A 70,239-nucleotide genomic window follows, 5' to 3' on the forward strand; every position below is an offset into this window, starting at 1 on the left:
AAAGTGCAGATCTTTGCATCCGGACTGAGAAACGTCCTGAAATGCCCCAGTTCTGGGGGAATTCAGCTTGGGGGCGGAGGGGAAATCAGATTCATCTCTAGCTAATATTGGTAGTTAGTTACATTATTAGCCATTAATTATCGGGTCAAGCTCATCTCCGCCTGTTGTTCACAGTTCTTTATATTATTAACCTTAATTAGCCATTATGGGCTCACGCACATCTGTGGCTATTGTTAATTGTTAGGGATAATAATTATTATTAGCCAGCAGTCCCCGGAACTGAATGAGGGCAGAAAACGACGACAAAGCCGGCCAGAAGGAAAACCTGCAGCTACGACAAGAGAAAGGGGCCTGATCTCCCCGTCCAAGGCAGCAGCACAGGGGACATGGGCTGAATGAATAATACGGCAGGTTGCGCTGGTATCTGGACAAAAGCAGAGATTCCAGACAAAGGAAATAAGACTTGGACTTTGCCGAGAGAGGTGGCTCCATCCTTGGGGGCTGCCGGGCTCCCTGGCAGGAGCCAGTGTCTGTCCGGTCGCTTTGCTGGGGATTTAAATCAGGGATTTGGGGCCTTCTGGGTTCAGACTCTTCCTCTCCCGCCGCCCCCACCAAAATAAATTTCCCATGTGCTTCTTTTTCCTGAAGGAGTGGCGCCCCCTAGTGGGACCCTGGGGCAGGCCATAGCAGGGGAGAATGCAACACAAGCTAAGAAGGGAAGTGAGCCAGGCAGAGGGGCGGGTGAAAGAGGGATACAGAAAGGGAGGGGGAGGGATGACAGGATTTTCCTTGTTGCAGGAGGCAGAGTTCAGTCTGTCTCTCTCCTATGGAAAGCTCCCCCCCCCCCCCCCCGGCTAGCTCAGCAATGTGCCCACGGTGCAGTCTGCAGGGTCAGAGGCCCCCGGGGATCAGCGCCTGGTGGGGTCACTTCCCCGGGGAAGGTGACAACTCAGCAGCATGCCACAGCGCCAGGATCCTGGCCGGCCGTGCTGCAAGGGCAAGCCAGTCCCCCCAGCGCCCTGAGCCCGAGGGCAGGCAGGGTACCAGGATGTCCCGTGCCTTTGCCCTTACCAGAGCCTGGGGAGGGAGTCTTCCATCTGCCCCCCACCCGGTAATCGGACACAATATCTCTTTGCCCCTCCCCCCCATTCAGTGGTTGGGGAAGCTCAGGCCCGAGAAGGGGAATGACTTGCCTGAGGCCACCCAGTGAGTCAGTGACAGAGCCAGGAATAGAACCCAGGAGTCTTGGCTCAGCCACCCGTGCACTGACCACTAGGCAACACTTCCTCCCCGAGAAAGAACCCTGGAGTCCTGACACCTAATCCTGTGAATTAGCCACTCGACCGCACTCCACTTCCAGGGCCAGGGATAGAACCCAGCCTGTGCATTAACCATTAGACCACAATTCCCTTGTCAGTGAGCTGACAAGCCACGGAGGAGGAAGGGAAAACAGCTTCCTCTCTGTAGCGGAATCCCCCCGTTCCAGCAGCAGGGACCCTGTGCGGCCAGGGAATTAGCCACCTATGGGCCCAATCCTGTCACGGTGCGCAGGGATGGCTGGGACTTTCCAGGCCAACGTGGTGCCTGGCACAGCCCAGCCCAGAGCCCAGCAGCCGGGAACGCTCGGGACACCACAGGCCTGGTTGGCGGGGAGGCTGAGAGCCTGCAGCTCCCATTGGCACTTGCTGGAATCGTAGCTGCCTGGCACCTCTGCCAATCATCCCAGGGGGCTGGTTTCATCCCGGGGGTAACTACACTGGGGTTACACCAGGGAGCGATTTGGCCCCCTCCAGGGTTCATTTGCACTTTAAGTGTTGTGAACAAGCAAGGAAAGTCAGGACCCAGGTATGCTGGTCAGCAGAGCGCCCTCGGGTCCTGCCTGCATGCGGCGCCCCTCCCTCCTGACCTGCAGCCCCTCCCTGCTGTCCCAGCCCAGGGCTCCCTCCTCCCCCCACAACTCTGCTGATGCCCCCCCAGATTCAACCCACAGCCCCCCACAGCAACCCACACAGAACTCAATCCCATCCTGCCTATTCCACTTCTAGACAACTCCTTCTGTCCTGGCATTGCCCTCTGCCATGGGACTCAGGCCAGGAGCTCCAGGCCCCTCTCTGCTTCTTGACCAGCAGCAGCCGAGGGCTGGGTTTGCTCTGTTGGGCTGACGCGCGCACACACACACACACACACACATGCGCCCAGGGAGGGCCAGTGCACCTGGAGGAATGGCACTGAAGGGAACGGAGGGGGGTCAGGGGAGCGATAACAACGGGCTTTGGTCAAGAGAGGTTCATCCCACTACACAAGCGAGTGGCTTCCCCCAAAGCAACAACACGCTCGCCCATGAAACGCCAGGAAATAGCATTGCATTCCCGAGCCAAACTCTCATTGGGTGCGCACTGCCCTCCCCGGGACAGCGCCCGCCAATGAAACGCGAGGGTGTCATCGGGACAGACTTTCAATGGCTGATTGGCCAGCCCAAGGTGGAAGATCCGTAGGGGCCTCACAAGCATCCCGTCCCCCAACCCCACTCCGACTTCCCCGTGGGATATGGTGATGCTCAGAGGTTTCCATCGGGCACAGTTCCCCTGGTTCTCAATCTCACATTGCCAGGCAGGTCTGGAACCCCAGCACCATCATTCAGTGGGAGGGGAAGCGGGTTCCGAATGACTGACCCAAGCTGGCTATCACTAGGGCCAAGAGTGAACGGATCTGTGGAACATTGGGCATGGCAGGCGCCCAGCAAGGGGAAGAGAAGCCAGACAAGTGTTTGTTTGCAAAAATACCAACAGGTGGGGGTTAAGAAACGGTTTCTTGCAGGGCTCATTTCCTGGCTGCTGGCGGCTAGGCATCAAGTGGGCCCTAGAGCTCTCATTCCTCCTACCCAACCTGAGCAATCCCTCTCTCCCCAGGGAGTTGAGACCCTAAAGATACTCAGAGGCACTGTTGCACCTGGTGCTCTAGGCTGCACCTGCAGTTTAATCAGTCAGTGAGGGGGAAGTGACCTGGCATCTGTGGAGCCGTGTGGACAATGCACACGGCCCTCCTGCGTCTTTGTTATCCAACCCAAACAGGCTGCTTCTGCCTCACACCAGGACAAACACAGGCACAGGTCCCCTCTAATTCAGGGGTTCACTGGGGTATCTGAACACCTCGTTGGAGCTGTGGGATTAAAATGGAGCTCCTGGGGCCAAGCCCAGACCTGGGGTAACTCCCCCATGGGAGGCACTGGCTTGGATTCATCCCTTTCCCCTGAATAAGTCATATCACCTTGGCTACCACGTCATCAGGATCTAGAGTCAAAGGGCTGCTGTTGTGAACGGGGCAGGGCCCCACGCCCCGGGAGTACACAGCCGTCTGGGCATATAGACACAGCAGCAGAAACACACACCTTCCCTTGAGCTCCGCAGCCCCTCCCTAGCTACCTCGGCGTCCCGGGCGACTCCCCGCTCTTTGGAGCCAGGCAAACACCCTTCATCCTAAGGCAGCACACCACCTGCTCCGGTCCCCTTGCTCCCCTGGCAGGGGGAAGTAATGGGACACCCAGCTAGTAAAGGACCCTGAAAGTAACTCACCCGGAGCCACAGGCAGAGCCTGGTTAAGTTAATCTACCTAGCTGGGCCTTGCCTGTACAAAGGGCTGCTGGGAGTGCCACGGGGCAGCAGCTAAACACGAGACTCCCTGGGCTTTCCCCTTTCAGCGAGGCAAGGGGCTTAGAGAGGGCTCTGCTTGCTGGAACTGCAGGTGCCGACTAGAACACCAGTTGCAACAGTGGCTCGTTGTCTTTTGTCTCCTCCCTAACACAGCAGGCCCCGTTCCCAGCCGCCCTGCACCCTGGGGAGTCATGTCCACCGGTGCAAAGCAGGAGTACGACGATGCCCAGTCAGCCTCTGCCTCCCGCTGAGTTGTAGCCGAAAGGCAGCACCGGTCACTGCCCTCTGCAGCGGGACGGAAAGGGGGTGACCGCCGGGGAGCAGAGGATGCAGGCGTCCTTTGCCAGCTCTTATGCCGATCACCATTCCAGCAGTGAGCCCCGCACTACACAGAGCTCCAATGCTTGTGACAGACCCGCTGCACGTTTCAGCCCAGCCAGCTGCATCGCTCCCTGTGGCCCCGGCCTGCCCGTCCGGATCGCTCCGGTCACGCTCCATGGCGCCGGGCAATGGTGCGCGGTGCCCCGGGAGCACCGAAGGCGCGGGCTGGGGAAACCAGAAAAGCCTGGAAAAGGGCTGCTTGGAGCAGAATCAGAACCAGCTGTTAGTGTGAGGCTAAGGGATTTTCTGGACCCAGTTGGCTTCATGCGCCTTCTCGGCCCTTGAGATGGGTCTTGGTGCTTACAGGAACCTGAAAGGTGAAAGGAGAGTCTGTGGGGACCACTTCTATCCCTTGCACCCAGAGTAGCGCCCGGCTGTGGGCATCTGGGACCAGGAGGGAAGCCCAACTCCGGCTGCACAGACACAGGGCCAAGCTGGGATCTGACTCACAGCCCCAAGCCCCCAGGGGATGCTGGGCTCGGCGCAGATAGGAAGTGCGGATCAGCAGAGGGAGGGGGTGGGGGCAGCCAGCGATAATGGAGACAGATGAGGCCAAAGAGGACTGGGAAATGGATAGCATGTGTCTGCCTGCGCATGAACGCGCATCATCAGGGCTGGAGCTCTCCGGGGGGAGGTGGGCAAGTGTGCAAGTGTGTCTGGGCGTGAATCAGTGTGCGCAGGCGTGAGTGTATCACAGCCTGGGTCTGTGTGTCACCAGCTGAGTCAGGGCGGGTGTGTCGAGGCGCGTATCTGTGTCAGCGAGTGAGTGTGTCTGTGTGTGCCTGGGCGGCGGTGGCTCACTATATGAATGCCTCTTGGGCGGAAGCGCGCCAGGGCACATAGGAGGATCGGAGGGGGTGTGTATGTGTGTCAGCGTGTCTCTCGAGGGTGTTCAGGGTTCAGGTCTGTTTCGGGGGCAGGCGGGCGCTAGCCCAGGGCGTGCGAGTGGGGCAATACCCACTCCCTGTTCACACCCGCTGTGCAGCCCGCTGCTCCGGCTCCTGGGGTCACTGCCTGTCAGGACTTTGCTGACTCACCCACTCCCTGGTGCAGGCTGGCCCCCGGAGAGGGGAGGAAAGTGCCCGAGGCTGCCCCCGGCTCATGCAGGCCTGGGGAAAGCATTACAGCCCAGCCCTGCCCGGCCTGGAGGTCTGAGACACCCCTGCCCGAGCACCCCATCCGCAACACAGGGCGGTTAACCATGTTGCCAGACCCAGCCACCCAAACAACGACAAGATTGACTTAAAAAATATATAGCGGGTTCTTTTCGTTTGCTCCCTGGTTTCTGTGCCTCTAGGATGCACTCGGGTCACCTTTGCACGCTTTCCTCTGCAACCAGAAGCTCACTCTTCTTAAAATGAAAGCTGAGATTCTCAGGGAGTCACGGGACTCCAGGAGCTGGGGCTTTAAGGAAAATATCTCATAGCACAAGTTGCCCTGTGAAATCATGAGAGCTGGCCACACTGGTATGCCATGGATTTCCCTCCATGCTGGCAATGCATGCCCATGCGAGAGTGGGATTGGGCCCTTTAAGGCGCTAACACCCCCCCCCCCCCGGGGCAATTCCCATGGGAATCAGTGCACAGAGGGGGAGACAGAACCACATAGGCCAGCAGGGGGAGTATAGCAGAGCCACCTGCCCTGTCTGCCTTCAGGCTAGACACTGCCTCAGTTTCCCCTCACTCCACTTGGCTCCCCCAAACATCCAGCATGGATGGACTTGGTCCTCCAACTAAGCCATTCAAGGAAACACTCACCCCTTCCAGGGGATCCCCACCAAAAACAAACACAAAAGAATCTTCCACCTCTCGGGCCGGCCCCTCCTTCCTCAAGGTCGCCCTGTGTGAGACACTCCCCTCTCTCTACCAAGCAGCAACCCCCAGGACCTCTGGCCTGGTGTCTCCCTTCTCTGCTTGGCTGCAGGCTCCCTCTTAGGGGCCCCCCAGCAGGCCTGATGTTGCCATTTTCTGCCCCTGGGAACCCATCACAGAGAGGCTGGACCCAGCTCCCCTTAAAAGGCCAGTCACCCTGTCGCTGGGAGACAGAGCAGCGGGAAGAGCTGGAGGGTCAGAGCGGATCCGGGCTTTGGTTTAACCTGCCCCAGAAAGCTGGGGGTGCAGGGAGGGATTCTGAGCTGGATGTGGGTGCAGAATCCCGGGGAGTCCGGGGCCAGGGCCAGGGGAGGGAGGGAGGGAGTGCCTTGCTCCTGTTCAGGGCTGCTGCACAGACACCTTTCGACCCCGGAATCGGGCCCAGCTTCCCCCGGATCCATGCCACCCTGCGGGTGCAGAGCAGTGTCACTGCAGCCCCGAGCTCGCCAATGCTGGCTGCAGAGACGGGGCCGGTATCAGGGACAGCCTGCTGCTCTGGTCCCAGCTGGGCCGGGTAGGTAGGTTGCTTCCTGGAGGTGGCATTTTCCAAGGCACCCACTGGGGCAACTGGAATGGCCAGTGCCACCTCTGAATGGGGGTTCTGGGGGGCGGAGATCAAACAAGGCCCTCCTGGGCTGTGCCTGGTCCCTAAGCAATATGCCCGGGGCTGGCCAGGGGCTGGACTGGCTGCGTTCCGCTCACTGCAGCCCCTCTGGGAGGGGGCAGAACTCACAGGCTGTTTTTCTCTGGCTGTGAAGTTGAGAGGTTAAAGCGGGGCGGGGGTGCGGGGGGGCTGGGAGGCTTTGGTGCTAGCCAAGTGGTTAGAGCTGGGGACTCCTGGGTTCTCGCTGTGGGTCTGGGTTTGAGGCGTTGTGTTTCGAGCAGAAGAATGGGAATCAAGAGGCCAGGATTCTATTCTTGGGCAAGTCACTTCCCTGCTGCATGCCTCAGTTTGCCTAACTCTAGCGCCGGGATAACAACACCGCCCTGCCTCCCAGGACTGGGTCGTGAGACTCTGCTGATGTCTGGAGCCAGCTTGGTCAGCCTCGGATGAAAGACTGGGTGTTGTTAATAACTAGAATTAGCATATAGCCTGATGTCTAGACCCAGCTCCGGGTGTTCACTCCTCACCAGGGGTGGGAGTTGTCTTAATGCAGAGACAGAGTCTGCAAAATCCAGGATGGCTTTGGGATGGGGATCCCAGCCCCCCCTTGTGATCCTCTTGAGGACCCCCCAATTATAATAATAATTCCTAGCTCTTTTCTCCTGTGGATCTCCAAGTACTTTACAAAGGAGGTTGTATCATGATCCCCATTTTACAGACAGGAAAACTGAGGCACAGATACTTGTTCCAGGGCAGCCAGCAGGGCAGTGGCAGAGCTGGCACTAGAACATAGGTCCCCCAAGTCAGGCCAGTGCCCTACCTAGTAGGCTGCACTAGTGAGTACAGACTATCTGTCGCCCCACCCCGGAGAGTGGGGAGGCGCTTGGGTTGAGCTCACGGATGGTGCTTGGGGGAGGCGCTTGGGGGAGGCACCGGTTCGGGGGCTGGCCGGCCTCTCGGACAGTTTGGGACTGACTGAGTCGACCTGGTGCCAGCTTTGCAGCTTCAGCTCCAAACCAAGTGGCGCGTGGGGGCTGACTGAGGTGTGGTGCTCAAAGCCAGCTCGGGGCGGGGGGGATATGGGGCCTGACACCCACCAGGTGAAAGCAGAACGACACGTTTCAGGGCAATAGGGGCCTCAGGCCAGGTGGCGATGGATCTAGGGGCCTGAGAAGCAGCTGGCCCGGGGGCACCCAGGGCATAGGACAGGCGGGATTGGGTGGCCCAATCCTGAGGTGCTGGGCCACTAACCCGTGGCAGGATGTGCCCGGCACGAGGCTGCCCATTGTCCTCCATTGACCCCTTTGTTTACATGCTGCCCTGGCACTGAAATCCAGTTTCCAGGAAGCCTGGGCAGGGTGGGTCTCCCTTTGGCAAAGTGCAGGCGGGAGGCTTTTAACTCTGCCTAACCTCGTCTCTATGGTAAACACCCCCGCCCGCCCCCGCCCAGCCTGTGGGTGGGGGCGGGCGGAGAGGGGATGAGTCAGCTGGCTGACCGGGGCTGGGAGCCAGCCAGCCCTGGGCTAGAGAGACAATCTGCTCTCCCTCCACCACCAACACCCTACTGCTGCTGCAGGGGAGGCCGGACCCCTGGGGCTGCTCCTCACAGAGGCTCCCATCTGCCAGGGGGGGCTGATAGAGACAGTCTGCCCCAGCCTTTCCCTCTGGCTCTGCAGTGTCAGAGGGCGGGAGGGGGGAGCACCGGGCGGGCTGGCAAGGCGAACATCACAGGAGCAGCACTTTAGGGAATACACTAACCCCCGGGCCCAGCACTGGGCACCGGGGGGAATCTCACACCAGGCCTTAAGGCCGCTCTTTGATCATTCAAAGTCACCCATCTATCTCTCTGTCTCTAATGTGCCCCTCATTGTAGTATCTAGGCACCGTCGTCACTGCCTACAAAGCCCCGGCCCCACTGTTCTTTGCTGGATAAGCAGGTGCCCACTGCGTTCAATTCCCTGCAGCCGATCACCTCTGAGCTCAACCTGTGGTTATGGGAGGAGGGGGAGGCTTTCGGGTTGTGTGTGGTCCTGGGGCCGTGCGCTGGGCGCCTTTGCCTTGGGGCCTGTTTGCAAAGAGTGCCTGGGCTGGGTCTGTATATATTCGTCACCCTGCAGACACAGGCATAACCCCCGCCCCCATGCACACCCACCCACACACCTTCACCCCATGTACACGTACACGCATGAACCTCATGCACACACACACACACCCTGTACACACATACACCCCGTGCACACACACACACACTGTGCACACACACCCCGTGCACACCCCCCCGCCCCAGGCACACGTCCAGGCTACAGTCGGATCATTCTTCCTCGCCATCATCCCTTCCCTGGGTCAGGCCCTGGCTCGACTTCCTGAAGCTGGGCAGACCCAAGCGGGAGATCCCCTGGCTCCAGATCTGGCTATCCACCCAAATGCCTCCTCTCGCTCCTTGAAGCTTTTTCCTTCAGTCACTTCCATTGATAAATCTGAGCTGTTTCTATGGCGACCACACCTTCCTTGGCAACCAGAGCGGAAAGAAAAGAGGAATAAACTGTCACTCGCCACAACAGGTGGCGAGACAAGCGGTCCTGGCTTGGAGCCTGCCGGCCTGGCCAGAAGAGTAAAATGGGGAATTAGGAGAATGGATGAGTGCAGAGCTCCCCACTGAGAGGCACTGGGCAAAGGGGAGAGGAAAGAGAAGAGGCAAGACCAGAGGGAAGGTGTGTGAGTGTGCACAGGTGTGCCTGAGCATTCCAAGTGTGTGCAAAGGCATGAGTCTGTGCAGAGATGTGTGAGAGTGCACAGGTGTGCGAATTTGTGCACATGGGTGCGTGTGGGCATGCACAGGTGTGTGAGTTTGTGCATACAGGTGTGCATGCCAAGGAATATGCATTTGTGTGCACCGGTACGACTGTGTGCAGAACTGTGTGAGCGTGCACTGGTGTGTGAGGTTGTGCACACAGGTGTGTACGTGAGCATGCAGTTTGCCTGCAGAGTTGTGTGAGGGTGCACAGGTGTGGGTGTGTGCGTACCCTTCATCACCCTTTCGGTTGCTATGCACAGAGGACAAACCAAGGCAGACACAGCCGGTTTGCTGAGGGTGGCAGCAGCTGCGGGTGTGTTTCTGAGGCTGGGAAGGCGACGCTGTTGCACTACTGACGCCCTCGAGTTCCCCTGCTGACGTCAGGCTCTCTCTGGAGCAGAACGGTTCACCCGCTGGTGCTGGCTCCAAACGCAAAACAAGCCGGCCTGGGCAGAGCGGGGACGGAGCAACTCAGGCTGGATTGCAGCCTCGGGGAGGGCAGATGGGCCCCACCGTGTGTGCGTGCCTGCGTGTGTGTGTGCATGCATGTGTGTGTCCATGTGAGTGTGTGCTAGGGTGACCAAACAGCAACTGTGAAAAATCGGGACATGGGGTGGGGGGTAATAGGCACCAATATAAGACAAAGCCCCAAATATGGGGACTGTCCCTATAAAATTGGGACATCTGGTCACCCTAGTGTGTGTCCCTGGGGACTGGGAGCTCCTTAAACCAAGGCCTTGACCCTTCACAGGGAACCCCAAACCTCTGAGCTTCATAGGTCACGTCCTCTCTGCCTCGGCCTTCCCCGGGACGGACCAAAGTCCTGGCCAAACCAGGGGTCTCTCTTTGGGGCAGCCTCTTCCCGTTGGATCACCTGACCTAGGGGCTGACACAGGAGAGGGGCTTGCTGGGCTAGGACAGGGGGTTGGTGGCTCAGTCGTCTGGGGTTACAAGCAAGCTGATGGGCCCGGAGCACTGGGTAACCCCGGATGGGGTTCAGAGAGAGCAGGGCCCCAGTGCCCCGCAGCTGTCAGAGCGGTGATGCTCGCCCACAAGCACCGTTGCCCCAGCGCAGCTGCTCGTCAAGGCTAGCGTGGGAGCCGAAGCGGCTGGCAGGTTCCGGGGGGCAGAGGGGGATGTGGATTGAAGGGGATCACAGGGTGAGGGCGACTTAGTCTTTGGACCCTGGATCTGGCTGCAGGTCTGTCGGAAAGGGAGAAGCCAAGCGTGCTGGGTTCAAAGCACAGACATGTCCCCCCCCCGGCTCTGCCAGAGCACCCCACTAGCTGGCAGCACCCCTGCTGTTCCAGCTCTACCCCCCCCACCAGCACTTCAAATGCATTGCAGACCCTTCCTTTAGCCCCCAGCTCTGCCAGTGCCGCTCAATCCGGACCCACAGCCCCTGCCGCGGCTTTAGCCCTCTCCTGAGCAGAGAAGCTGAGGATCATTTTGAATGGTGCAAGGATAGGCTCAGGGGGTGTCCCAGGAGCATCAAGCTCTCTCCCCTCTGCATTCAGGGCGGCCCGTTGCTCTGGGGGTGGCTCCGTTCAGGGCCTAGGGGTCAGGCGGCAGAGAAAGGGCTGCCAGAAGTTGAGAGAAGAGGCCAATCTGAGATGACACGAACTCTCTGCAGCAAGAGCCGAGGGTCCAGCCGGGGACGTTTAACCCCCAGAGCCTCCCAGTTCTACAGATGGGGAAACTGAGGCAGAGAGCAACTTGCCCATGGTCACACAGGAGGCCTCTGGGAGAGCTGGGAACAGAACCCAGGAGCCCTGACTCTAGTGTACGGCTACAGAACATGATCTGCAAGGCCCCTTGAGGGGCTGCTGACAGCCTCGGGCCCTGGGGGGAGACGGGATGAGTGGGCCTGCAGGGAGCCTGGGCTCTGCCTCACTCCCCCAACCCCCCCACTCTGTTTGTGGTTGGGCGGGTCAGAGAGTGCCCCTCCCGCTGCCACTGGCCAGGCCCCGGCCCTGCTGCAAAGGGCAGACACAGGGGTGGGGGGAGGCTCCCTGGCTGGGCCAAAGCCGCTGGAATGTGGCAGGCATAGGCCAGGCCCTGTCCTTCCACGGCGGGGGAGGAGCAGAGGAGCTGGGCCCCACAGACCTCAGCCCTGGCTGTGGTTTAAATAAAGGCCGCCGAGTAACCCCCTCCTCTCGCCTTTGGCCTCAAAGCACTTTACAAAGGTGGGTCAGTGTCATCGGCCCCATTGTGCAGATGGGGAAACTGAGGCATGGAATGGGAGGCCACTTGCACGGGGGCAAAAGTGACTCAGGGCAGAACTGGAAACAGTCCTGTCTTCTGTTCTCCTTTGCTCTTCTGACCACTAGGCAGCACTCCCCCACCCCCAACAGAACCCAGCAGTCCTGTGGGTCTGCGCCCTGCTGCTCTAACCGTTGGACTCCACTCCCGCCTATAGGTAAGAACAGAACCCAGGAGTCCGGAGCCCCAGCTCAGTTCAATATCGCAACCTCCTGCTCCCTCTGAGCACTGAGCTGGGGTTAACTCCCCTCCTCCCCCCTGCTAAGGAGCCTCCTGTGGCAGGTGGTACCCCCTGGGCCCCGGGGGGGCTGGTTCCCAGCTAATCACGCTCCCTGGAGCCCAGCCACCTTGCACAGGCGCTGACCTGTTTCTGTGAATGATGATGAGTGATTCAGGGAGGTGGGGGGCTCCCACCCACCCCTCTCCTCCCAGCAGCCTGGCTCCTGCTTGCTGCAGGCTGCGTCAAGAACCAGTTCCAGTTAACCCTCTCGCTGCTGGGACAGATCTGTGGGTCTGATTGGGTGGGCAGTGCTCTAGGCTGGGGGTTGGGCTCAGAGCAGGGGCCCTGATCTGGGACAGAGATAAGGTTCCTGAACAGCATGGGGCAGCCCCTGCATCCAGGCCACCTCGGAGGCAGCCTGTGAGCTGTTACCGATGCCCCAGGCAGCTCCAGCACCAGCCCCTGGTTGAACCACTTCTGGTTTGGAGACCCCCATGGGTAGGAAAGGCTCTGCTCCAGGATTCGGCTCAGGCTGGGCAGGTCGGAGCTGCTGGGCGGGCGTCAGGCAGCCGGGACCCGGCTCCCCGTGAGAGGGGGAGGCCGAGCTGAGTCTGGAATGATTTACAACTGCGCTTTGGTTCCTGTCTCTGCACTGACACCTACACATTGTGCTCACGCCCACGCCCACCTGGCCCACAGCTGCAGCGCATCACCCCAGTAACCCAGCGCGTGCACGGGCCAGCAGGCTCGCCTGTGTGCACGCACACACACATTCGGTCTCGTCTGTGTGAACGTGCACGCACGTACTCGGCCGCCTGCATGTGAACACAGGTGTGAACGTGCACATACATGCATGCACAGACAAGCGTTTGCACATATATGTACCCCTTCACATACGCAAAGCACATACATGTACACATGCACATACACATATGGGAATACACATGTGCACAGGCCTCCAAAGATGAGTGCAGCTAGCCCTCAAATCCGCTTGGCTGTAGAGCGCCCCTGAGCCTCTCATCTTAGTGAGGGGGCAAGTGGGGGGAAGATCCCATGTGTCCCCTTTACCAGGTGTAGTCCAGCTTGTGCACAATGCATCACGACGCGTGCATAGGGCCCCGGGTGTGTGGGTGTGTGTGTGTCGCCACTAAACTCTCTCCATGCTTCCATCCTGGGCTGCCCAAGGCAGCCAGTTCAGTGGCATTCCTCGCAGCCCGTTCCACGACCCTGCAGCCCCAGGGGCATGGGGCCAGCAGAGATGAGAGCGTGCCCCATGCCCTCTGGCTCTGCCCAGATAAACAACTCGCCTCAGACCGAAGACCCCCTGGCAGGGTCACGGGGCCAAAGGATCAAAGCGCCTGTGGTATCGGACAGGGGGTCTCAACCTTTTTCTCCTTGGCCCACCTGTGTCACAATAAGGGGCTTTCTGCATATAAAAGCCAGGGCTGGCGTCAGGGGGTACCAAGCAGGGCAATTGCCTGGGGTCCCACGCCACAGGGGCCCCCGCAAAGCTACATTGCTCAGGCTTCGGCCTCGGGTGACGAGGCTCAGGGCCCGGGCTTGACCCCCATGTGGCATGGCTTCGGCTTTCTGCCCTGGGCCCCGGTGAGTCTAATGCTGGCCCTGCTTAGCCCCCCCTGAAACCTGTTTGCAGCCCCCCAAGGGGCCCCGGACCCCGGTAGAGCTCCATCGGTATAGGACACACAGCGGACAGCCTAGTGGGATCACAGGATAGAACAAGGGAGAGTTGCTACTCATGCAGCTGGCCCCCAGAGTAGGGCAGAATTAGCCAGTGATTTTTAATCACAGGGAATTTCTGTTATAGCATCCCAGGGCACCGCGCACCCTGGGGTGGGGGTTTGCATAGACTGACTGCTTTGCCGTGGAGAAACAGAGCCAAGCTTTTGAGTGACACAAGGCTGCCCTCTGCTGCCCATACGCCACCAGTGTCGCGGATTTAGATTCCTGCGTAACCTCCGAGCTGGTGCTGCAGAACTGGGAGAGGGCACGTATGGAGCTTAGACAGACAGAATGGAGGGCGAGGGGTGAGCGAGGAGGGTGACTGACGGGCCGGTGGGAGGCTGAGGTGTGTGTGTGGTGGGAGAGAGTTCGCTGGTAAGACAGGATGTTTAAGAGCAATTAGCAACAGCGGGTCCTGTGGCACCTTTAAGTTTAACAGAAAGATTCAGACTAACACGGCTACCCCTCTGGTATTTAAGAGCAATTAAGATTACTTAGCACCTTGCTTCTGCAAAGCGCTTTAAAGACACCTGCAAGGTAGGTCCAGCTTATCCCCATTCTGCAGATGGAGAAACATGGAGCACTTAAGCGACCTGCCCAGGGTCAAGCAGCCGGTTGGTGGCAGAGCTTGGGAATAGAATGTAGAATTCCTAACTCCCAGCCCCCTGCTCTCACTACGTGACACTCCCCCACCGCAGGGCTGGGAAAAGAACCCAGGAGTCCTGCCGCCCAGTCTCCTGCTTTACCCACTAACCCACGGTTCTCCAACTCCAGAGCTCAGAACCTAGGAGTTCTGGCTCCCACGCCCCCTGCTCTAACTACTAAACCACACTCCTGTCCCTGCAGCCTCCTGTACAGCCAGCGAAAACTACTGCCCCCAAACACCTCCCCGCTCCGCTCTGATCTGCTGGCAGGCACTGCCTTGGTCTGCAGCTGAGGTTTTGAGGCAGGCCATGCACGTTCTGCAGGCAGGGGGGCGGTGTGTGGGGGCTGCCAGGCAGCAGAAGGCCTCACAGCAAAGCGGAGCGGGAGGAAAGGGGCTGGGGGGAGCGTGGGCGTCGGAAAGCAGGTCAAGGCGCGTGTGTTCCCGGAGCAGCGATGGCAGGCGGCGATTACAGAGCTCAGCCGGACGTGGCTCAGCCCTGCAGGCCGCTGGCTGCCGGATAACGAAGCTGGATCTACTCATTAGAGGCCTGAGATGCGTGGGCTCCAGCTGTGCCCAGCCTGTGGCCAGCGCATCCACACACCAGGGCAGCAGGACCCCGCCCCCGGCTACGATTCATCCTCCAGCAGCCAAACTTGAAGGGGAAGGGGGACCCCCAGTCTGGCCTTTGGGCTGGGGAGAGTTGCCTTTGCCCATCCTCCTCCCCACAGGCCTCATGCCCAGTGGGGGTCAGGACGGAGGGTTTGCTGCCCGTTCCCTCAGCCCCCCCATGCTATGGTCTGTGCCTGGGCTGAGCCCCATCCGCCAGCCCCAGCTACTCTTGGCCATTCATGCTGGCGTCCTCGGCATGGGACACCAGCTCTTCGCCCCTTCACGCTGTTCCCCTCTGAGCAGCAGGTCGGGCACAAGGGCTGTGGGGGGTTTCCTCACTGTGGCAGGGTGGGTACTCAATGCAGCACCCAGAAGACGCAGCAGCCACAGGGTGGGAGCTCGCATGAAGTAGACATGCGGGGGGGGGGGGGGGTATCCAGGCTGGAGAAAGGGCCAAAGTACCTGCGTTTCCAGGGCCAGATCCCCTGCCCTGTTCCTGCAACTGACTCCGTGCAAACAGGGGCTGTCCTGCAACAGAGGCTATTGTCCCAACATGCCACTCAATGGTACCACTTTTTATATGCACCTCTGGTCACAGCCCCCTCTCCTCCTGCTTCTCCTGCTCTGATGCTCAATACCCCTTGCAATCTAGCCACTGGGGCTGGGCACAGACGGGCGGCATCCTCTTCTCCAGCCTTGGTAGGGGGATGAGCTGAAAGAAAAATGGCACTGCCTGCCCCAAACCTTTCTGAAATCCCCTCTGCAGGGTTTATCCGGGCAACCTCCCTATGGCAGTTACATCTACAGCTGCACACGGCCTGCGGGATTCCTGGCCCCAGCCAGTCACACCCTGGGACAGGCGTTAAGAAAGGGGCCGGGTATTTGGACGAGATGTGCTGAGAGACGAGCTCTCATGCTTCAGGGCATCCGTGGCTGGCACGCTGTGGAGTCAGGAAAGGTGTTCTCACCGCCCCACACAGCACTGGGCTACTGGCCAGGGGATCCCTGGTTTCCTCTTGAGCACAGGGAACTGAGCATTGCTGGGGTGAGCTTTCTGGACTTGGTGGCCCAAGGGGGTGATCTGGGTTGGACAGTCCTCTCCTGCAACACACTCCCACACACACACCACATGTATGCATGTGCACATCACACACAAAGGCACGCAAACACACAGCACGTGCACTTAAAATACACTACACGCACGCATATATATATTCGTGCACACCTCAAAACATGCAGCATCCGTATGCGTGCAGTGACCCATACCCGTCTCACACGTAGCTGTGGGCACGCACACCCCTGAGCACACTCACAGGGACGCAGAGTTGCTACAAGTGGCGGAGAGGCTGACCGCCTGCACCCACGACACCCGAGCTGTACAAACCCCTCTGCCATTGCCTGTGCAGCTGTCCCCTGCCCCGACCCTGCGGCTGTCTCTGTGCAGCGCAGGAGGCAAGGGAACGGGTGCTCGCGGGGGCCGTGGGCGTTAGAACAGGAACCGTCGCACCATTTCCCTTGATCTCTATGTTTTTTCCGAAACACACACTGTGCAGGAGGGGAAGGAGTGGGAGGGGCAGCAGCAGGCATTCCAGCTGGGGGTCACCTTTTTGGTCCTCCCCCCCCCCCCCACCCGCCTTGCTCCAGAACAAAACAGGGTAGGGGATGGCTGCAGGAGGGGAGCAGAGGGGATGTGGAGAGAGGCCTCTCTGAACAGCTCGGTGACAGCAGGAGGCAGGCCTGAAAATCCAGCTAGGCAGAAACTGAGCCGAGGGGGACAGCACCCTCCTCCCTGCCCTCTGTCTACTTGCCACCATCCTGGTCAGTGCCAATGGGATCCTCGCACAGGCACAGTCCCTGTCCAGGGTAGCCAGGGAGGGCCGGCCTGCGGGGCAGGCGATCGGGTGCCAACGTTCAGGGTTGCCAAATCCCTGGGGAGATTTGGGGTTTTTTTGCTCACACCATTTGGGAAGGTGGGGGCGGGAGGGACACATTCCCTGAGTGATACCACACCCAGGGCTGGCCCCGAGTATGGCTGCCCCTGCTGGCCTCCTGGCTGGGAATGTTGGAAACGCACGGGAAGGGAAGGAACAACTGCCTGTAACAACCATTGTGTTGCGGGGAAGCCCTGGGTCTCACAGTGACCAGACAACATTCCTCTGGAGACTGTAGTGAAGGGAAGGGCCTAGAGCTCACGGGACTGTCGTGGGACCTCGGGCGAGTCGCTTAGGGGTGAATTTTCACAAGCGCTCAGCCCATGGGTGGGAAGGGCAGGTCTGATCCCTCCCCACTGAAGATGGGTCCCTCATCCCCTCACCTTACCAACTCTGAGCCTCCTTAGTAAACTACCCGTCGAGTGTTCCCTACCAGACCCCTATACCAGCTCAGGGCTGTGCCCCGTGGAGGGAGGTTTGGGAAAGGCCCCAGAGGGCAGATGGAAGGGGCTCCTGACTGCCCTGGTGGTAGCCCACGCCTGCTGCCCCTGGGGAATTTCCAGCTCTCCGGGAGAAAGACAAGAGGCCCAGCGGGTGTATCAGGGCGAAGCGTCAGCTGCTCCCAAGTGTTCGTCTGCTCCCAGCTACGGGAGAGGCTCCCACGGGACTGTGGGAATTCTGAGAGTTCCCATCTCCATGGTTAGCTGGAGCAGGCAGGGCGATAGACGGGGGTGGACGGGAAGAGAGGGAGGGGGTGAGGACAGACGGATGGATGTGCCTGAGAAACGGTAGATACGCTTCTGGCGAGGAGCACTGGCTGGAGCTCCATACTCAGCCCACGTGGCTCCGTGGCTAGTCCTATTATCCCGACAGGCCGCCCCTCCCCTGCTGGCCCAGGGAGCAAGCCCAGAGTTGTGACAATTGACACCAGCTGGGCATCTGCCCTCCCGGGAACCAAACTCAAATTCCCAGCCTTGCATGTACAGTGACTGCAAAGAGCAGGGTTTGTCCGACAGGTGGCGCTTGGCAACTGCCTTTGCTTCTCTCTCCGTCCAAGAGCGGGGTCTCTGCTACCAAAGCTAGGCTCAGGCCAGGAGGGCTAACACGGTTTCACCTTGCCTTGGCGGTGAGGATGGAACCTCACCATCATCACCATGTTAAGGAAGTCTGCTCTGGCCCGGAGAAACATCAGAACTAAACAGCAGGTCCTTAAAGGGGCCCTGCAACATGGGTCAGACAATGGAGCGTGTGGTCTTTCATCATGAGTATGAGTACTGTATTCATGTTTGTGATTTGTTATTTGTACTGCGGCAGCGCCCCCGTCGCAAGGCGCTGCACAAACATAGTCCTGGTCCCAAAAACCTGATTGCTGTTTTATGGTGGATAAAGGAATGAAAGATTTTTTTTTAAAGATGGGTGTTTGTTTCTGTATTGTTTTCTTCAGCAATAGAAATAGGGTCTTTCTGCAGACCCTGGAGATGTGAGTTCTGATGCCGAGGGGGTTGGGGTATTGACACTTCAGCAAAAATCATCTTTCTCCCAGATGTTTATTAGGCATCAGAGTTACAACAACAGACAATAGCCCCAAATAATTTCAAATAGTCTGTCTAAAAATCCCTCCCCCTCCTAGCTGATCCCTATTTGACCAGCTGTCCAGTTGCCATAGAGTTCCCCAGGGAAACCAAGACCTGGATTTCACTTTCCACTGGTGTGACAGATGCTACAAGGTATAGCGTGACATAGAATCAGGTTTCTAGAGCCCACCTCTCCCCTCACTCGCACTGGTTTGACACTGATGTAATGCTCGCCGTGAGGGTCAATGGAGTTGCTCCTAATTCATGCTGGAGGAAGAGGAGAAGCAGGCCCTGCATTGTGGACTGGTCCAGATACACACAGAACAGCTCCAGGACAGACTGAGTCCCAGACTGAGGGGAAGCGGGGGCGGGGTTTTCAGGCAGCTGGAACAAGGCTTGAGCAGAGGCAGTTGGGTCAGGTCCTCGTGGTTCTCTGGGGCAGACGGACGGTCATTTAAGGATCTGTCTGTGACACAGATAGAGCTGGAGGCAGGGAGATCCCTGGTCCTGGGATCTAGTGCAGATGGGCCAAGCAAAAGCTTTGGGCATGAGCAAGGCCCCGTCCGCACTGCACATTGGAGCTGTGCGTCAGCTGGGATAGGGGAAGCCCCGGGAAGCCTGGATGATGCAGCTACAGCAAGAAAGGGTCAGGTCACAGCCAGGGGCTTCCCTGAGCAATGTAGAGCCACACCAGCAAACCACGCAGCCCCTTTGGTTTCGCACTGGGTTGGCGGAGACAAGGCCTCAGCTCGCGTTGGTTCCACATTGGCGCTGGGGATGGAGCACGAAGGAGTGACCGGAGGAAGAACTACCAAATCAAGTGACGGCGTCAGGGAGGCAGAGCAGCCCTGCTAAATACCCCTGGGGCCTGATTCGTCCTCGCCCTGCATCTGGCGTTGTGACGTGAGAAACGCCTCCCCCCCCCCGCACTCTGATATGGTCACGTTCATGCCCCCTTGTGCTGCTGGGCGATGGAGGATGGAGCCTGCTTGCCGGCGAAGAACAGCCTTGGGCATTTCCAAAGCAGAATTGGGCCAGTGCTTCCACAGCCGTGCCCACGAGGCCTTAGCCCCATCCCCAGTGGGGGGCTTTGCCCTTCGTCTCCTCAGTGCCCTGGGAGTGATGGTCCTCGCCCATAAAGAGGGATTGGCTCAGACATGGCTGAGTGACCCACATACGTGCATGAGCTGCGGGAACATCGGGGGCAGCTCTGCGGGGTAAGTGCAGATCGTCTTCCAGGGACCGGGGTCCTGGGACCCAGTTTCATACCTGACCAGGCCACGTGGGCACTTGGTTAATGAGTTATCTCCAGGCAGGGAGCCATCCAGCAGCGGCAGGGTTAACAGCGACCTGGAGCCCACCTGTTTCATGATTAAGCTCTGAGCTCTCCCCATGGGGAGATAAGAGAGGGAAAAGGCTGCCCATCCCAGTGCCAAGGTACCAGCATGTCACATTCACCCCTGGCATCGCTGCATCCAAGCCAGGGCTGCGGCACTAGGGAGGCACCAAGCCCCAGCAGAGGCCACAGTGAGGCAGCTGCCCTCGGAAAGGAGGGGAAGACAAGGGGCCGTGTTATCCACTCTCCGCTAAGCCATGCACTGCCCAAGGCCATGCATGATTCATTGTCCCAATGCTGCTTAATGTGTCCTCTCTCTGGGCTGGCTCTGCAGTCTGACCTATATATGTCTATTTGCCCCTGGGTGCCACTCAACGCTTTCCCCTTCATGCCCCCGTTTCCTTCCCTCTTCCCCACATTGCTGTGTAAGGTGCTGCCCTCCACCCCAGAGCTGTCCGCATTCCAGTGTGATTCCAGCAAACCCAGATTGGACGGGGCCAGTTCAAGGGTGTGTCTAACCCTGTCTGCACCCCTGCTGGGCAGCTGGACCATCCTGGAGTCTTGCGCTTGGGGATCACGGCCAGAATATAGCAGAGACGGATTGAAGCAGAGATAGGTGTTGGGCAATGCCTTTATCTCCCTATGGATGCCCATCACCTTGGGATCTGGGTCCCTCTCATCAGTTAAGATATGCAGTACACACACCGTCTCCTGCTGCAATGTGTAGCCAGCAGCACACCGAAACTCACCACCCTTGGCCTCTGGCATCTCAGCAGCACCTGATCCAGAGACCAACCCTAAAGTCGAAACTCAACCTGATGCTGGCTCTCCTGGCTAGTTCACTGCCAGGGCCCCTCCTCAGACATTTGTTTTTTTCTGCAGGCCCATTAACCCTGCTCCACAAGAATGACCAGGGCCTGTGGGACACAGGAACGGCCAGACTGGCACAGGGCAGGATCCAGCGAGTCTAATATCCCATTGCTGACCATGGCCAGTGCCAGCTGCTTCAGTGCAGGAGACCTGAAAGGAGGCAAGGATGGAAGAACAGGCCCCAAGAGGACATTGCTTCCTAACCCCAGATATTTTGTGGTTGGCTCAAGACCTGAAGCATGAAGGTTTAGGTCTGTTCTAATTTCTTTGATCCTGTTTAACATAGCTGTGGATTTTCTCATTAGCCATAAAAACGTATAAACCTTTCTAGAATCCTCGACCTCAGTGAGAACTTGTGGCAAGGAGTTCCACAAGCTAACTGCGCGTTTGTTTCACTTGCCATTTCGGCCAGCAGCCCAAGCAGTTCTCGGGGGTTATAAAACCTCCTTAGCCACCCTCCCAACAGCAAAAATCCATGACATTTGAGCTTTAAAAAGCATTTAGCACCAGAGCTTTTCTATCACTGAAAAATTCTTGGCACTAAACAGAACCCATAAAACAATCCTTTTATGCGTCTCCCTTCACCCTCAGCTTGCTTTTGCAGGGGACGGATTTGTATGGATTCAATTCTTTTTGCAGAGGGTGGAATACAGCTGGAAGAGACACTCGCCTGTGTGTGTGTGTGAAAGAGACAGTGCCCTGTTGATTTTTTTCATATCTCCTAGCGCAGATTTACCCCTTTATCCCAGTTCCACAGCACTGCCATTCCCCTCGCATAGCGTTTCTGTGCAAACCACCGCCAGGATTACAAACCCCCTCTTTGTCTACAGAGCTGCGAGGCCCAAACAATCCCAGCTCTCTCCCTCCGCCTCCTTGCTCCTGGGCTCCTGCCAAACGCCATCTCAAGTGAAAGCAAACAGCGTGAGAGCGCGCCTATCCGCCCAGCTCCAGGCCTGCCGCCCGCTTGACCTACTTAATGCTATATATGGCCAAGCCCTAATCCACGCAAACTGCCACGGGATTGCACGAGGGGGAGGAAGGAATGGCTGCAAAAATCCCTTTTAAAATCCAATGCACCCCCAACCCGTCTCTGGTCACCTTTGCAGCTGGAAGGAAATAAACCAGACTCGGTGGCTTTGGTTTTTGCGTTGCTCTTCAGCACAGCAGTGCGGGGATGGGAGGAGGGGATTTGTAGCCACTAAAAGGTTCAATTTTCCTCTCTCATCTGCTCCCCCGCACCCCCACCCGCACCACGCCTGCCCTGCCAACCCATCAGGCGTGTAAATGGCTGGTCCTTGTATCCAGGCAGAGGTAGCGCGTAATACTCCGGGGTGAGCTAGCCAATGGAGATGCTCTGACTGCATCTCCCCCCCCCAGCACCATTCCAAGGCGATTGTGAAGCGGGTCACGTAGAGCGCAGAGCCAGGGCCTCTCTGCATGGCAGCGAGACAGAGGGAGAGCTCAGCGTCCTTAGTCTGTGTCATTAGCAGGCCAGCCCGGGGTTTCGGGGCTTTAGGAGGCCCTGACAAAAGCGCCCCGGTTGGGGAGGGGTTGAATTTCCATCGTGCCAAATTAGGTGCACGCATGACTTCCATGGAAACAGCAGCAGGGACTCGGCCCCCCAGGGGCGCAGAGCCTCGTTATTATTTATGACTCGACTTGCCCTGCAGGGGAAGGAGCTCTTAAGGCAGACAGATCCTGTGACATGAGGGATAATGACACAAGGCCAAAGGTTTGGGATGGAGGGAGGCAGCTAGCGAAGGGGGGAGACCAACCACCGGAAGCCAGGGGCAAAGGGAGGCTGCCCCCGGGAGAGCTCTCTGCGTTTGCCAAGGGGGAGAGTTTGTTTGTTTCTAATGGGAGTGGCGGCCGTGGTGGGGATAACATGAGCCTGATTCTCCAGCCTTGTGCAGTTGGTCACACCTGCAAAGGGATGTGCTAATCAGAATGGGAGTGCATCACACCTGCTTTGCACTGGTGCGGATAATTACACAAGGGGCAAGATAACAGAATCAGGCCACTGGTCTCCTCTGGGTAGTGGGGATTCTTCACAGACATCAGGGCCTTGATGCCATGGAAAAACAGCCCAACATACAGCTCCAGGTAGGGTTGGGGGTTGAGTTCCCAAACATGTGTTGCAGGGGGCCCTATATTACGACTGCAGGCCAGGTCTGCCATTTGCCATTTCACTTGGAATTGTTACCCGAAATTGGGTCAGCTAGTAAGCTTAAGGAGGACTAATGACCTACCAGAATTTGGCAGAAAGCAGCACGTTTATTATACTGATAGCTAAGCTCAAAAGAAGGGGGAGGAGGGTCACACTCACACTTGCATACTCATGCTCCCAGGACAGGAACGGCACTGGAGATGTCAGGATCCTTCAAGGTAAGTGTCCCACAGCGCAGCGATGGACGGGGTGATGAAGGTAAGTCTTCCCGAGGCATGATGGACTGCAACGCGGCGAATCACTGGCCAGGCGGTGCGGGCAAAGGGTCTTCACGGGAGGTACAATCTTGTGAGTGCACTGCCGAGCACATGGCCCCTTCCCCTTTTAAGGACCTGATCCTCATGGCATGTGACTAGAGATGACTTGGCCGCGTCTGGTTGGTCACATTCCACCTCGGACAGTGTCCATGCAGTGTCCATGCATTGGGAGCGTGAGTGTGTGTGACCCTCTTCCCCCACCCCTTCTTTTGAGCTTAGCTGTCAGTATAATAAACGTGATGCTTTCTGACAAACTCTGGTGGGTCATTAGTCCTCCCTAAGCTTACTAGCTGGTCCAATTTCAGGTAACATTAGGGTTAGGGTCCTGGCAGGCACAATCTGCAGTGAAAGGGGCATCAGTAATAGCATCACAATGCAAAGGCTTTCATACAAGGTTAGGAGGCACAAGTGGGCAAAGGAAGCCATTGAAATTCAGGTGTTGGCTCACTGAACGGGCCTGATTTTCCCCTGAATTGCACCTTGCAGGATCATTCACACCAGTGCGAAGCCGGTGCAGGATACCACGGGTCGGATCTAGGAATGTTTTCCATCCACTTGGCACTAGTGTAGAAGTCTGCACAAGGTACAGGGGAGTGGGGAATGAGGCCCAAGGTCTTTCAATTGGAAAGATAAAGGGATTCCAGTCCTGCCATTTGGCTTTCTATACACACATGCACGCACACAGCAACCCCCCGCTGTCCGGACTTGTAGGGCAAGATTCTGATCTCAGCTCCGTTGCTGCACGTCCAGAGTTACTGCATGTCAGCCAGTATGGCTAGCCTGGATTTACAATGGAGTAACTGACATCAGAATCTAGCCTTTCATTTCCCACGGGCACATCTCCACTGGCAGCAACCGTGACAGGCTCAGACAGCTCTGCTCAGGATCAACACCTGGGCACAGGGTGGGGCGTTTCAGGCAAACACAAGCAGCCTGTTTCCCCGACATAGGCGCTTGCATCAGAAAGTTGACTGCAGGGACACAGGGCAATCAATGATGTTAGTGCAGAGGCCAAGAATCTGATCCTTGGTTGCTATTTTGTAATTCCTTCTCTGTAATGAGGAGAACACCCAGAGATAAACAAAAGAATGTAAGTTACCACTGGGCCTCGCTTCATGGAGGAGCGAGGAGGCGTAGGAATGGGGATGGTGCAGGCTGAGATAACATTTATGGGACTGAACATTCTGGGCATTCTCTGCACTTCGAGGTTCACTGCAGTTGTGGCTGCTATCTGCAGAACCTCAGGGCTCAGTTCATTGCTCTGCTCCTTGTATAGTCATTTGCATTTGTGTAATTAGTCATAATTTATAAACCCTAATGATACCTAGCCATGATCATCTGTGGATCTCAAAGCACTTTATAAAGGAGGCAAATGTTACATATGTACACATGGGGAGGCCAAAGCACAGAAAAGGGAAGTGGCTTTTGTCCAAGGTCACCCAACAGCCCAGTGACGGAGCTAGGAACTGAACTGCATTGTCCTGAATCCCATTCCGGTGCTTTAGACGCCAGAGTGCACTGCGGTGGGCTGGATTCTCCATTGCGCTGCGAAACCAGTGCAAAGCATCATTCATTTTGCACAGGTGTAAGTGACTGCACCAGATGCAAGGCATTGGAGAATTGGGCCTCTACATTTCCTGAAATGCCAGATTCAACTCACAGAAGCATCCACTCAGCCTTTCATTCTTCCACCGCAGATAAGCTGTGTTCCTCGCAGTTTACTGTGTGAGAATTTCAGACAGCACCCTCTTAACCTGAGATCCTATTTCCACTGCATGGACACTAACAACCCTGTGGTGGTCTTTATAACAATTGAAGTTTGCGTCTGGTGTCTTTGGTCAAAATTTCCTTGCCCTAACATTTGTTATGCTGTACACTGGGTGATTGCTGACCTCCACACCAGAGGTGGCTGCATTTCAAAGGATGTGCTGTGCATAGTTTCAAAAACCTTTTCAGATGAAAGGTGATATATAAATAAATGTGATAAATGGTTAGATGGTGGCGCAAGGTTGGGATGAGTGGTGGCTGATGTTTGTGATGTTGCAACCTGGCACTTCTAAAAGAGATATTGACACACGCCCAGATGCAGGCTACAGACAATAACCTGCGTCACCTCCCTGGGAGGCCCTAATGCCAGAACTTCAGTGTGCTGCAAGGCATCTGTGCTCTAACTACACAAAGAGCCTGGGAGAAAGAGAGCGTGGGATGTTTACCAAGATGAAATAAGATGACGTCTGACTCTGCAGGAAGCCTGGAGCCTGCCAGATGTTTCTAGGGTTCCCAAGGGGATTTGACGCCTGCACTCAGCGCACTAGGAAAGAACAACAGTTATTGCACCTCACCCTTCAGAAAGTCCTCGGACACAACTGAGGAAGATTATTGACTTGTGCTCTTTTCAAGCCCCAGAGATCGGTGCTGGTCTGTGGCAGGATTTGTGTTGCTATGCATAGAATTACTGGAGCGAGTAACGGTAGTGGACCTATACCAGCCCTTCTGGACCAGTGCTGCCTGTGGTGCTGAAATTAAAATCAAGTTGAGCTCAAACTCAATCGCTGCTCAACACAGGGGTTCGGAATCCAAAGTCAGATCACCCCCAGAACTTTGGGGCATTTGGAAGCTTTGGACCTGTTTCTTGGACTAGATACAAGAGTCACAGGGTGACACTCTATGGTCTGCGTAATGCAGGAGGTCAGACGATGGATTCTCAGTGTGGGGGTGATGACCCAAGGTTTGAGGGATGGAGTTCAACCAAAATTCCTAGCTAGATAGGAGGAGAGTCCTGAAACTGATTTTGGTGGTAACATGGGACCCTAACAGGAGCAATGGAACAATGTATTAAACAGGCAAGGATGGATGAAAAGCAGAACAGAAATAAAACCGGAGCTGGCCAAAGCCAGTGGGTCTTTGTGTTGATTGGAAAATGCACTTATTTGCTAAGGCTGAGATTTTGGATGCCTAGTGTTCTCAGGCTTCTGTAAAAACCCGAGCCTACATTGCTCCAGATACCAGTGAATATTCTCCATACTCTTTATTTTTCTGTCCTTATGGAGAAAGTTGCAACTATGGCGTTTCCGATGAAAAGACAGATGGCCCAGATCTACTGCAGCTTTTTCTGAGCGGTGCTGTGGGTCTGTGTCCTTTACTGAACTGTAGCTTTGTACTGTATCTTAGTAAAGCACCGCTCCTGGGTAAATCACAGAGAAAATGCAGCCCCAGCAACCTCTCCTGCTATAGCAACAATGTGACTGCATCAGGGATTTTCACCAGGGCTGGGTAAACAGCTCCACTATGAGAAATGGGGAGAGATAAGGGATTGTTTCTCTCGGTGTGCTTAGTACCTGACAGAATGCAGAACTGACTGAATATTTAACTGATGGTGCCTTAGATTCTGAATCCAAAGTTGGAGCTGAGAACGCCCACTGTTATGAAGGGAGAACCCTTCATGCAGCAGGGTATAAGCCAGCCTTTACCAGATGGAGATCAGGAAGAAATGTCCCTGATGGGCAGGGGAATATTTCATAGGAGGAGGAGGAGGGGTTGGAACTTGTCACTGTCGGAGATGGAATATTGAACTAGATGGATCATTGGTCTGATCCAGTCCAGCATTTCGTATGTCCCTAGGGCCCAAGCAATAAAGAAAAATAACCAGGCTCATCTGTTCATGTATTTAATAGACACGCCAGATCAAGGCATATTTTGTTCACATTCCCTAGCCTTCCACCCCAAGAATGACCCTGCACCTAGTATCTGCAGTAGGGCAGGTTCCGAGCACTTTACTAGTGTGGAGGGGAGGTCAGTGTGGGGGAAATCCACGCTAAGTAGTGGACTATGTTTTCCCTCTCTCTCCAACCATGGAAGCATCCTGCTGTCACAACGCTGTCCTGAATTAAAACAATGAACTCAGCAGTTACTAGCGGCTGCAGTGCGGTCTACTGGGAAGAGCAATGGAATGGATGCCATGACTCCAGAGCAAGGTATGACTCGGCCACTGTGTGAGTCTGGGCAAGTGGCTAAACTTGCTCAGGTCCTCCGTCAAACGGACATACCAGGGATGTCACAAGTCTTAAAGGCCTTGGTATCTTCAGATGATAGGCCTCACCATATAAGTGGTAAATGGCTTTACTAAGAGATCCCCCACTGCCTCCAGGGAAAACTTCAGTGCTACAGGAAGTGGTGTTTTTGCTTCAGTAGGTAATGCTCTTCCTTCTGAGCTCATACAGAACCAATGCCAAGTAGCCAGTGGCTACTGTTGTATTAATCTTTAGTATCTGTGACCCTAGTAACTAGGGCTAGGAAATAAAGATAGGTCTTTTACTAGCATGGCTTTGTGCCAACACCCTTTATACATGTTCCATCATGACATTAATGGTTGATGAGCTTCTGGAGGATGTGTCTTACTGATGAAAGCTTAATTATTAGAGTATTCTAATTGGACTGATTATTTAACATTAATAGTGTACCAAAGACAGTCTGGATCAGGAAGTCATTGTGCTAAGCACTGTAAGAACACAGATGAAGATACAGTCCCTGCTTCAAAGAGCTCATAGTCTAAGATGACCACCTGCAGTCATTATAAGGCACTTTTCATCATATTAGGGTTGTTGTAACTATTGTAATTTCTCATTGGGAAAACTAAATTCTATTTACAATTTGTTTCAGCAGGGTAAGGTAAATATGCTTAACGTCTGCCCTACACTGTGTGCTGGTGCTACTCAAAGGCTGCTCACCCGGGAGATGGACAGACTGCAATTTTTTGCGTAGCGTATCTTCAATTCAGTTTGTACAGTGTGTTGGGAAGCTGGGATGAGAAGTGCTGTAAATCTCAGCCATTGTCATAGAAACATATCTAATTACATATTATCAGCACACATGTTGTGTTTCATTGCCTAATTAATTCTATAACAACACGGGAAGTTTACTGGGCCACCAGCCAGTCAATTACTGAGATAGTCTCCTCGTCCTGATATCAGCTGTCATGTGATAAAAATCGATCAGCTTGTTGTGATGCATCCCTGATACACATGAAGAGAATTTCCTGATATGAATAGCTCAAGGTGCTAATCGTGTGGAACAGACAAACTCGTTACAGTGCCAAGCAGGTGAAATCTTTGCCTACAGAATATTATTCCAGGGAGCCACTGGTGCATTCTCCTTGTTTATGAGCCAATGTGACATATGCTGTGTTACTAATGCCCTGGGGATAAACTGGGTGGAATAAACGGCTGTGGAGCAAATTAAGCCTCCTGGGAGTGCAAGATGTGGGACAAGGAAACGATGAGGGGCTATGAGAACCAGCCTGATTCTGATCTCACTGACTGGTATAACCCCATGGGTTTCCACGGAATTAATCTTAATTTACGCTGATATAAATCAGATCAGAGTCAGGCCCTCTGCCTTTAGGCCCAATCCCAAATCAGTGGCAGTCCTTCCAATGACTTTAAAAGAAGATGAATCAGACCTTAGGGACTAGGTCCTCAGCTTTGGACAGAGCAACACTGATTTACAGCAACTGAGGATCTGTCCCTTGGAGCCTGGATAGCAGCATTTTAAAGCAAAAAATGGACTGAAATTACAAATGAAAAATCAGCTGTGTTACGTGAGAAACATTGAACTTGTGTCAGTTTTGTGTCGGGAACAAAAAATGCTTTTCAAAATAAAAGTGTTTGTTCCCCTTTAATATTCCCCATAGCAAAGGCCCTAGGAACAAGAGCATTGGTCTTCTCCCTCCCCCAGCCCACTGCCAGAGCGCCAGTGTCCTACATACAGTAAAATGTTCTATATCTCCACTTATAAAATTGCTCCACACTTCAAGGTCACTTTATCCGCTCTCACCACAAACCAGGAATGCGGATGTTAATGTGTCTCTGATTTAATCAAAGCAGCCATGCTAGGAATTCAAGCTCAGGGCCAGCTTGATTGTTTTGTTTCTCTTCCCCTCCAAGGGCAAAAATGGATTTGCAATCCCAAATCCACACAAGTCTACCCTCCCCAATCCCGACAACTTTTTAAATGATCATTAATTCTGATGAATGCAAAATCTTATGCAATATTAGATAGAATTAAAAGCAATTCATGATTGTTCCATATTTTAAGCCAAGATTTGACATCACTGTATTAAAAAGGAAATACATGACATTTAAAATCAACAACAAATGAATGAGTTCTTTGTCTGCAATACTGTACCACTTGTTACTGCTATTTAGTTTTTATTATATGTATATAATTATATCTCATCATGTTCTTTTTAATTGTTGCTTTAATTGTATTTATTTATTTGTTGGTATTATTATCTATGTTGTTTTATTGCAAAGCATCTAGGATACATTTAAGCACTAAGAGAGTGTATATAAAATATATTATGATTTTTATTAGTTTGCATGAATTACTTGGAGATTAATAAATGTTGCAAATTAATCAGTAAACAAACAAAACACAATAATAAAGCAAGGTCGATGAATCACTAAACATTTTTGGTTAGCTGTAGTTATGTTATTGAATACTTCATAGTACAATATATTATTGGTGGTGTATATTTTGCAGAAGCAATGATGTCTTTCTTAGTACTGTCATATGAGACCTATAGACAGTGGTTTACTGTGAAAGCTTTGTTGAAAAGTAGTGAAACCACCATATTTTTGTGTGTAGATTAGGGAAGTGAGAGTTAGTGAGATTCTCCATGCATCTGAAGAAGTGATTTTTTTTTACCCACAAAAGCTTATGCCCAAATAAATCTGTTAGTCTTTAAGATGCCACCAGACTCCTTGTTGTTTTTGTGGATACAGACTAACATGGCCACCCCCTGATACTTGAGATTCTACTGTATTTTATCAGAGGAGTAGCCGTGTTAGTCTGAATCTGTAAAAAGCAACAGAGGGTCCTGTGGCACCTTTAAGACTACCAGAAGTATTGGGAGCATAAGCTTTCGTGGGTAAGAACCTCACTTCTTCAGATGCAAGCTTATGCTCCCAATACTTCTGTTAGTCTTAAAGGTGCCACAGGACTCTCTGTTGCTTTTGACTGTATTTTATTATTACTGTACCAACATGGAAAATCTGTTTACGAGATGGGACATCAAAGCAGTTGTCAGATGAGTTCCCTTTTCCTCTGTCCACAGCTCCAAAAATGGGTGGGAATAACCCAATACTTTTACATAACAACGGCAGGCAGACGACTCCTTTGGATTTGATTGCGGTTCCTATTGCTGCTTTTGTTTCCACATCCATTAGGAAATCAACCAAATTACAGCAGCCCTGATCTAAATGTAAAGTAGAAAGCCTCTCAGATGTTTTTCTCCTTTCTTTGCTCTGACTGGGAATGCTATTAACATTACAAACAGAGAGTGGTTAGGGGATGGGGGGGGGGGGGGGACTCTGTGTGTATGTCTTGATCAGAATGGCAAAGTAAAATGATTTTGAGTCCTTCCTTTGCAATAACAATCTCCATCTCATTTAAAGCTCATCTGAACACCTTCTCTTTTTTCCTTTTGCTTGTATGTCTCTGCCTCTGCTCTGTTTTTAAGTGGCCCAGGATCACTTTATGAATCAGCATAACCCTTCAGTGTAGGGGGATGACTTGCTTTATAAATTATCTACCTAGGCACTGCCATGATGGGACTGGGGAGATGGAATTGCTTTATGGTGCTTAGACAGGGACACAAGGGCATGCCCTAAAAATAGGGACACTCCCAGTTTTCAGATATGGATGGTTAACAGAGTGTGTGTGTTTGTGAGGAGGGGACACCACCAAGACACTGCTTTATAAATCATCTCCCTGTGCCATGCTTCAGTGTGGGAGATGCATGATGTTTAAAGTGAACCCAAAGCAATTATGTCTCCCTTCCACAGGCATCAACATAAAAACACCCAATTTCTGTGGTGATTTAAAATGACAGCCAGGGCAGGGCACTTTGGAGCTCATCTTCTTACCCTACCTACCCTGTTACTGATTCTTCTCAGCCACCCTCCCAGTCCCGCACGGAGGGAAGCTGTAGTCCAGTTATTATTATTTATACGGTAGTGCCTAGAGGCCCCAGTCAGGATCCGGCCCCATTGTGTTGCACCCTGGGTTCCTTACAAGCTAAACAGACAAGTGAGATATTAACAGTGTAAGCGTGTTCGGTAGGCTGCAGTTTGGGGGTACAGGGGTATCAGGGGCCAGAAGGAACTGTGGGGGGCACATGGGAAGTAGGTGGGGGCTGAGCGTTGGAGCAGATGAGGTGTCAGGGCACATGGGCTGTGTGCAGGGGCTGTTTTGGGTGCACAAGGAGGTTATGTGGGGGCTGTGATTTGGGGCAGATGGGGTGTCTGGGGGCACATGGGGTTATGTGGGGGCTGTGCTTTGGGGCAGATGGGGTGTTGGGGAATATGGGGTGTCTGGGGGCACATGGGGTTATGTGGGGGCTGTGCTTTGGGGCAGATGGGGTGTTGGGGAATATGGGGTGTCTGGGGGCACATGGGGTTATGTGGGGGCTGTGCTTTGGGGCAGATGGGGTGTCTGGGAATATGGGGTGTCTGGGGGCACATGGGGTTATGTGGGGGCTATGCTTTGGGGCAGATGGGGTATCTGGGAATATGGGGTGTCTGGGGGCACATGGGGTTATGTGGGGGCCTGTGCTTTGGGGCAGATGGGGTGTTGGGGAATATGGGGTGTCTGGGGCACATGGGGTTATGTGGGGGCTGTGATTTGGGGCAGATGGGGTGTCTGGGGCACATGGGGTTATGTGGGGGCTATGCTTTGGGGCAGATGGGGTGTCTGGGAATATGGGGTGTCTGGGGGCACATGGGGTTATGTGGGGGCTGTGCTTTGGGGCAGATGGGGTGTGGGGGGCACATGGGGTTATGTGGGGGCTGTGCTTTGGGGCAGATGGGGTGTCTTGGAGTATGGGGTGTCTGGGGGCACATGGGGTTATGTGGGGGCTGTGCTTTGGGGCAGATGGGGTGTCTGGGGGCACATGGGGTTATGTGGGGGCTGTGCTTTGGGGCAGATGGGGTGTCTGGGGCACATGGGATGTTTGGGGGGATGTGGGGGTTATGGGGGGCTGTGCTTTGGGGCAGATGGGGTGTTGGGGAATATGGGGTGTCTGGGGCACATGGGGTTATGTGGGGGCTGTGCTTTGGGGCAGATGGGGTGTCGGGGAATATGGGGTGTCTGGGGCACATGGGGTTATGTGGGGGCTGTGATTTGGGGCAGATGGGGTGTCAGGGGCACATGGGGTTATGTGGGGGCTGTGCTTTGGGGCAGATGGGGTGTCAGGGGCACATGGGATGTTTGGGGGATGCGGGGGTTATGGGGGGCTGTGCTTTGGGGCAGATGGGGTGTCAGGGAATATGGGGTGTCTGGGGCACATGGGGTTATGTGGGGGCTGTGCTTTGGGGCAGATGGGGTGTCAGGGAATATGGGGTGTCAGGGGCACATGGGGTTATGTGGGGGCTGTGCTTTGGGGCAGATGGGGTGTCGGGGAATATGGGGTTATGGGGGGCTGTGCTTTGGGGCAGATGGGGTGTGGGGGGCACATGGGGTGTTTGGGGGATGCGGGGGTTATGGGGGGCTGTGCAGGGGGGAACATGCAGTGTCTGGGGGCACATGGGGTTACCCTGGGCTGTGCTATGGGGGACATGGGCTGTGTAGGGCGCTGTGCTTGGGGTCACAGAGGGGACCCCCGAGGGACGACGGACAGGCTGTGCTATGGCGTGCACCGGGGATACAGGGCTGGTCGGGCGGTGCTGGGCCCACGCTGCGGGCGCCCTTGCGAGGCGGGCCCAGCCAGACGAGGCTCTGTCCCGCGGGGCATGGTGGGTCATGGCAACGCACGAAGCGGCCCTCCCCCATCCAAGATGGCGCCGCCGCCTCAGGCGGCCCCTTTGTTCCAGCAGCGGCAGCGGGCGCCGCATTGCTGCGAAGGGCGCGAAACTAGGGCATCACAGCCCCGCCCCCTGCCCGGCCCGGGGTGAGTCTGTGGGCAGGGGAAAGGGGGAGGGCTGCGCCTGGCTGGGGAGGCCGTAGCCAATCAATATCTTCCACTCTCTCATCCCACAGGAACGCGTCTGCAAACTTTCTCCCCCTCCCATCCAATCAGCACTTTCCGCCACACTCCACCCCACGTGGGGAATGCGAAGCGTGCATCACTTCCCTCTCAGCGTCTTATGAATATTAACCAGGCGGCGGCCAATCAGGAGGCGAGGCGGTGCTCGAACAGACGCGGAGTTACCTCATCCCGGCGGGTGGCGATTTGCATATTCATGACCAGGGCGGGGCCAGACAAGGGGCTATATAAGCAGCTGCGCCGCCAGCTCTCAGCGTACATCGTGCTGGGACTTTGAAGCGTTGTGCTGCGTTTGCACTCACTCAGGACTGGTAAGGAGCCTGGGGAGAGGCGGGGAAGGGCCGGGGGAGGCAATATTGCCTCAGGCGGAGGCGCGCTCTGCAAGGCGGTGCCCCATAGGAGCAGCTGCTTTCCCTAGAGGGAGAAACGGATAGGGTCGCTCTGTCCGCCTTCCGCTCCGTATTCACCCTTGTCAACCGCTGGAGTCCCCAGCAGGACGAAGCGCACCGCTTGGGCTGTTGTTAGGGGGAAGGGCGAGCAGTTAACAACGACGCCCCTTCGGAAACAAAATGGCGCCCGGTCTCGGCCGGCGCAAAATGGCTTCCCATCTTAGCAGCGCGCATGCGCCGAATGGGCGGGGCAAGGTGGGAGGCGCTAAGGCTGGGCTGCTTGGCGCAGGATGTGTGCGCGCCTGCCTCAGACAATGGATCGTTTGCGCATGCGCCTTCCCGGGTGCCGGCAATGCCGTGAAGCTGGCGCGCGCTTCCACAACGCGCATGCGTGCGAGGGAACGCAGCGGGTGTAGGGCATCTTGGTTCCCGCCCTGGCGGCGTGCTCCTGAGCTGCGGGGAGTCGTTAGACCCACACACTCTAGCCACAGCCACTCCAAAGGCAGCCTCAGTCCCTAAGTGGCCCTAGCGCTGGGCGATGTTACCACGCACTACGGCAGCCGCTTGCTCTCTGGCCTGATGATCGATATCCGAGCCTGAACGGGGTGGGAAGGGCTCTGCCTGATAGGGACCCACTGGTGCTTGTTCTCTATGGATGGAGAGTAAGGAAATGGACCATGCAGATGGATCTGGGTGATAGCGCCAGGCCTGCTGTGATACTGTGCATTGGGGAACACACATAGGGGTTCTGGTCTTGGGGGGGGGATATTGCTTGGCTGCGGGGATAAATTACATTCTCTGTGGTCTCCTCATTTCTGAAATCGGGCTAATTTCTTGAAATAAACACTTTGAATCAACTTTGTGTTTACATGGAGGCTGACTATCAAATGGACCTCTCTAGGTACAAAGCTGTGGTTCTCTTCTGTGAATTGCACATGGCAGCTTAGTACTAGCAGCTGTGGTATTGATATACAAGAATTATGGTCCCGGTGACACCGGTCTAGTGAATTAATCCCTTGGTCCTGTGTGATTCTGATATACTAAAGCAGCAAAAATAACTTTTCGTGTGGGATTTAACAGTGGATGTAATGTCTTTGTTTACAGAACAAAATGGCATCAGATGAGGGAAAGCTCTTTGTTGGTGGACTGAGTTTTGATACCAATGAACAGTCACTGGAGCAAGTCTTTTCTAAATACGGACAGATATCTGAAGGTAAGAACAAATTAAGTGGTTGTGATGAGTTTTATCTTTTTCTGATCGAGTGGATATGTGCCAATAGTGTCTTTGCTTTTCAGTGGTCGTGGTGAAAGACAGAGAGACCCAGAGGTCCAGAGGCTTTGGGTTTGTTACTTTTGAGAACATAGATGATGCTAAAGATGCAATGATGGCTATGAATGGAAAGGTAAGGAGATCCCGAGTTCCGTTTTTTCAGAGTCTGTGTACAGAGCTGCAGAATCATGATACTATGATCTCCGGAGTAGTAATACTCTGTTTTTCTGTTAAGCAGAATTAACCATTGGGGGCTTAGAATTAAAATATTTTGGCAACATAATGAAATATTAAAATTTTTAGGAGCAGTTAAAGTAATGTGCAAGTCTACAAATATGAAGGAAACCTAGATAGGCAGACTTGCCCTTTTTCTTATTTCAAGCAATATTTTTATTGAATGCTCTGTAAATATTATTTAATGGTGGTGACTTGATTGTAATTTTGGATATGGGGGCAAACCATTATGGACACAAATGACTAAAACAAACTTTTTCCAATTTGTACCTTAAGTTTGGACAGCTTATTTGGCAACTGCTGTTAAGTTTTAAAAGCAGGTAAATACTGGTACAGTTCATTTTTTTTTTTCCTGTTTTGTTTTTAGTCTGTTGATGGGCGTCAGATTAGAGTTGACCAGGCAGGTAAATCATCCGAAAACAGATCTCGTGGATACAGAGGGGGTTCATCAGGTGGCAGAGGCTTTTTCCGTGGAGGCAGAGGTCGGGGGGGCCGTGGCTTCTCTAGAGGTGAGTTAGTGTAACTGGTTTTCAATAACTGACTTGACACTGAGAAATTTTTCAATATGTTAATTGGTCCTTTATTGTGTCCATTCAAGGAGGTGGAGACAGAGGCTATGGAGGAAGCAGATTCGATTCCAGAAGTGGTGGATATAATGGGTCTAGAGACTACTATAGCAGCAGGTAAACACAATGAAAGTAGACTGTAAGAGTTCAGACTGCTGACTGTTGAGGTTTTTGTCACACCAGCCCTGAAATAACTCAGTTAACAACTTGACTGGGACGTAAAGGCTCAGTCACAATAGCACAGCCAAAGCGTAATGTGTATCGATCGCAGCATGTTTCGTAAAACAAACAAATTTTTATTTTTACCAGCAGGAATCAAGGTGGCTATGGTGACAGGTCTTCAGGAGGGTCCTACAGAGACAACTATGACAGTTACGGTAAGTTTTAGTTCAAAAGGGAACGAAGAATACACTGCCTTGGGAGCTCTCTAAATCGATTGACCTGTTGAAGTCTGGAAATACTGTAAGGCTCAGTTGGACCGTATCGCACTCTTTGTTCTTGCCCATAAGAACCAGTCTATTTGCAACCAGGCCTTGGAAATGTTTGCCACTTAACTTCCTAATTTTAATGCATGTGTAGGACTTGCTTGGATCTTAAGGCAAGCAAGTAGTAAATACTCACATACTTGAAGTTCGAGAATTAAGCAAAACTCCAAATGCCCTCTAACAAACTTTAATCAAGGGTGGGGGAAGTTCTCTTAAGCTCTAGTGAACTAGCACTAGCCTCTCAAATAATAGAGGGAGTAAAATGCTGGAACTTGTCTATGCTTCGGTGCCTTTACAATTGTGCCTGCTTCTTGTCCTCAGCTACACACAACGAGTAAAAATCCTTCCTGACTCAAGATCGTCCTTCCAATGGCTGTATTTATAAAGATTTTTGGAGCTTCGCTGAAATCGTTATTGTGTAGTACATCTACTTGTATTTTCACTTTTGTAGTATTATCAGTTCTGATCTTGTCAAACACAGCCTGACAGCTTCTGATATAAGATGGTCTGATTAGACTTTTCTTTAAGAAAGCTCTGTTTCCAAGTGTTTTTAATCTTTTTTGAAAGCACTACGGATTTTATTTTATCCTCTGTGATAAGCCAAGGTGTTTTTTTAAAAGTTGTGAAGTTGGGGCCCTAATTCAGTTTTTTGAGATAGAAAAGGACCTTTGATTCAATGTTCACTGGAAGCTGAACAAGCTGTGGACTTTATATTTTTTTTAAAGTGCATTACCTTCGTCTCTTGTAACATTCCTTTAGTGTAGCAAGGTAGGCATGCAGCCTGGGTGTAAATTGGAAGGCAAACCACCTTGATATACTTAAAGAGAAACTTGCTTGTATGTTCAACCTGCATAACGGTATTTTTACTGTATGATGTAAATTACCCAGAAATAGACTCTCGCAAACTTACCATAAAAGAGGTTCTTGAAAATGTTTATTTATATTGTCCTTTTTTTACTGGAAGAAATATGCATATTCCATTGATATTGTATTTGAAGTGGTAAAGGATTCTTGTATACAGTTTTCTTTGGCTTTACGAAGCCTATTAAAAGACCGTCTGAAATGAACTCTGCTCTTGACATTTACATTTCATTGCACAACACAGTCCTTGAAGATCTTGTGAACAAACCAAGTAATAAGGAGGACTCTAGAGAAGAGAGCCTAGTGATAGGAGTATTAAAGCAAGCTAGACTTACTGACCATTGGAGAGAATGTAATCTTAACTGGTCTTGACATGTGAATTACTGTCAAGATGTTTTCACAAAAATAGTCAAATTATCTAGTGGCAGACGACTAAAAGTATACTCTAGGGAATTGTAATGACTAACTTGTTACATTTAGATCAGCAAAAGTGGAGGGAAAAAACTAGCTGGCCAGTTTAGTCAGAGGACAGTTCAGGATTTTCATAAAATAAGCAGACATTGAAATTTGTAGTCTGAATCAGTCTTTTGAGAACGAGTAGTTACTGGTTTGACACAGTGTTCCAAGGTAGACAAATTGACTTAATTAGCTAGCTTTGTCATTGCCTTACAAGTTCTAAGAATTCTCTGCTAGCGTATGGAAACTGCAGTGTCCTTGGAGAAAAGAAGTGTTGTGCCTCCAACAGAAACCTCTGAGACGAAAGCTGCTTTCTGGGCTAGTTCATATGTGGAAATAGTCCTGTAATTCGAGGTAACTCCTTTTGCTCATGTCCGCATCCTTCCTCTTGTTGAGAGCTCATTTGAAAGTCTAATGTACCTGTGAAATATTCCTCTGACAGTTTTGGTCAACTAATGGAAAAATTTTAAATCTATGCCTATGCAATCTTTGGTTTGTGGCACAACTTCAGTTCCACAGGTCAGAGTTGGGCATACAGTCATGTCTTGCCTAGTAGGTATGGAAGCAAGATGGGAAACAGAATTCCCTGACTTGATTTGTGTTCATCTATTGAGACTCTTCCTAGACTCATTAAGTCACTTAATTGTAGCTTTCTTTACCATCTTACTTGTTGCCATTAACTTTCTCCCCTAGCCCACACTGTTCCTAAGCAGCCATGTCAAAGTGGTTAACTGTCTCTGCTTAAGGATCAAATGATATATATTGGCTGGTATATCAAAGGCATCAGCCAGCCCTGGAATTTCCCAGACTGTGCTTCTGTGATGTGATAGGGTTCAGCGAATGGCTTGTGAAACCCTTGTATATGATGTGACTTGTGTTTGGGGAGGTGGGTGGCAGTGTAAACACCTTGGTTGGATATGGCTAGTAACACACATTTGCTTTACCAGGTTGAAGAGAAGATGGACATTTGAGCCTGAAACAGCCTTCCTGAGCATTTCATGAAAGCAGTACCAACAATCAACTTTCTAAGCAGGTACCATCTACAGTGCATTCCCTTGTAAGAAATTACTGGAGAAATTTGATTTTAGGTTTGGCATATGTACAGGTACCAGAATTAACGTTTTGCCTTGTGCTAATATCCTGTGAGAAATAAGTGTGTGTTGATAACTTGACTAACTCTTGGTCAGTAGTTGCAGTTTTAGATAATTTAATGTATGTATGGATCTGCTGTTTGTAGAACTCATTGTCTTGTTTTATTTCAGCAGTGAGCTGCATTGAAGAGGATTGATACAGCTGTTGACTGAGCAATGGAGTTCAAGAGCTTTGAGCAGTGTATAATATCTGATGTAGATCAAGTGAACAATCTGACTTGTAACAGTTATAACTGATAGAATAAATAATTGGACTGGAAAAAGCAATGATTTTTTTAATAAATTCTATAAATAAATGCAAGAAAGATGGATGTAGTCAAGGCACGATTTGATAGATTTGGGGTTATTTGATGCATAACCCAATATAATTTAAAGTGTTAGCACTGGAAATCTGTCCCTACTTATGAAGGTCCAGTTGATCAGTAAAGGGTTAAAGATCATTGAGTGAGCCCCTGTGTAGGATTCTAAGAGGTTTGTTTGACTGGAGGGAATGAAGGCTGTCTTTCTAAAATACTTTAGGATCTTGCTATTTTAATGGCTGTTGAGCGGGTAATGATTTGGTGGTTTTACCCCTTCATGACCAAGTCCAAGTTCAAAAAAATACAGCCTAAAGTCACTGAAACACCATTGGAAGCTTGTATTTGGGTATTCTACCTATTTTGCATTCACAAATGTTACTATCTTCTGATGACTGAGTTTGAAGGGGCACTATGGTCATTTGAGCAACTACATAAACACTAGTGGTCAGTGAGCTCTCTATGAGTTGAGGGGTGAAAACATTATCTACTATCTGTTCCAAACCTATTAGACTAATAAAACTTGGAATTTTAGAAATCAAATTTACATATTGAAATTTGTCTTCTAGATTAAGGTTCATGTACATTAGTCTACAGGTATAATTGGTTTGCACCCTCTGCTGAAAAATGTTAAAACAATGCTAGGGAAAAGTGTCAAAATTACACTAAATAGTTTTCTAAAAGCTTTTCTACAAAACCTCCATAGTGGGTGGCAAATCGGAGCTCACTATTCTGCAACTAATTTTTTGCCATTTACCAATTCCCAGCACCAAAAAAAAGTTCTACCTAAGTAATGCTATTGCTTCTAGATTTCTCAACTGTAAAAGGAATGTTTCATTGCAGCTTACCATAAATGGCTGTTTGAGACGTCTCATACTGTTATGAGAAAAACATTCACATTTGGGTTTGATTAAATATTTCTAACTTGAGTTTATGCTCAGAGAGATCTCTCCTAACCCTATTGTGTAAATCATCATTTAGCAGTGGCGCTGCTGAAGGTGACTCAGCTCTAGCAAAACCTTTTCTGCCAATCCTATATATCCACAATATGAAATTGTCTATTGGGGCAATTGCCTGGTACTGAACTAGCTGCTTTATAGAGTCCTGACTTAATAATGAAACTAGTATGTTGAAGCAATAATGACCCATTAACTTGCATTTAAGTACTGCAGTCAGACAAGCTTTTCAGAGATACTTTAATGTTGGAGAAGACTTTTATTACAATAGTGCTCAGAAGCCTCAGTTACTTTGAAGCCCCCTAGTTTTGGTGCTGTACAAATGCCTAATTTTGTACAAAAGTTTAGAATAGGGACTAATCTAAGAGTTTTTGTACTATTCATGAGTACAACCTAATGCAGTTGTAGTTACTGTTATGAAAACAGACACATACCATGTATAGATAAAAGTTTATTTTACTCAGTGCAATTCCCTTATCTAAATAAAGTTGTAGAAAAACTAGACCAGCTTAAGGGATGACCAAATGCTATAGCTAGGAGAGGAGAAGGGTGAGGAAAAACAGTTTACAACTGTTTAAAATGTATAAATGAAAAGATGCCAGTGGCCACCTTGGCAGTTGCCGTCTACCAGCTTGCCATAGGTGGCATAGAAGTGGGTTTTAATGGCTTCCTAAAGGAGCATTCCAGGAGGACATTCCATGCATAAGAGGTGGCTCCCCCAAAAGCCTGAAGGTTTGTGGGAGAAATAGATAGGATTTGGCTTAACTATCCATTTCTCTCAAACCTTTTACAAGTGCATCAGTTTTCATACTTGGCATGTACAAGTGCTTTAGAAACATTTGTCTAAAAGTATCTCAAAATAGGATCAAAAGGAATACATTGGCTACAGCCAATAATAAACACCATCTTGAACAAAATATTGAAAATTTTGACTCCAGCCCCTAAAGTCAGCCAACGCAATACCTACCTATCTTTCCTCGAATGTGTTGACTCAACTTCTCATCTTACCAGCTTTGTGCTATTCTATAAAGGTGTTTCCTATACATCTTTCCCAAATTCCATGTAATGGCTACCTTATGCACTCATTGGTTTTGTTTCTTTGTACTTGTTTATATAGCAAGGTCAAAATTAAAGCCCTGTGGGGGTAAAAACCATAGCCTTGCTGTCATTTGATCTGCATGCTAAAGTCATTTACTTCTGCTGCATGAACATAACTCCAACTTATTCTCTCCCTTGTAGCTTCATCTTGCTGGTGCTGCCCTGAGAACTTGGGTTCACGTGTGGTTTCCCTAACTGAAACTTAAGTGAATCCTCCAGTTTGTAGCTTGCTCTCTACATTGTTCCTCATCCTTGAAGAACTTACAGTGGTGCTTACTCTGACTCTGATTTACCAGTGCCTTGCACCTTGTGCACTTACTTACAGCAGTGCAAAGTGGATGTGAAAAGCTACCTGCTCAGAAATTGATAGTTTTCACCCACCTTGCACAGGTGTGAGTGACAATGCAGAGTGTTGGAGTTGAGCGCCCCAACATCTGAAATCTTCAGTCCCATACTTAACCTAACATTGGGCACTCTGATCAGAGACTGTCGTTACACTTTCTAATCTGCAACTGGCTGCCAGCCATTTGACGAAAGTTGCCTGAAGTAGATTTAATTGCCTTAGTTTCATAGGATCTGACTCATCTAGTCATACTATTTTTTTTTCAAATATAAGTGGATCCAAACTCCCTTGCTCAGCTTCTAGAACTAAACCAACTTGACGTAACAAGTCCCCCTTTACAATGTGATGTCCCGGAGCCTGGCTGCAGAAACTTTTTTTGCTAAGAAAATTATCCTGTCATTTAGCCACATTGTCTTCGTTTCCCTTACTTTTGTCTTAGCAGTCTGGGCATAGAGTGCATGCTTCTGCTTTTGTTCCCCTCTTACTTTCTTCCACTGTATTAATATAGCCCTGCTAATTAACTTAATGAAGTCAGGTGCCTTGTTTAATCCCTTCCTTTAGTTAAATTCTTAGTTTATTATTTCTTGCTCTAAGATACTTCTACCCCTCAATCAAAGCCTCCTTTCCATCAACTATTGGCTTACCTCATTGTCTCATTTCACTGGTTTCAAGAACTTTGATATCCAGTACCTGGCTGTGAATGTTTCCAATACATCCCTCTGTAATTCAGACCTCCCCTAAGTCTCTGCCCTTGTGGCTGTCATCATTGATATGTTACACCAGTGCCTTGTCATGCTTAAAAGTTGTAAACTAGAACTAAAGCTGAAAGCAAACAGCTGGAAATAAAGAAATGCAGTTTTACCCATATTGATCTGAAGCAGCCTTATGCTGTGCACTTTCCATACTCTTGAAATATCCCTGAGTTAGAATTTCATTCTGCTATATGGACTTCAACTGCCTTTTCAGTAGCCAGGGGGACTGATTTTTTTAGGTGTGCTGAGCACCTATCAAATTGGCTTCAGTTGGTTCTGGGGTTACTCCACACTGAAAATCAGGCCCTGGGCTCCTTGTTTAACTCACGAAAAACCATGTAGCTCTGTAAGTTTACAGCTGCAAAGTAGGTTTCTGAGACTTGACAAAGGGAGCAGAATGCTGTGTGCAGGTGATAATTGAAGGAAGAGGGTTCCTGAACTCCGTGTACACCAGATTTACAAAGGTGCTAACAAGGAAACCCCCTTCCCTGTCTCATATTAATAAACAAAATGCATTTGATCATATCCCAGCCTTTCTTTACATGCTGCCTCATCTCTACCTTTCTATTATGAATTTATGGTACTGCCAGTTATTAAACCCCATGGAAGATCAGCCTTTCCAAGAAAGTGTACAAGAGTTTGCAACATGATGGGCTAGTGAATAGGTCACTAGACTAGGAGCCAGGAGCTATAGTTTCTATTCTTGAATGTACCCTGATCTGCTGTCTGACCTTGGGAAAGTCACTTTTCTATGTCTGCATCTTGGACAGCTATGAAAACTTACAGGAACAATGAAAGGATTTATGGGTATACACAGCAGGGAAATCCTGAAGTCTACTTATCTTGTACCCCCATCAAACTCATTGACCCCAACGAGAGTTAAACAAAACAAACCTTCAATCAGAATGTTACCTGATGTATTTAATAATTTCTCCGTTGGTGACAGTGGGTGTTCTGCATGCCCACTGAGCGCAGTGCAGCATATGAACCCTTAATGGTAAATACCCTCTCAGAAGTTAAAATGAAGTAAATGCACACCCACAAAGTATGATACGAAAAACCTGACAAGTTCCTGATATGAGGAGGCCTTTGTGCCCTAAATTACTTACGCAAATAATTGTAAATGCAAAAATGGAGGCCTGACTAAATTTGATCTAAGGCATTACTGGTTTCACAGATTACAGCGAACGGATTAACGAAATGATTCCCAGAATCAGTTTGGGATGAAATAGAATTGGCTGAACAGACTTAATAGAGAATCCCCTATTCAAAGGACTCCCAGGCAGTGGTTTTGAGATGTGGAACTATAGTGACACCTAATGGCCAGTGTGAAAAGGAGACTAATAAAAGTGGCAGAAACTTCCCCAGAGAAATCTTGAATTAGGGCATTTTGAAAGAGCACTCTGTAATCTTCAGAAGTTCCACTCTTTCGAAGTATGTGTCCTTTAAAAGTTTACTATTGACAACACAATGTTACCAACACCAGCCAGCAAAATCTCTTAAAAATTACTGGGGGGAAACTGCTAAAGTGAAACATTTTTTCATTCAATGGACTTTACTGAGATTTCCAATAAAACAATTAGGGCCAGATTTTCCAAAAGAGCTTGGCACTAAACCGCTCCCCATCATGACAAACCCAGATGTCCAAGACACCTGCATCTTAACCTGCTGAGCAATTTTCAAAATCTAGCACCGACTGCATGTGCTGAGCTATTTGGAAAACCAGTTGGCAGATCCTCAGTTTTTGTAAACTGACATAGCCGCACAATGGAACTATGACAGTTGATGCCATCTTGGGATCTGCCGGTGCCTCACGTAGATTGAAGTGGTGGCTTGTTCAACAGAAGCTGAGCTGAGCCTGCCAACCCCTTTAAGCTGTCATTGGTAACAACTTTTAATTAGTCCGGTCCTGGTCAAATTCAGACCAGTGGCCTAGAGAAGTTCCAATGTCATATGCACACACATTGGAAACCAGAATGTTTATTCCCGGTTAGTAAATATTTACTGGTTCTAAAGAGACAAACGAATCCTCTGAGAGTTCTTTAAGCAGTAGTGACAGAATTCCAGGGAAATATGGAGAGGTTTTCATATTTGTGTGTTTTAAAATCACACGTTACATTCAAAAATATGTGGAGAACATTTGATGTTTAACAAGTATTGTAATAATGTTGCAAAGCCTTGCTTCTCCACCTGGAGATTGCTAACAGGTCCAAGGGATGTGTACAAACCTTCCCTTTCTTTTTGGCGAGAAGGGAGGGGGGAATCATGAAACTTTGTGTAACAGGGGGCCACAGTATGGAAAAAGTTTTGAATCATAACGGGAAGGGGAAGATCCAGCTGACAGGAAATCTTCCAATGACAGACGGTCGCCCTTTCTGACCTGCATAATCAGGAATGATTTTTAAAGAGTGAAAATGAGACACGAGGTTAGGCAGAAAGGAGTGTGATTCCAGTCATTGCATCAGGAGGTCAGAGATTGCTCTGCTGAGAATGGTTAAAACATGGGAGTAGAATGTCTCCCTGTCTTGCAAACACTTAGTCATGTGCTTAATTTTAAGCATGTGAGTAATCCCAGTGGTCTGGATGGGGGTCCTAATTACAGTTGCCAACCCTCCAGGATTGCCCTGAGGTCTCCAGGAATTGTGGCCGGTCTCCCCTGGTCCTTGTTCCTTATCTCAGTGCTCCCCTGTACCCTAGAGTCCCTGTGCACCTCGTCTCTGCTTCCTGCTCCCCCTAGGGTTACCTACTTTCTAATGGCACAAAACCGAACATCCCTGCCCTGCCCCTTTCCCAAGGCCCCGCCCCCATTCACTCCATCCCCCTTCCCTCCTCGCTCGCTCTCACCGGGCTGGGGTGCGGAAGGAGGGTGAGGGCTCCAGCTGGGGGTGCGGGCTCTGGGGCGTGGGCTGCGGGAGTTTGGGTGCGGGAAAGGGCCCGGGGCTGGGGCGGAGAATTAGGGTGCAGGGTCCTGGTGGCGCTTACCGCAGCTCCCAGGAAGTGGCTGCCAGGTCCCTGCAGCCCCTAGGCCTTATTGGAAAGCTCCGAGAGACGGGCAGGCACAAGCCCGTCCGCTTCTAAAGGCCCCTCCTCCAGCCTTGCAGGAGGGACCACTGGACCCGGGATCCAAATGAGTTCAGGTGACAACTAAGAAATAACAGAATCAGGAGTGAAGGTCAAAGGTGCAAAACTAGGGATCCAGAGGGGGACACCGAGCAGAGAACCCTGGACAGCGCCCACTGTTCCTCAAAGGTGTCTAGGGAGCCAGCAGACGCCATCCAGAGAAACTCTGCCCGGATGCGAGACCAGGGAGGAGCGGCAATAGGCCCCACAGTCGCAGAGCACCCCCTCGTCTTGCATCCTCCTCCCGGCGTTGAAGATGGTCACTTTAGCCAGGGCCAGGAGGAGGTTGATGAGGAGGTCTTGCGACTTCGTGGGGCCACGGTCAGGGTGTGCAAATATAAACAGGTGTGGGGAAAAGCGCAGACAGAACCTCAACAGGAGGTTCTGGAGGAGCCAGAAGAAGGTCTACAACCTGGCGCATTCAAGCTAAGCGTGCGCCAGTTTCTCCCTAATGGCTCAAAAGGGGCAGGCGTCAGGGATGGGGTGAACAATGCCAAGTACATGCCCGTGCTCATGGATCCATGAAGGAGCCGCCAACCGATATCCCTGGTGGGCCGTGCGACCAGGGTGGAATAGAGAGGCTGGCCCACCAGGGTTCCTCACCTCCACAGGTGATAAATAATCCTGCCATTTGGTATCAGGGTGGGACACGAGGTGAGGAAGTAAAACGTGTGGAGCATGAGCGTGTAGAGGTGTTTACTTGGCGCGGTTCGGAAGCGAACTGGCTGCAGGGCATGCAGCTGGCTCGGATTGTGGAAGGGAGGGGGCCGGGAGGGCTCACGGGACAGGGACCCGATGAAAAGGTTCAGAGGGTGAGGGGTGGGCGGGGAGCACCCTGTCGCAGTACCCACTCAAGGAAAACCTGAGAGGAGGGCAACAAGGCTGCCCCCACCTCCTGAAGTGCATGCGGGGGGGGGAGGGGTCAGAAGGGTGGAGAGCCCCATGCGCCGACCGAGTGTTCAGGGGTCCCCCCAGTCGTACTCCAGGAGGACTCTGATTCTGGTGGTTTCTGCCAGGACAACCACTGGTGCACCAAGGGGAACTCCACCACCTGCACACAGAGGTGGGGGTTGTGTAGCAGGGGGTTCTGCGAGGAGGTCTGCCCTGTCAGTGGCCACAACGGACCCGGTCGCTGAGAACTGCTTCCAAGTCTGGAGGATGTCCTGGTAGAAGACCGGCAGCTTGGAGAGGTCTTGTGGAAGACCCCTCGGGTGGAGAAAAAAGAGCTGCCTGGCGTATTGGAGCCCTTGAAGGTGGTGGAGGAAGGCATGCACCAAAGTGCTCCATGCCGGACTACCTGCAGCATAAAGGAGTCTCTGCAGGGCCTGGAGGCGGAAGACATGGACCTGGCTGTGGAGGCAGACCAAGCCCTGTCTTCCCTCCTCCAGGGGAAGACTCAGGACCCCTGCAGAGACCCAGTGCAGCCCCGGCCAGAAGAACGCCAGAGCTACCCTTTGGAGCCAGGCAGGGAGAGGCACCGGAGGAGCCCTGTCGATCTCCACAGCCGCTGACCTACCCTGGCCTCCAAATCCTGCCAGTTCTCCGGTGGAGAAGGATGTGTGGCGGAAAGGTAAACGCCGAGATAGAGCAGTGGACCTGTGCTCCACTGAATGGCTTGAAGCGCGGGTGGGAGGGGGCTCGTCTGCTACCCATGCCCGACCATCAGGCCAGAGGTCTTGACGCAGTTGATCTGGCACAGGAGGCCGCCAAGTAGATTGCCTGGCGGGCCTCCACCCGCATCAGATCACCCGGGTCCTGGACCATGAGGAGCACATCATCGACATACACCGACAGGACCAGCTGCAACTCCGGCTCACGGAGCACCAACCCCGTCAACCTCCGATGGAGGAGATAGAGGAAGGGCTCAACTGCCAGATTATACAGCTGGCCCGACAGTGGACACCCCTGATGCACCCTGCTCCCCCCGCACCCCCGCCCGAAGCTGAGCGGCTCCGTCAGGGTCCTGTTGAGCCTGGCCAAACACTCCGCGGAGGTGTATAGCACCTGGAGAAAACCCACAAATTGGGGCCACAAGCCGAACGCCTGCAGAGTGCCCAGGAGATACCCGTGGTCCATTCTTTCAAATGCCCTGCAGCCCCTAGGCGTATGGGCGGCCAGGGAGGCTCTGTGCGCTGCCCTTGCTCCAAGTGCCAGCTCCACAGCTCCCATTGGCCAGGAACCGCGACCAATGGAGGCTGTGGGATCTGGCGGCAGCTTCTGGGAGTCGTGTGGCGCTAGCCCCAGCCCCGGCCCCCCGCTGCGCCACCCAGTGGAGCCGCTAGGGTCCCTTTTCGACTGGGCATTTCAGTAAAAAACCAGACACTTGGCAACCCTACTGCTCCCCCCTGGCCCCATACCCCTCTGCACCCTGGAGTCCCTTTGCACCTCCCTTCTGCTTCCTGATACTCCCTGCTCCCCCTTTGGCTCCATACCCTTCTCCCCTCTGCACCCTGGAGTCCCTTCGCACCTCCCTTCTGCTTCCTGATACTCCCTGCTCCCCCTTTGGCTCCATACCCTTCTCCCCTCTGCACCCTGGAGTCCCTTCGCACCTCCCTTCTGCTTCCTGATACTCCCTGCTCCCCCTTTGGCTCCATACCCTTCTCCCCTCTGCACCCTGGAGTCTCTTCGCACCTCCCTTCTGCTTCCTGATACTCCCTGCTCCCCCTTTGGCTCCATACCCTTCTCCCCTCTGCACCCTGGAGTCCCTTCGCACCTCCCTTCTGCTTCCTGATACTCCCTGCTCCCCCTTTGGCTCCATGTCCTTCTCCCCTCTGCACCCTGGAGTCCCTTCGCACCTCCCTTCTGCTTCCTGATACTCCCTGCTCCCCCTTTGGCTCCATGTCCTTCTCCCCTCTGCACCCTGGAGTCCCTTCGCACCTCCCTTCTGCTTCCTGATACTCCCTGCTCCCCCTTTGGCTCCATACCCTTCTCCCCTCTGCACCCTGTTTCCCCCTGTTCCCCTCTGCACCCTGGAATCCCACTGCTCCGACACCCCTACCCTACTCTGTACCCTACCCGGAACCCAGTGTTCCCGGAACCCCGTGTGCGGGCTCCATAGTCCCCGGCCGGACCCCAGCCAGCGCTGCGCCGGACCGGGCCATTTCCGGTGGGTTGGCCTCGTTCTGAGTCTGAAGTGCGCGTGTCCCGGTAGTTGCCGTGCGCCCGCCATGGTCCCGCGGGAGCTCGGTTGCCTCCTCCTCCTGCTCTGCCTGCTCGGCGCCTGCGCGGTGTCCAGCTCCCCCGGGCCGGCGGGGACCTCGCCGCCCCCGGGCACCGCCGCCAACGGGACGGGGCCGGCCGGGAACCACAGCGACAGCGGGGTCCGAGGCCTGGACCTGCTGGGCGGGCGGTTCCCCGCGGTGCAACGGGGCTTCTACGTGCTCACCGGCCTCTGCGCGCTGGCCGCGCTCTACTTCCTGGTGCGGGCGCTGCGGTGAGTGGGGCGCGCCCCCGGGGGGCGGGGCTGGCGGGGGGCTGGGGCGCACCCGGGGGGCGCCCCTGGGGGGCGGGGCTGGCGGGGCTGGCGGGGGGCGCACCTGGGGGGCGGGGGGCGGCCCCGGGGGGCAGACATGGAGCTCCCCATATTAGGGACCCATCCCAATGGAAGGAAACTAGTCATGAGACCTTCTCTTCTTTTCCCCCTATATTCCAAGGGACCGTCTATGGGGTCCCCTAGACCCCCCTCCCCTGGAGCACCTCCTTCACCCCATGGAGTGGCTTTGGGGGGATATGAACAGGGGTGGGGTCCTTATCGCTATCTCCCCAGGAGGTAGGCTTGGGAACCTCGGTGGCTCCTCTCCCCACCCCATGTTCCTGGGAAACAGACTTGGGAACATCCTAGACTCACTTTTCCCTGAAATAAACACCCCCCCCCCCCATAGGAAGGCTTCTGGGAGAGCCCTAGCTCTCCCATGCATATGTCATCCTTTGTGGATTTTCTGTTTTCCCTTTGGACGCTTTAGTCAGGGTGAGGAAATGCTGGAGCCTTTTGCAATCCCTAGAAAGATTACGCCATGCCCTTAAACATGCCTGCATTCTTCTGTTTCTCTTGGGAACTCTGACATCTTTCTCCTGTTGCTTAAGACATCCCGTAATTCATGAGAAAGCGGCTTCTCCAAAACCCCACTGTCTTCTGATGAGTGTGGGCTCAGTGAAGGTAGCTCTGTATTTCTGCTGTAAAAGCTGAGAGGAGTCTGGGGGTTGATAGAAAAAATGTCCCCTGAGACTCTGCCATCCCCTTCTCTGGAGATATTCTTTAGCCCCACACTGGTGTAGCAGGGACAGAGTGGTTGTCCTTTGTGCCTCAGGCCCTGAGGTGAGAGACGGAGTCCAGCATTCCACCCGGTTATCCCAACGAGTTGTAACATTTTTTATCCTCATACAGTTGCCTCTCTGAAGCAGGTGAAATCCTTTCCTGCTTTAGGGCTTGTCCACACAGGAAAGTTTTACCAGTCTAACTGCCTATATGGACATTCTTATCCTGGAATGAGAGTGGCTTTTTTTGGTTTAGCTTAAACCCCTTTTTGGATGGCTGCCTGTATTAGAAGAGATCTGCTGGTATAGCTATGCTGATATAGCTTTGTTAGCAAGCCCTACTGATGTAGACACAGCATATACCCATAAAAGCACATTTTTCTGTTATGATTGCCTACACTATGGCTTTTACTGGTATAGAAATGTCATAAAAAAATCACACCCCTAACTGGCATTACTGTGCCAGCAAAAGTCCTAAGTGTAGACCTGGCCAAAGTGACATGGAAACTGAATTGAAAAAAAGGCACTCTGAATCCAGAATAAGAGTACATGCACAGGGAGTTACACTAGTATAACTATTTTGGTCAAAATTCACTCCTTAGAAAGCACCAAAGAAATTTTCCGATACAATCTTTCTGACTAATATCCCCCATTGGCAGTAGTATGCAGACTTAGGGGTGATATTTTTGAGCTACTCTACAGGTGATGACCACTGAAGCCAAACTATGTGCTATCCAGCAGCAAACCTGAGAGTATGTAATAGTCCACAGACAAAACATCCCAATCCCCTATTTTTGTTCACTTTGCCCTTTCTGCTAAGCAGGCCTCTCCTGTCCTTATGAGCTCATGCCATTGTATGCAAAAGGGAGCATACATCAGGGTCTGTGAATGAAATTTCTAGATCAGAAGTACCTGTGAATGAGCTCAAAACTGATTTCAGGTTGAAGAAACCTCAGCGGAAGAAATATGGTCTCCTTTCAAACTATGATGAAAATATGGAGTTGGGTTCTCTCGACAGCGATGAAGACACAGTGTTTGAAACAAGAAATCTGAGACGGTAGGTGGATGTTTACAAATGGCTAAATATCTCTTTCAAAAGATGCTTGAAGCTTGGGCACAGATCCTGTAATTGGATCCACACAGGTGAAACTCTGTGCAGGTGCAAGGGTCCAACTGTGTGGATCCGGTTGCAGTGTCAGGCCGTTGGGTTCCATTAATGCTAACAGTCTCAAGAGAACAACCTTGCATAGATGGTCTTGCTTGGGATACTAAAGGGCCTTTATACATGTGAATTTATTAGAGACATGAATTAAAAATTAGCTTTTACAAAACCTGAGATCAATAGAAATATTTATTTGTTTAATTTGGGGAGGGAAGAGGAGGGGGATTTTTTTTGTAACAAGGTTTCTCCTATTGTTTGCCTTGGCTTTGTAGCATGGTGCTAGTGCATGAAAACCAGCAAGTGAAACTGAATAGAAGCATACTAACACCTTCCCTAAATGAAAATGTCTAGGTTATTTTCTTCCTGGGACTGAGTGAAACACAAATAGTAAACAGATTTCAAATCCTTTGTTTTAAGAATCTACTAAAGGCTTTTTATAAGATAAGACTCTTTCAAATTATTTTTGATATGATAATTCCCTTTATTCTGCATCTCATAGTTATTCTAATTCTGCCTCCTTCCACTCTGCAAAACTGAATTGTCTCTTCTGTAATAATTTTTATTATGGTTATTTCTGCAATGGACACAGTGCAGTACAATAGGTGATCTGTGTCAAATAGTTATGTTGCTCTCCTAGAGAGGTTGCAATTCAGAACAAACACAATGACCCAGGGTCACTTAGAACGGAATTTATCATAGAACGGTCCTTTATAAAGAAGGAAAGGGGAAGGAGTTTGGTGCGCACATCTCTCAGATTCAGTTCCAAGCATGTGGAACACAGTGAAAGACACACAGAGTAAAGGAGATGAAGGGACTGATCACCCGGAAGTTTGGGCAGTATTTAAGAAGTGTCTGGAGTGCAGGTGGTGTTTCCTGTACAAGAATATGTAAGAGAGCAAAGAGTGCTGCATGTTCTCTGTCTCTGGTTTAACGTTATAGCTCCTGAAAGTGGGAGATTGAGAACAGTGGCTAGAGGCAGGCATATTGTGGGTGGATTGCATGTGAGCTTCTCCCTGCACAGCTCTGGCATTGCATGTCCTAAAATCATCTTCCCTACCCTCCTGGCGTCTCTGCATTGTCTTCCAATCGCCTTCCATATCAAGGAATCTGCTGTTCATTTTGGCTCCTACCTTCCCTGTTCTGAGAACCCAGCAATCTTTTTGCTGCATCTAAATTAAACATTTCAGACTCCTTTGCATTTAATCAGCTAATGTCTGTAAAGCACTTTGAAGTTAAGTGTTATTCTGGTACTTGGAATTTTGCCGGGTAGACGAATATGGCTGACTGAACACCTAATAAAGCAAACTTGGCTTTTAACACTGAACTCAGCTCTGTACAATTCTACATTTGGAGGCACATGAGCGCCTCTATCTTTGTTCAGATATCGCTTTCCCTCTGTTATGTTTTCTTCTGATCAGGGTAGTAATAATAATACCTAGCTTTTTATCAGTAGCTCTAAGCACTTTACAAGGAAAGCCAGTATCATCCCCATTTTACAGATGGGGAAATAAGGACACAGAGGTGAAGTGACTTTCCTAGCAGAGCAGGGAATAAGCTAGGTCTCCTGAGTTCCACGCTCCCTCCTTACGGACTGGAAGCAGTTAGTAGTCAGATAGCCCAAACACACACTTCCTTCAGAGAGTCAGAAACGTGTACAGTATATTTGCTTCCCCTAGAGATTCTAAAAGCTTTCTCAGTCTTATGTGGAGGAACCAATGGTGTCCTAATTCATAGCTGTCTTTATCCCATTAGGACACATGTTAATTTTAGTGCATACTTTTCTGCAGTGAAGTCTTGATAAGTGGGTTTGATTCCTTCAAAGTATTTTCAAAGAGGAGGAGAATCACATGCCCATGCCCCTCCTTCATCTCCCCCTCACTCCATCTCCCCCCCTCCCCCCCAACTATTTCAAGGCATGCTAAAGATCTGTCAAACCGTAAACGCTCATTCTGGTGCTTGGATGTCTTCTATTTTCCAGGTGATGGTGGGACCAATGGCTCCAACTGCACAGACTGACCGAGAAGGTGCAAGTTCACCAGCAGAATCACCTCACCAGTTCTTGGGTTTATTTTTTCTAACTGCTTAAGATGACTGCTAGTTAACAGCACACAATTTTACAGGTGTGTGGGGGAGGGATCTAAACCTGTTTCCCTTATGTAGGAGAAGGCGGAGTGATGAAATGACAAGTCCTACTGCACTAGGTGGGATCGCTCACGCCGGAAGCTTTGTAACTCTCTTGATAATGAAAATGAGACTATCTAAGGCGGGCTTTCGGTTTCTAACATTCCTAGTGATGGACTGAAGTATTGCAGCCATGTCAGTCTGCCTACGAAATCTAGTCAATATCCTGTATATGTTTATATCCCACTCTCTAGCAATTACTGCAATGAAACTGAAGTGGTATCAGGCAGTTGGATTCTCTTGTAGCCCACACAATGCTCTTGCAGTGTTGATATAGGATTACTTTTTACTAATTGCCTTTATAACTGACTCCACATAAGCGATATCAGTCTCTGAGGTCTGGAGCTATCCTTTGCGTTAGGTAATGGATCTGTACTGTATTACGTTAGTTCAGCCCGCTGGAGAACGGCTGTGGGGTGGAGGGAGCGGGTTAAGTTCATCAGTATTCTTGCAGTTGCTATTAGTGCTAATGCCGCAACCCAAAGATGGACGTGACACAGTGACAATACAAGTCATTGCCTGACTTAGAGAATGAAGAAATGTGTTTACAGCTAAGAGAGCTCACTGAGGCAGGAGGAGAGGCTGAAGTCGTAATAACTTGTTTGGCTAGACTGTGGGATCAACGCAGGTTCAGATTCTACTCTCTTGTATAGTTGCAAACCAAAGTACCTGCAAAAGATCCCTTCACCGCAGAGCGGTTTAATATCTACCAAGCTATTAGATTCAGTACAGATGGCATTGCTGTCCAAGGTCGCCAGGCGTAGAAAGTCGGAAGTGCTTGTCCCCAGTGCAACGCATCCAAGAACAACTGTTGGCTGGAAAAAGCGGAATAACCTTGAAGAGGAGTTGAAGCCGGATCCCTATCGACTGCAAATCTTAAGCTGAGGAAGTGCTGGTTCAAAAATAACTCTTCTTGCGTGGGGGGAGCAGTTTCAGTTCATGCATTAGTGCTCTGGGCTGTGCCATGGAATAAGCCCAGTGAGCCGCAGAAAAGTCCCGGTGTAGCCTGGTTGTGTTGATGGTCAGTGAACCGTGGTGTAGGGGCCATATGTGAATGTACTAGGAGTGTGCAGCAAATATCTCCTTCCCTGCACCCTCATCAGGTACAGACCCCACTTGTATTCTGGTGGAAACTGTGCTAGCAACAATCCTGATTAAAGCACACTTCTTGCAAGCATGTGGCTTCAGCCACAGTGCAGATGCAGGGTGCAGTTTATTTGCAAATTAAGGGCCATACAGCTCTGCAGTCCTGAAGATCCCTCTCCTCGGGGGTGGAGGGGGAGCCATTGCTACAAGAATCCCAGCACAGTCACCCTGTAAGCTAGAAAATCCCCTACTGGAGAGGTGTTCTCTCTGGACTGTGGTGTTCTCGATGCAGATTGGACACTACGTGAAGCGGCTTTGGGAGGGAAATATGGGATAGCAGCTCCTTTCTCTCGGAAATGAATTCGGTCTTGTTAACGAGGGAGAAACTGACCTGTTACAAAAAGAGCGGGAAGGAGAGTGATAAAAATTGACAATGCTTAAATGCGTTTGCTACCAGCCAGGCAGTAGAAGTGATTTCTGGGAGTTGAGCTGTCCTGAGCTTTGAAGTCCTGAACCAAACCAGTGTAGAGAGCATCATGTCCCTTGGAGTCATCTACGCAACAGGCAGTATTTCTTGATATCAAGGTGTCCTGATTAGAAGTGTTGATTTCCTCTACTACCCCAGATACCTTAGCTCTTAGCTGTAGGCTCCCCAGCCTGCTGAAAGAGGTGCGTCCTTGTTTAAGATTGAAAAACAAAATATTTTTGAAAGGACGACTTCCCTATGATCAAACAGCACCTTGATAGTCACGGATTTCATCTCATTTGTGTCTGTTAATGTCCATTTTAGTACCTTTGTGTTTAACTGATGGAGAGATGACAGTGTGCTTTCCGTGTTACCTGAGCACAGCTGTAATGGCTGAGTTTGGCCACTGCTGCCCTTGGGTGATGCAGAGAGTTAGCTTGTTTTGATTCATTAGAATGGTGTTGCCTTCATCCCTTCTAGGGTGGTACTCCATAAACACACTTGGTAACACTTGCCTTAACCCTCCAGCTCCCATCACACCTCTTTTCCTGTAAAGCATCATTCACAAGTCACTTAAGTCAGACGCTGCATTGCGGTCCAGTTAATTAACTGTTTGGCTCAGCTCTTTGACTGTAATGTTTGTCGGCCTTGCATTAGCTGAGGCAAGTTATTTTTTCATCCCTTAAGTTCTGCTTCTCTGTTGGACAGAGTGAGTTTGCAATCTTTGATTTTCTTGGGTCTGTTGGAATGAACGGTTCTAAGACAGTATTGATTTTAATGTGTTAACGGTTTAATAATTCTGGTGAAAGAAAATGGGACCTATTTTATTTTTGTATATATATATATATATATTTTCAATTATTCAGGTACAAACTAGGGGCCTATTATGAAAATGTTCTATGTGGAGTTTGATGTCCCCTTAGTAGTAATTAAAAATTTAGGTGGGGATAGCACTGTAGCATGTAATCTGTGAGATGCCAATTCTGCTGGTATTAAGTAGGTGGAGTAGGTGCCTAAATTTACCCCACTGCAGAGGGCTGGCATGATGCCTATGCCCCACTTGAAACCCTCAAAATAAGTTGTGCAAGGGTGAATTTTGCCCCCTCGAGAATAGAAGCAATATTTCTGTGGGTGTAAAGGGGACGCTTGCTAGCTAGGAAAAGTCTCAAAAGTCTCTTTTTGATTTGAGTCTGTTCTGACTGGAGACAGATCTGACCTCTAGCTGATTCCATATTAAAAGCTGACCTGTGGAGGCTATTTTTCCACTTAAGGATGGGTAATGCCCCTTAAATTCTGTGTCTTGGAGTTAGTACATCAGTCTGGCTTTGCACATCACAAGCCAAGATTTTCTCCTCACATTCCTGCTCTTGGGCTTTTGATTGCTCTAAATTATTGTTCACGTACCTTGCGGGAGGAAGTAAAATTGATGACGACAAAAATGTAAGACTCCTTTCAGTGCAGATCTATTGCTCTATGTGGCCTCGTGCCTCCCCCAGCCTACCCGTAAGAAGCACGGGAGAGTCAGCACTGCGGCGAGAGCCGCTTCTGAGAGCGGTGGAAATGGCTTGGCCATGGACAGTTGGAGCGGGGCCAGCGCTGCCCTGGTAGGGCTATTGCTAATAATGGTGGCTTTTAAATCCTGGCTTTTATTTCCCCCAAAGAGAGGCACTCATGCTGGGAGGCGCCTTCAACGGTTATGTGAATGATTTTTTTTTTTTTTAAAGCATGTTTTCGGTTCCGGGTGGACACCCTGGTAGATTACTCTGCAGTATGCCTCAGGCAAAGCTTTCGCGGCCCTCCTAGAGTGCCACTGGTAACACCTCCTCTTCTGAAAAACGGATCTGGTGTGTGCCCTACTTCCTGTTCTGGGTGTGAATGTGAGCGGCCACTCACTCTGGCTGCTGCCTCTTGCCATTGGTCTGCCCAGTCTGCTCCCTCCAGACCCTGGAGCTTCAGATGCTGACTTGGATGTTGACAGAGGGCCTGATTCTCCGGACACCGAGCACTACGGATGTGAGTCGATGTGAGTTGAGGATGATCAGAACCAAGATTGTGTGATCCTCCATAATGTTCACGCAGACATGGACCAGCGTATGCTCCAGCTAACCACTGTAGAGTCTGCTTGAAACTGTTAGGGTTGTTTAAGCCAAAGGCTAATTAACAAAGTTTACATAATTCTCTCTAATCTGTTTGGGGGTTTGTATCGAGTTATCCAGTACTGGCATCGAACTACTCACCGCTGAACTAATAGGCAAATTGGGGCTTCTGCTGCGGTTAATGAGATTGATTCAAAGTGATACTGGGCTGGAGTGCACTACTGTTAATGCTGTACTCCTGTTTTATTTCATTTGCACATGACTTGAATGTGATCTGTAGCATTGAAGTGCTGAGAGATGGACCTGTGGTCTGAACAGATTGCTAGGCAGTCAATAAAAAAGCACTCTAGTGCATAGTGTTTTCCCTCCCCCTTGGATTGTGTTTATTTTTAAACAGCAGCCAATCCTGTATTGATCGTTCATTTTCCTTTTGGTCACCACTTTTCTCCACCCCTCGTATCGTCAAACAAATAAAATAAAACATTCCATTTCAACAGATTCCTCCTTTGTAGCGACGGTGACTGTGACCGTGGTTATTTTGAAAGACTGCCCAGTACACCGGGCCCAGTGCTGTGCTGATCCACCAGGGGCTCTGTTCTCAAACTCTCTCTCTGCTTGACTACTCTAAGGCTAAAAGATGTCTTGCAAGTGAGACGGCCTAGGGATGTTGGTGTAAGAGTGAGTGACGTGTTAAAGCAGGGAGAGCACTGCTGTTTTGTCTAGCTACTAGCTGTCATCTCCATAGCATGACATGACACCTCCCAATCACACATTGATTTTGTCCATGTGTCACCCCAAGAAGTATGGAACCATATCCCCATTAGATATGGGGGACTGAGGCACAGGGTAGATTAAGTGACATACCCAAAGTCACACCAGCACCACACCAAACCAGCCGAGCTAGGTGTTCCAAGTTCCTATCCACTAGATCAGGGTTTCTCAACCTGAGGGTCAGGATCCAAAATTGGGTTGCCAGAATGTTTCAGAGGGTCGTGTGGCAGCTCCTTTCCCTATTTACTGGGTCATGACAGACCATAAACACTTGTAAATGGGTCCTGAGCCCAAAAAGATTGAGAACCACTGCCCTAGATTATCCTTCCTATCCCCAGCAGCCTTTTAGCCACCAAAAATGGTATAAAGGCTATAGATGTATTTTGCTTGCTATGATTTTACCAAGCATCCTTTTACTACAACTCGTTGCTCTGTGCTCTGCCTTTATCAGTGTCCCTCATGCAGACCCTGTTGCTTACTCCCTGCTCTATCTTGCCCATTGGTCCTCTCCACTAATGGAATTTCCTTGCACATCTCAACTTAACCTTTATAATGTGGAAAAGATCCTCACTCCCACATTGCACCTTGTTTTCCTGTTCCTCAATTAGCATTTACCTCTTCTCTCCCACTCCCCCCTTCATGCCTATCTAATCCCCTCTCTGGGTAAGAAAGGCCTCATGGCTCTCCTTGTGCCAACTTTATTTCTTAGACCACTTTTGTGTTCCATCAGCTCAGCAAGGAGCCGCCGGTTTTCTCCTCAGTGAGACCAGGGCAGTTGTACCCTGGTGGCTCTTTTCCCCATAGCTCAACTGGGGAGTTTGCTTATCACACACCTGATGGAGCCCAAATATAGGCATTAGTCCGAATCCAGGCCCAGAAAGGTGAAATTACTGTGGAATTTTTAAAATAAAGTAATCCACTAGGTGGCAGTCTCACACTGAGTGTGCCTATTAATGCGGGGGGGACGACAAGGTGTGGGAGGGAATATCTTATTGGACCAACTTCCGGGGGTGAGAGAGACCAGCTTTGGGGTTACACAGAGCTGTTAATGGGAGGGTTCCGTGAGAATTTGCTACATGCTGGTGCCACTGGGTATCAATAACTTCAGGCACTCCCAAACACGCAAAGGCCACTCCCTGCTCCAAATCGCATTCAGCTAATTATAGCAAGACAGACTCCTTGAGTCTATGGTGGTGAGCGAAGTAGGCTTGTGGGCCCCATTTTGTGAGTTGAATGTTGTAATGGCTGGGTATGAACTGGGGTTGCTGCAGCCAGTGTGGCCTTGCCCAGGTTGAGTTTACAGGTGTAATGTTAGCTAACATGTTTTAAAAGTCTAGTGTAGACAAGCCACGTGGCTTTTAATAACTGCTAAACTGTTCGAGTTAAGCCCTGGGCTCCCTGCTCATATCTGCTCTCAGGGGACTTTCTATAGCAAGGAGCCTGAGCTGGGGGGCTGCTCGGAGTCTGTGGAAGGAACTCATGCAGGAACTAAGGGTCATCCCCCACCTTCCCACTTCCTCTCCAAGTGCCGGGGTGCTTCTCTCCTGGGCCTCCTGAACCATAAACCCAGAGCAACATGGACATCAAGAACATCACCCTAGCAAAATGACACTGCACCTGCAGTTTTCCATCTGGGGGAGAGAGAACCACAAGTGACAAGGTTAGTCATATTGTTGATGCCCTAAGGGAAGGTGCTGCCGATACTCCAGTGATGAGGGTGGGATAAGAACATGTCTGGGATAGAACAGTGCTAACTGCACCTTTAAATTCTAGTGGAGAGAAGGCCTACGTAAGAGATGAGAGGGTAGTAGAGGGAAGGCTGAACTAGAATGGAGTGGATGAAATCTCTGTACACCCTTCCTACATATCCATGGGAGGGCTAAAATCGTGAAAACCCCCCCCCCCCCATTGGTATTGGTATGTTCTCTGGATCGGGGGAGAGCCAGCCTGAGTTTGTCTGATGGGGGATTTGGTTCACATGTACCAGCCCGCAGCGGTCTGCCCTGCTTTTATATTAACTTACGTTAAAGTGATCTGGATACAACTTTCTCTGCCTAAAATGGGAACTGCAAGCCACTTTCCGAATGGCTGTAAACTCTCCTGGCTGTATGGTCGTCTGTCCACTGCTGAAATGCTATTGAAACTGAGCAGCAGCGCTTCCTAGAGAAGCATTAGATCCCCCTCACTGCAATATCATGGAGGGGGAACTATTTTTCATCCTCCTTCTGTGGTGGCAGCATTACAGAAGTCTGCTATAGCAGGGCTCTCGCCATGTTTTTCATGATGCTTATGTATCAAGTGTAGGGAAGAGATTGAACAATGGTTTGCGTGTGGGTGAATGTGGTCTGCTAGCAAAAACAAACCCTACTGTAATACTTAACTGTTACGAAGGGGGTTTTGTTCATAAATCTCGAAGCACTCCATGAGGGAGGGTACGTACCATAGAATCATAGAACTGGAAGGGACCTCAAGAGGTCATCTAGTCCAGTCCCCTGCACTCAAGGCAGGAATAAGTATTAAGACCATTGTTGACAGGTGTTTGTCCAACCTGCTCTTAAAAATCCCCGATGATGGAGATTCCACAACCTCCCTCGGCAATTTATTCCAGTGCTTAACTACCCTGACAGTTAGGAAGTTTTTCCTAATGTCCAACCTAAACCTCCCTTGCTGCAATTTAAGCCCATTGCTTCTTGCTCTATCCTCAGAGGTTAAGAACAACAATTTTTCTCTCTCCTCCTTGTAACAACCTTTTATGCACTTGAAAACTGTTATCATGTCCTTGCAGTCTTCTCTTCTCCAGACTAAACAAACCCAATTTTGTCAATCTTCCCTCGTAGGTTATGTTTTTTAGACCTTTAATCATTTTTGTTGCTCTTCTCTGGACTTTCTTCAATTTGTCCACATCTTTCCTGAAATGTGGCGCCCAGAACTGGACACAATCCTCCAGCTGAGGCCTAATCAGTGCGGAGTAGAGCGGAAGAATTACTTCTTGTGTCTTGCTTACAACACTCCTGCTAATACATTCCAGAATGTTTGCTTTTTTTTGCAACAGTGTTACACTGTTGACTCTCATTTAGCTTGTGGTCCACTATGACCCCACAGATCCCTTTCCGCAGTACTCCTTCCTAGGCAGTCATTTCCCATATTCTCTGGTAGAGAGAGGTGAAGTGACCTGTCTTAGGGTCACACAGCAGGTCAGTGGCAGAGCAAGGAAAACTCAAGTCTTCTGCTCCATTGTCCCTACTCGCTGCCCCCACAGCATGGCAGTGAGCATTGTCGTTTAGGATTCTGGAATCTTGTTTTATTCTGGTGAAGGGAAGTGGCATGGTCCAGTGGTTAGGACCTGTATTCTGGAGACCTGGGTTCTATTCCTGATTGAGTGCATGACCTTGGGTGAGTCACATCCCCTTTATGCCTATTCAGTAAAACTAGAATAAAAATAGTCCCCTCTCAGGAATGCCTAGGGTAAATGTATTAATACTCGTAAAGCGCTCTGAGATCCTCGAATTGGAAGGTTATAGTGTCACTGAATAAAAGACAGCGCTCAGACATTGAACAGGAAAATATCTGCATTTTCATGCTAAAATATTGCACTTGCTGCTCCAATTAAGTTATTACCATACACCCATAAGGCTAAACAAAACGCATACTTTTGGGGTGGTCTAGTGCCCCCTGCAGGCTGCGCTTCCACATGCACCTTCTAAATTTTGTGCCTGCAGTTTTGTGCTTATAACCATTTACGGTCAGGCTTGACAAAGCCCAGGCTGGGATGATTTAGTTGGGGATTGGTCCTGCTTTGAGCAGGGGGTTGGACTAGATGACCTCCTGAGGTCCCTTCCAACCCTGAGATTCTATGATTCTCATGTATGTATAAACCGCCACATGGCAAGGTACACAGAGTATTTACAGGAGCCATTTGGGGTATTTGTATTTACTCAGTTCACAGCGGCAAACATTGCTCCTGCAATGATCTGGGAGTACCAAATCTGCTCGGAAATGTTGGCTCAGTGTGTATTTGTAATACAGACAGCACATTCCTCTTCAGCATAAAGATAGCTGGAAGTATTTTTAAAATCTGCTGTAGGTTCTCTAATGTCTCTTCTGTTCCACTCAACAAAGCCCCTCTCTCCAGCTAGCAAGACTCCTCTGTGTAAAAAAATTAGCTTTACTTAGTTGGCTTTTAGTCTAAATTCTCCTTCTGATCTTTATTTTTCTTCCTTACAAGATGGAAAAGTGGGTGGAAGTGGCATTTCAGCCACAAAGGACTCTCCCTTAGAAATGTTAATTGTTGTTTTTAAAAATTTGTAAAGAAGGTGGTTTTGCAGTGTGTGTGTGTGCTTTTCTCCCTCTTCTCCCCCTCCACCACCCTGCTTAAGGCGCACTAGGGAATAAAAGTATAAAGGAAAGACTTGATCATAACTCCACTGGCAACCGAACAATATTTTTTTGAGTACCATAGCTAATTGAAGAAGGAATTCAGACAACAATTTTTGCAATCTAAGGAGGAGTAAACATTAAAGGGGATGCTGTACTTTTGATGCATTCTAATGAGTTTGTGTGAGCACAGAAGATGCCCCTAAAATTAAACTCGAGATGAATGGCTCAGATGTTACATTTTAGTCTTTTATTTCTTACATCGCCGGATCAAAGGCACAAGCCAAAGCCCACGTCCGAGAATACCTGTTGAGAGAAGAAACATCTGGTAGGTCTCACAGGTAGTGAAATCCAATATGCAACTGGAATGGGGGCCTGGTTCAAACCCCATTGCAATCAATGGGAGTCTTTCCATTGGCTTCAATGGCCTGTGGATCAGACCACTGAATGGCATAATGAAGTTCCGGTCCTGCATGTGGGCAGACTGCTGCACCTGTGTGGTGATCCCTGTTGGCTGTGCTGGGGCTGCATATGGGCTTGGGGGCCTGCCCACATGGAAACAATTACAGAATCAGGGCCACTCACCGAACTTGCACTGGATTGGCCAGAACTGTGTTTTAGATGGACTTAGTTAAACTTGTGCTAGCCCCTGTGTGACACACTTTATAGGCCAGTCGTAAACCAGTGGTGGTTCTGTTGTTGGCATTTAAACGCTCTCCTGCCCTGTTTGCAACCCAAATATTCCAGCTTCCTGCTAGGTCATGAGCACCAGAAAGGGAAACTGTCTAGATTTGTAGATTTAAGGCTGATCATCTAGTCTGAGCCTCCTGCGGCGCACGGGCCAGTGATTCCTGCGTGGAGCCCAATCATTTAAAATAGAACATCTCTGTTAGGAAGAACTTCAGTCTTGATTTAGAGTCTCAAGTGATGGAGAATTTACCACATCCCTTGGTCATATGGTCCAGTGGTAAATTACCCTCACTGTTAAAAATTTGCATTTGTAACTCACATAGCTTTGCACAATGTAAGGACGGTACACGGCAAAACATTGTTTAAACTCCTAGAGTGCTTTTACTTATAGTACTCTAATGTGGTATTAGTTAACACCGGTACGGAGTTGGGGTTTTTACTTCTTGTGGAAGGAGCTCAGATGCCATGGTGATGGGTGATTAAAAATCTTGATTTTTTTAAACTTGACAGTGGCCCCCTCTGTAAAAGCAGTGACCCCTCCAATAATATCTAGTTGCATAGGTTGTGGTGTTCTTCCCCAGCAAATACAATTTTTCCATTGTAATTATTTATGATATGTATTGTGCTGGTGCCTTAATACATTCCTCTCATGTCAGTGCAGTCTTTGTTAAAGCTTTTATGTGTGTCATGCTTAAATCTTTTGCCCGTATTCAAAGCAGTGTCTGGGTTCGCTCGTTGAGATCTCTTCCTGTTGTCATTGTGGCTGCATTAAGGTTTTTATGAAACTGTTTTGGAGGTGACTGAGTATTCCACGTGGTTGGACTGGTGATCTGCCATCTCACGGCTTCTCCAAAACTGGCACTTTTTGCTCTGAATTGCAGAATTGCCTTATTTTTAGCCTTATTCTTAATAAACATTTATGTTTTTCGGCACCCAAAAGCCCCCAATCAGGCTCAGACCCTCAGCGGCTGTACATCAGTGACTTCACTGGAGTTACCCGAATATATACCAGCTGAAGATCTGGCCCCGAATCTCTGCCTCAGAAGGTTTAAAATCTCTGGACTTAGGATGTAGTTTATAGGATGGTTTAGGTTAAGAAATAAGTACAAATTAGGTAGTTCACCAAGTGATGGTCCCTGTGTGCATTCCGCACGTGGGACATGCATGTGCACAGTGCTCCTGAGTCTGGAATTGTTTGTAAGCCGTGTCCGTTGGCCTGCACATGTCTATAGCTCTCCTTGTGCTCTGAACCGAGGGCATAAAAGGGGGTGCAGGCTGACGCCTCTCCAGTTCCTTCTTAGCACTGCATGGTCTGAGTCGGAATCTTTGGTGTCCTCAGCTTCATTTTTTACTGCATCGTGGCTGTAAGATATTTTTATATAGTTAGTTTTAGAAGTTAGTGTTTTCTCCCCTTTTCTTCCACACGCAGGGGACCCCCCACCCCACCCCGGACCCTCCTAAGGAGTCTGGGATTATGCTCATGGTCCCAGGGTTCAAAAAGTGTGTTTCCTGACATGCTCCTTTTCAGTGAGTGACAAACTAACATCAATGTTGCCTCTGCTGCTTGGGTGAGGCTCATATTTCTGCCAAGTGCAGTATCTGCTGCTCTTTCCCCCCAGAACTCTTGGGGATAGGGAACTGAGATGGAGAAGACAATGAAGCCCCAATCAGATCTGGGCTGGAGACCCCCCCCCTTCCCACCTTACATCAGTTTCACCAAGCGGGCCGCACTTCTGAGCATGAGCTCGCGAATGGAGACGAAGACTGTTAAGGCCAAGAAGAAGGCTTCACTTGAGAGCAGTGGACGCTCTCGTAGACATAAGGACAAGCCGTCTTCGTCTAAAACTGCTCTGAAGAGAGAGGATACTTTCCAACCCTCAAAGTTGGGCAAGCCGGCGTGCATGGGTGCTAAGGACATAGGCCTGAGTAAATCTTTTTGACAGGAGAAGGTGATACACGTGGGTATGGATCTGATGGTTCTGACGTTGGGTCAGATGGGGAAGCCTTAGGATAAACAGCTCCTAATGCTCCTATCTGCTTCTAGAGCCGATGCAGTACCGGTAGTGACACGTTCCCATAGGGAGCTGACTGCCCTGGTGACCAGGGGAGCGCCGGTTCCGATGACTCCGCCAATGGACTTTTCCCATGCCCCAGGGCAATCAGAGACATCTTCGCTCTTCCCTATCTGCATTCACCCCTCCTATTGGGATCATCTCTATTCCAGGACGTTGTGACACCAGAGGAAGAGACCATCCCGACGAGGCAGAGTCGTTCTCCCATCCTGCCTGCCAGCCGTGAGGCGCAACCATTGGTGCCTTCAGATGAGCCGGAGGCGCTGCAGGAGTCTCTGTGGCGTCGGGTGGAAGTGGCATGAGCCCCAGAAGATTGGGGTTCCGGCCTCCAAACAGATATGAGTGGCCAAGAGACTGGTGGTAACCATGCCATGGGGTTCTCCTCCACCAGTTGATCCATCCTACTGGCTACATTGAGGACTGTGGGAGCCTTACTCTAGATTCCCAGGATTAGCGTAGGAGTTCCATTTGCCATCGCCTGGACACCCACAACTGGTCCTGTCAAAATGCTCAGAAGGGGAAGGTGAGCTGGGCCTGATGGTGCCAGGAGCAGTCTGCTCGTTTTCATCCAGCCTCTGTCTCTGCGGGACGACTTCACACAATATCAAGAGCTCATGCCCAAGTTGACTGCAAAGTTACAAAAAGAAGAACAGGAGTACTTGTGGCACCTTAGAGACTAACAAATTTATTAGAGCATAAGCTTTCGTGGACTACAGCCCACTTCTTCGGATGCATATAGAATGGAACATATAATGAGGAGATATATATACACACATACAGAGAGCATAAACAGGTGGGAGTTGTCTTACCAACTCTGAGAGGCCAATTAATTAAGAGAAAAAAAAAAAACTTTTGAAGTGATAATCAAGCTAGCTGACTACAGACAGTGTTTTTTTTTTTTTTTTTTTTTTTTCTCTCAATTAATTGGCCTCTCAGAGTTGGTAAGACAACTCCCACCTGTTTATGCTCTCTGTATGTGTGTATATATATCTCCTCATTATATGTTCCATTCTATATGCATCCGAAGAAGTGGGCTGTAGTCCACGAAAGCTTATGCTCTAATAAATTTGTTAGTCTCTAAGGTGCCACAAGTACTCCTGTTCTTCTTTTTGCGGATACAGACTAACATGGCTGTTACTCTGAAACTTGCAAAGTTACAGATTTTGCTTGAGGAAATCCAGGAGCCTCAGCACAGTTTACTAGACATTCTGCAGCCTTTCGGTCCCAGTCGAGGGGCCCCTCCACATCAACAAGGCCATCAGGGACCCAGCAAAGACAGCTCCCCAAGAAGGCCGAGAAGGGCGACTTTGATCTGTCCAAAGGGAAGAGTTTTTGTTCTCTCACCCACCACTTAGGTGCAGGTGGCTACAGAGCGGTCCAAGCAATGGGATCCAAATGCTACTCCTTCTGTTAAGGGACACAAACCACTTAACCTTCTGGAGAGAGAACCTTCTTTTCCACCTCCCTCCAGTTCAGGATCTCAAATTATCAGGCCCTCTTGGCCAAATACGATTTTACTAATTACAATAAGTTTTTGGAATTTAAGGACAAGCTCCCTGAGAAGGATAGGGCTGCTTCCAGGCCTTAGTGGATGTGGGAAATTGCTGGTCAAAACTTCCCTCCAAGCCATGGTGGACACAGCAGATACTGCATCTAGGGGGATGGCTATTGTTATGAGGGGATACTCACAGGTACAATCCTCCGGTTTCCCTAGAGAGGTGCAGAGTGCTATCCAAGATCTGCCCTTCGATACCGTCAGCTTATTCCACAAGAAGATGGATGAGTCTCTCCAACTCCCTCAAAGCCTTGAGAACAATGCTTTGCTAGGTGGGCGTTTATATCCCTGCTCTGAAGAGCAAACACCATAGACGGGTAGAGGGCTAGACCACCGCTTCAGCTGTTTTACCACCGATGTCCTTTGGAGCCACCGCGCAAGAGACAGAGGGTTTTTAGACCCAGAAACCCAGCCTCTGCAACATCCACCACCACATCATGCGCTAACCCCACGTGAAGAGCGTCTTTGATGGGACTGTTGAGACCCGCATCCTTTTATTGATGCCGCTTCATTCCCCTCTTCTGACATTCAGAGGTCGGCTTACCCAATTTGTGAAAAAACGGAGGGCCCTAACTACAGACACATGGGGATTAGAGATTATTCATGGCAGTTGTCTGATCGAGTTTCTGGTACGTCTGACCCACAAACCTCCATCCTGGTTCCTGTTCAGGGATCAGTCTCATGAGGAGATTCTATCATAGAATACCAGGGTTGGAAGGGACCTCAGGAAGTCATCTAGTCCAACCCCCTGCTCAAAGCAGGACCAATTCCCAGACAGATTTTTGCCCCAGATCCCTAAGTGGCCCCCTCAAGGATTGAACTCACAACCCTGGGTTTAGCAGGCCAATGCTCAAACCACTGAGCTATCCCTCCCCCCCTATAGAAAGGGTTTCACCTCAATATCAAGGGAAGGGATTCTATCCCCCTTAATTTCCGAGCCCTGAGAAGAATAGGGGATGGAGGCCTGTTCTCTATCTGAGACAGAAACAGGTTCTTTCAAAAACCAAAATTCCGCATGATCTCCTAGATAATTCCTTCATTAGAGGAGAGCACGTGGTTCTCGGCTTTTGATACGAAAGAGACACATTTTCACATAGACAACCACCGAGGAAATTCCTCAGGTTCCTCTTTGATCAAGAACATTACCAGTTTGGAGTCCTCTCCTTTGGTCTAGCTACAGCTCCCAGGGTGTTTACAAGGTTTTTTTCAGTAGTGGCAGCTTGTATGAGAAGAGAGGGGTTCTCAGTCTTCCCCTACCTCAGCTGGCTTCTGATGGGCGGTGCCTACAAAGAAGTCCAGTGGGCAGCCAGTGTTCTTCTCAGCCAGTTGCTGTGTCAATCACAAAAAATCCACAATGGCCCCCATGAGGTTCATACATTTTATAGGGTCATGCTGGACTCGACTACAGTTAGAACGTATCTACCCCTCGAGAGGTTTCAGGCTGCGAGTGCTCTCCTACATCAGGTCACTATCAGTGCCAGGACATCCATCAGAACTTGCCTTTCCCTCCTCGGCCACAGGGCGTCATGCACACATGCGATGCTGTTTGCCAGGCTTCATCTTCGCTGCCGATAAGCCTGGCTTCTGTCCATGTACATAAACGGCAAGGTCAAGGTGACAGTTCTGTCCGAAGTTTTAGACACTCTCATCTGGCAGACAGACCTGGAGAATGGTTTGGGTGGGGATCCCTTTCTTCACACCGACTCCTGAGGCAACTTCAACTGGGAACATTTCTGCATAAAGGTTACAAGAGATTACAAGAAGCTGCGGACTCCCCGTGGGAGGAAATGTTAACATGGTGGTGCCCACAACGGGCAGGAACCGTCTGTTGCTGTAGCACAGTAGGACCTGGGGGTGGCCTCTGGGCACCATTGTTATATAAACGTCAAGAACGATACCTAGAAGTTACAGGAGGAGCCACGGATCTATCAGTTTAAATGCCAGGTTCTAGTTTTATTATTTATTATCTTTTTGTTACAATAGACAGGCACAGAGAGATGAAGTGACTTGCCTAAGCCCCCACAGGGAGGCAGTAGCAGAGCTGGGAATTAGTTCCTGTTGGTCCTGCTTTGAGCAGGGGATTGGACTAGATGACGACCTGAGGTCTCTTCCAACCCTAATCCTCTATGATTCTAGTAATTGAAACCAGATCTTTTGAGTCCCAGCGCAGTGCCTTTGCCATACGACCAATTCTTCCTCTTTCCAGTTCTCCAGTCACCCGCGGAGTCTCCCAGAGAAGCCAAGACCTGACTTTCTAATGTAAAATCCTCTTTTTGAGGGGCAGTCTGGGGACAGATTCAGGCCAACTTCATAGCACAGAGCAGGGGACAAAGAAAGCAGTAGCATATTCCTCACTCTCCCATCTTTGCAGGTCACCGTTAACACAATTGGAGATGATTTTTCACCCCTTCCCCCAACGCAAACACACTGTTTTTAAAAGCACTCTGCTCTGCTCACTTTCCCACAGCCATTCTCCCAGCTTCAAAAGGTTTACTAATTACCCTAATGAGGTCAGGAGAGACCAAACGCTTCTGTCACTTAAAAGGGGGGGGGGGGGGAATATCTTGACTTCTGCCCATACTGATCTATCTATAAGAAGACTCTGTCTCTCTGTATCTCATAACTCATTGCCTTCAACTCCCCCCTCCCCCATCTCCAAATCTCCAGCAAAAAAAGAAACTATGGACAGAAGGTCTCAAATGTATCAAACAGCTTTTAAAAAGAAATTCCTTTTGCCTGTCAAAAGAACAAACAGATACACCAAAAACTGTCAGAATTAGTGTTGGAGTAATTGCAGAAGCTCTCCAAGGTTAATGCTCCATTAGTGAGCAGCTCTCACACAGCTAAAAGCCAGGAAGAGACAGGTTGTCAAAGGCTTGTTGGAGATTAAAGAGCTGCGTTCCCAGCCTAAACTCTCTTGTGTATGTTGTGTAGGGAGGATGGGAAGATGAAGATAATAGCAGCGTTGGTTTGTGCTGTGTGAAGCCACCCAAAGTATTTGACAGCAGTGTCAAGGGAGAGAAGCAGACTCAGAGCTGGATTAAGGCTCTCTCAGCCCATGACTGCCCCCCTCGCCCTGACCCCAAAGCTCCCTGGGGCCACATGATCATTGCAGGAGCTTAGCTTAAATAAAAAAAAAAAAAAAAGTCTCTAGCCTTCATGGATGCAAAGCAAAGCTTAAAAACTTGACCCGAAGACACCTTGATGCCTGCCTGAGTTTGCAGACAGCCTAGAGGGATGGCTCCGATCAGTGTGAACTGCCCCATTTATTTGACCTTTGCAATATGCGGCTGCCCCAAAGAGCGACAGGCCCGGGCAGTGATGGGAGGCAGAGGGGTATGCCTAGGGCCTTGGATTGCATTAATTAATCCTGAAAACAGACAACATGGGTGCCACCTGAGCCTAGTGAGCAGGGCTCAGTGGGGCCCAATTCTCCTCCTGGGCCAGTTTAATGCTGTTGGTTTTAAATCCAGTTGACCTTGCGGTATTGGGGGAGAACTGTGCCCTGTCTCCCAGAGTGCAGCACCGCTGCCCCTAAATGCATTGTGCCGGGGTTGGAACAGCTGGAGCGTGGCGGGCACAGCGCCACCTACTGAGCTGCCATCACCTTTTCCTTTTCAGCGGAGGTCTCCCGTCAACATGTTGACCTCGCCTAGCCTGTGAGCTTTGAGCTCCGCTTGAGATGTCCCTGCTCCAGATTTATTGCTAACACGGCAGACCAGCTCGATCGGTTTCCAGCAAGGTACCCGTATGAAAATGCAGCTTTCTTCGGAGCACTTTAGCCATGGGGTGTGTGGATTTTGGATCATCCAAAGAATTGGGTCTATGAAAACAACACAGATAGACCCCAAAGCACCGTGCTACCAAACAACCCCATTGCAGCTCACCTTCATTTAAACGAACACGTGCTCAAAACTAAACCAGCGGAAGTTATCAGGGCTGCTGGCGAACTGAGCTGGGATGAGTCTGGTTTGACTGGGCTCTGGGGCTGCTCCAGCGCTGGGGTGGTGGATTTGGGTTTTAAATTATTTATTTGTATTATGGGAGTGCCTATTGGAGCCCATTCTGCTGGGTGCTGTATGCACCCACAGTGAGAGAGTCTCTGCTCTGAAGAGCTTACAAGGTAGACGAAACGTGTGAGGGAAAACAGGCACAAAGGGTACGTCTGCACTGCAAAAGAAACCCAGTGGCAGCGAGTCTCAGAGCCTGGGTCAACTGACTTGGGCTCCTGGGGCTTGCGCTGCGGGTACTAAAAATAGCAGTGTTGATGTTCCCACTCAGGTTGGAGACCCTCCTCCCTTGGTGGGTTTCAGAGCCTGAGCGGAAATGTCTGTGCTGCTATTTTGAGCTCTGTAGCATGAACCCCGTCAGCCTGAGTCCGCTGACCCAGGTTCTGAAACGTGCGGCGGCAGGGTTTCTCTTGCCGTGTAGGCGTACCCAAAGAGAGGAAGTGACTTGCCAAAGTCACGTGACAAGTCACTGCACGTTTAAGGGGTGACTCGATCATGGTCTAGAAGTGTCTACGTGAGATGATTTCTGAT

General features: G+C 50.7%; 2 protein-coding genes across 7 annotated transcripts; both read left to right on the plus strand.

The window, feature by feature from the left end:
- The first annotated feature begins 33,221 nt into the window (after positions 1-33,221).
- CIRBP (cold inducible RNA binding protein) lies at positions 33,222-39,016 on the plus strand. 4 transcript variants are annotated; one of them, XR_008443244.1, is made up of 8 exons: positions 33,222-33,325; positions 34,508-34,616; positions 34,700-34,806; positions 35,275-35,416; positions 35,506-35,590; positions 35,783-35,850; positions 38,223-38,308; positions 38,538-39,016. XR_008443244.1 is itself a non-coding variant. In XM_054013823.1 (7 exons), the coding sequence occupies exons 2-7, from the start codon at positions 34,514-34,516 to the stop codon at positions 36,294-36,296; spliced, it is 522 nt and encodes a 173-aa protein (XP_053869798.1). In that variant the 5' UTR covers positions 33,222-33,325; positions 34,508-34,513; the 3' UTR covers positions 36,297-37,025. The 4 variants fall into 4 exon arrangements, 2 of the variants coding, with proteins under 2 accessions (XP_053869798.1, XP_053869799.1); XR_008443245.1 differs by having other exon boundaries at positions 35,786-35,850; XM_054013823.1 differs by lacking the exons at positions 38,223-38,308; positions 38,538-39,016 and adding an exon at positions 36,280-37,025.
- A 9,057-nt stretch (positions 39,017-48,073) lies between these two features.
- On the plus strand, positions 48,074-56,605 carry FAM174C (family with sequence similarity 174 member C). Of its 3 annotated transcripts, XR_008443215.1 has the most exons (4): positions 48,074-48,424; positions 50,186-50,302; positions 52,386-52,527; positions 55,865-55,953. XR_008443215.1 is itself a non-coding variant. In XM_054013402.1 (3 exons), exons 1-3 carry the CDS (start codon positions 48,159-48,161, stop codon positions 52,387-52,389), a joined length of 387 nt encoding a protein of 128 aa, XP_053869377.1. In that variant the 5' UTR covers positions 48,074-48,158; the 3' UTR covers positions 52,390-53,929. The 3 variants fall into 3 exon arrangements, 2 of the variants coding, with proteins under 2 accessions (XP_053869377.1, XP_053869376.1); XM_054013402.1 differs by lacking the exon at positions 55,865-55,953 and having other exon boundaries at positions 52,386-53,929; XM_054013401.1 differs by lacking the exon at positions 52,386-52,527 and having other exon boundaries at positions 48,078-48,424; positions 55,865-56,605.
- The last annotated feature ends 13,634 nt before the right edge of the window (positions 56,606-70,239 follow it).

The sequence above is a fragment of the Malaclemys terrapin genome, chromosome 24, assembly GCF_027887155.1.
Source record: "Malaclemys terrapin pileata isolate rMalTer1 chromosome 24, rMalTer1.hap1, whole genome shotgun sequence".
Classification (NCBI taxonomy): Eukaryota; Metazoa; Chordata; order Testudines; family Emydidae; genus Malaclemys; species Malaclemys terrapin.

Bases quoted from the DNA above. Each gene is read 5' to 3' on its own strand.
- CIRBP (XM_054013823.1), top strand. From the start codon at position 34,514: ATGGCATCAGATGAGGGAAAGCTCTTTGTTGGTGGACTGAGTTTTGAT. The intron at 34,617-34,699 runs GTAAGAACAAAT...TTTGCTTTTCAG, and splicing joins ATACGGACAGATATCTGAAG to TGGTCGTGGTGAAAGACAGA. The intron at 35,591-35,782 runs GTAAACACAATG...TATTTTTACCAG, and splicing joins AGAGACTACTATAGCAGCAG to CAGGAATCAAGGTGGCTATG.
- FAM174C (XM_054013401.1), top strand. From the start codon at position 48,159: ATGGTCCCGCGGGAGCTCGGTTGCCTCCTCCTCCTGCTCTGCCTGCTC. The intron at 48,425-50,185 runs GTGAGTGGGGCG...AACTGATTTCAG, and splicing joins TTCCTGGTGCGGGCGCTGCG to GTTGAAGAAACCTCAGCGGA. The intron at 50,303-55,864 runs GTAGGTGGATGT...TTTTTTTTAAAG, and splicing joins GAAACAAGAAATCTGAGACG to CATGTTTTCGGTTCCGGGTG.